Consider the following 72,089-nt stretch of genomic DNA (forward strand, 5'->3'; position numbering starts at 1 on the left):
AAAGACTAGTAGGGTAATATAATTACGAGGCTGGAGCAACGGAGACAGGAGGGGGAAAAGGGCGTGTAAATGGAGCTGATCGATCAGGCCTGGAACAGCACCAAAAGGGACGCGTTGTGAGAGGGAGGCGGAGGGGGCAAAAGATTGCCTGGACTGGAAGGCGAGTGGAGTGGCCAGGACGGCCGGGGGAGAGAAGAAAGAGCTCGCTCGTGTCATGCCTCATGCATGCGTGTGTGTGTGTGTGGATGCCTGACTGAACGCCTGCCTCGGTCAAGGCCCATCCATGTTATGCAGCAGCAGGCGAGGCGAGCGGGCTGAGCGAGCACCCGTCCACTTTACGAATCCACGCCTCCCCGCGCGACACAATCATTGTGTCTTGGAATACACTCCTCGCCGGCCGGCTGCAGCTAGCGGCCGCAGAGAGACTATAGTAGTACGAGTAGACGGATTTGTTACTCTAATCCCGGCCTGCGTGGGCGCAGGATTGAGCAAAACAGGATCCGCGCGAAAGGGCAGGCAGGCAGGCAGGCAGGCTAATGCCACTAATGGCGCCACTCATCCGCGCCACGATTATCAAGTGGTTGGTTTCAAATCTTGGCCCATGATTACAACAAGGCCCGCCCGCCCGCCCGCGCCCGCGCTCGCGCTCTAGGCAGCTCGCTCGCGAGGTCGCGAATGGGGATGGGGGAGATGAGCATGAGCATGAGATCCCGCGGCGGCCCGGCCGGCCCCTGCATGCATGCATGCCGGCGCCATGATGCGCCCCGCCCCTGCCGCGACGCGCGCGTCGTCGACGACACGATCATGCTGCTGTGCCGCGCTCCGCGCTCGCGCGGGCCGGCGAACGAGGCGCGCGCGGGGGGCGACAAGTGGAGCAGCCTCGTTCCGCACACCCCCCACCAGATATCGTATCGCGTCGCGTCCCTCCCCCGCGCCTTCGTGATTGCGTTCGTACGCCGGCACAGTGCTCGGCCGCCCTGGCGGATCGGAGGGCCGGGGAGCGGGAGCGGGAGGGAGCGGACGGAGAGGAAGCCATGCACGCATCGATCGATCGATCGAATCGGGGTTCAGAGCACGCACGATTCAGGTTGCCGCTGCATCTGCAATTCTGCATGGCACGGCACGCGCCCTTGGGCCATGTGCGCGTCATGCAACGTGACGGTGACGACGCGCCCGAGCGGAGCGCGCGCCTGCCAGTTTCAGATCGAGCACGGGGGAGACTAGCCGGCAGAAGCAAAAACGACCGGCGAGAACTCATCATGGCGTGGCTCCGCCGCATTCACTCTGCCCTTGTTTGGGCTCGCTCCCTGCTGCTCGCAGCGCTGGCACGTCGTCGATCGCCCCTCGCTGACGCTGTGCTACAGTGTCGAGAGTATTTATGTTTCGCGTACGCATCATCACGGAAAATTAAAAGATCGGACGATCCTTAGCAGTCAGTAGTAGTCTCCACACTGTAGTTCCTTTTTGCACCCTCTGTACTTTCCTTTGCCAAAATGGAAAGTGTGAGAAGCCCAGATCAAGTTGGCATCAGAACCGTGCAAGTCCGAAAAGAAGAAATGGGCTAACAGGCAAAAGTAACACCACCGTTTTTTGGTAAAGAAAACAAAAGGGGCCCTGAAGAAGAAGAAGAAGAAGAAGAAGAAGAAGAAGAAGAAGAAGAAGAAGAAGAAGAAGAAGAAGAAGAAGAAGAAGAAGAAAAGAGTAGCTTATAATATTCATAAAAGTATCTTTGTCCCTCGATCGGTCCATATAATCTCTTACCCCCCATGTCTCTTCTTTATTTCATCTCTTAGTTTGTCATCTCTTATTTTTAATTTAAAGCTGTATAAACCTTCACTAGTGTGACACCACTTATGTGATTGCCTAGTTAGCCGTACTTGAACCAGGAGCAAAAGTTCTTACCACAATTCCGCTTAATGTCTCATTCAAAAGAGTTTTAATTAACCAGAGATAAACGGCTGTAGAGGCAAAACTTTGTTGGAAGAGTAACTAATATATTAGTTTTATACATTTCTCCTATATTTTTTATTTTTATTGTAGTTCTTCAGGTAATATGAAATTATATTATTGTTTGGCTATAGAAAAAAGTTGTCTGATATCTCTTGTTAGTTGTTCTTTTAATTATACTACTCATCTCTTGTGAGTTGTTGCCTGAAACTTTCGAAAAATTTGGGCACCTGAAATATAGCAACTCCTCTTAGTTTTAACGAAGGTTTGGATCCTTTTGTTTGGAGAATCTGAATGGAATTTCTTAGCAAAGTTGATGTATATACACGTCTTGCTAATAACGGAGGGAAAACTACACAAGAAGTTATGCAAATGATAACGGTATTTTTTGTGGTTTGGGGGGATGGGCTGTTTGATTCAATCCTTAACAAGGATAAATTAACTAAAATGATGCAAATGTCAGTAGAGTTTATATTTTTTAAGTAAACTAGTACCATCTAATAATAAATGTTCTTGGAATGTCACCATATAGCAAGTTTTTATGGAGTTCTGTCCACTTTGTTTTAGGAATTGGCCTCCACAAAGTATCAAACACTTGTTTGATGGTTGGTCTAAGATCGGATCAGAACAAAATACTTTGTTGTTGTCAAATCCCAATCCTCAATGAGTTAACCACCAAATCCCAATCCTTAGTGGCTCTGTTGTTACTATCTCCATCTATAAAAGAATGCAATTATGATATCCGTTGCGTTAAAATAGTTTAAGTTTGAAAAAAATTAGAGTGTGAAAATAAATTTCATAATTAATTTAATAATTATACCATAAATATTAATGTTCTTCTTATAAATTTAGTAAACATTAATATGTTTAATTTTTCAAAAAATAAGAATTATATTTTTTTAGGGAGTACAATATATAGAGCTGACTCTTAATGCTAGCAAGCCTACTTGGTGCTGGCAGCAGGAGGTGCCTTGTACTGTGATGTCTATTTTCAAACTCCTTTCGTAATTAATAAAAGACCCTTATTTTCTAGTATTTTCAGACTCCTTTCGTATTTAAGATCCTTATTCTTGGGTGCAAATAGTTGAATTAGGAGATTCCACAAAGGTAATCGGTTTCCGACCTGAGGTGAACTTTTACCAAAATAAGCTCGATTTTCTAGAATTGCAAAAAAAAAAACTTTAACTCATTTTATATGATTTTGCAACATATATAAGAATAGCAAGATCTTAGAGAATCTTCGAGTATTTCTTAAATTTACTTCCTAAATCATTATATGCAGAACCATTTAAATAAATGTTACTCTTTTTTTTCGTCCTTTAACAACATGTTTATATCTTGTGTACGATCTATACAGCCAACCCCACTCTCTATCTTTGGCTAACAAAAAACTTGGAATAGGGAACACCAATATTTGAATATCTAATAAAATATATTGTTGGAGGGTTTTTTTTACCGAAATCTTTATTCCTATGGATAAGCAAGGATCTAAGGAGGTTACTGGATCTCTTACAAGTTCATTTATTTTCAAGGTATAACTAATGGTATATTGAGTATACATATAAAAAAATTGCACGAAAATGTGTTTCCAACGGCCATATATTTTGCGGCTCATGGAGTCATGGATGATCTTTTATTTATCGTACGTATCGGATAATAATGTTACACTTTCTTGTTGGACCTTGTGGCTTTGTTGTAATAAGCATGATCTAATATTTGTTTAAAAAGATGTATGAAGCTAAAATGTTTTTCTATTATTTATCAAAATACGTTTCATGGAATTTTAGATAAAAAAATGATTAACTTGTGCCTTGACTCCCGAAGTAAATATAAACGAACAAAACCATGTCATGCTCCGTAGAATAGATGTATGGACCTCCCTTTTCTTGGGCCGTGGAATGGTAGAGTGCTTCCAGGCGTACTTTTTTTTTTTGAGAGGAAGGTAGACTTTTATTAATTCTTAATGTTTTGAGGTACATGCAAACTTTCTGGACGCCCAAAGAGCCATAAATATCTCCCTGGTGCCAATTTACAAACACCTTTAGCAAGAGCATGGGCCCCACAATTTGATTCTCTACCTTCATGCTTAAAAACTACTTCCTGAAACAAAGTGCTTCTAGCTTTAATTTCCTTCAACACTGAGGAATAAGCACACAAACTTTGCTTCTGAAGATTCAAAATCACTTCCAAGCAATCTGAAGCTATTACACACTTACGCACCCCAATGTCCATGGCCAAAGAAATTGCTTCATTACAAGCCAAAGCTTCCAAAGATGACGGATCAGTTAAACCATCAATGACCATAGCACTTGCAGCCACATAATTCCCTACATTATCTCGACACACCACACTAACAGTCCCCTTATCTTCAGCTCGTGCCACTGCAGCATCAACATTGAACTTCACGAAAGCTTCAGGTGGAGGTATCCATTTGGGAGCTGTTTCTTGTTTCTTGTTGACTTGGTCATATCAATGTCCTCAATCAAACCAGCCAGTTTGAGATCATCAAGATATTTTGTAATAAAGCTGAATATTGATAATGGGCTTTGAAATATATCCTCATGTAATGCCATTCTTCGTGCCCTCCAGATTGCCCAACATATGATTAGAAGTTTCTGAAATTCTTTTGCCGATAAAGTTTCCTGCATAAAAAACAGCCACATCTTTGTATTATTAATCTCAGTTGCAGCAATATGGTCAATGAGATCCTCATCTACTAGAGTCCAAACACATCTTGACATTGTACAATAGAAAAGAGCATGGCGCCACGAGTCAATAATAGCACAACATAACTTGCATCCACTATGTTCACTCATTGACCTTTCTTTAAGAACTTCACCGGTACTTAAAGAATTATGGGCCAATCTCCAAGCAAAGATATGAATTTTTGATGGTACCTTGACCTTCTAGAATAATTTCCATCTTTTTTTAGCTCCTTCAGTGTCCGAGCTCTCTACTTTGCCATCAAGCCAATCTTGTATTTGATTCCTACGGTGGACAAGCATTCTGTAAGCAGATTTAACTGAGAATATACCACATCTTTCGTAGTGCCATGCCCAAAAATCATCTTGCCAACAAGAACTCAAAGGAATATTTTTTATTACCTGAGCATCCATATCATAAAAGTACTTTTGAATCACATCTTGCCTCCATTGCATAGTTATTCCATCTATTAATTCACTAACACATCTGGGTGGGTTTGATAGCTTTGATTCAATTGGCCGCAACCCACCATCTCTTGGGAGCCAATTATGTTTCCAAATATCTGTACTTTTACCATTCCCAATTCTTTTGATCAATCCTTGCTCAAGAACGTCCCGTCCATCAAGTATAGCTCTCCAAATTTGTGACGGTCTACTTCCCAAGACTGCATCAAGAAAATGTTTATCAGGAAAATATAATGCTTTCAATAGCCTAGCACTCAAGGATTTTGAATTTTGCATAATCCTCCAAGCCTGCCGAGCAAGAAGAGCCAAGTTAAAGAGCTCTATATCCCTGAATCCCAGCCCACCAAGGTATTTAGGCTGAGTCATTTCTTCCCATGATACCCAGCAATTTTTCCTTTTCCCTTCCTTGCTACCCCACCAAAATTTTCGAATCATTGCATTAATAGCTTGACATAGTCCCCTTGGTAGTCTGAAACAACTCATGGAATAAGTAGGTACTGCTTGGACTACAGCTTTAATCAACACTTCTTTGCCGCCAGCTGAGAGGCATTGTTCCATCCATCCCTGCACCTTATTCCATATCTGGTCTTTTAAATATTTAAAAGCACCATTTTTTGACCTACCCACATCAGTTGGCAATCCTAAATAGCGTTCAGTCAGTGCCTCATTATTCACACATATCTTCTTTTTTATCTCCTCCTTTAATGTATTGCTGCATTTTTTGCTAAAATAAATTGATGACTTGTCGTAGTTGATTCGTTGTCCAGATGCATCACTATAAGCAGCAAGAAGTGAATCAATTATTTCTGCCGCTCTTACATTCGCTTTGAAGAATAAAATGCTATCATCTGCAAAAAGTAAATGGCTGATTCTTGGAGCATTCTTAGCTAATGTAATTCCCCTCTCCTGATTGCTATTGCTATTTAGAATACATGATAAGCCTTCAGCACAAATAAGGAACAAGTATGGAGAAATTGGATCACCTTGTCTAATTCCTCTGGATGGTTTGAACTGTTCTAATATTTCTCCATTGAAAAGAACTGAGAAAGATACTGAGGTTACACATTTTATGATTACATCAATCCATTTCTTACTGAATCCCAACCTCTCCATGATGGCAAATAAATATGGCCACTCCACTCGATCATAAGCCTTAGACATATCAAGTTTGAGAGCACAATAGCCATTCCTCTTTGTGCCATTTGTTCGCATAAAATGTAGGCATTCATATGCAGCAATTATATTATCAGAAATTATCCTACCAGGGACAAATGCAGACTGCTCTTCGGAAATGATTTTAGGGAGGACTAACTTTAGCCGATTAGCCAATGCCTTAGAAATGATTTTATAAACCACATTACAAAGACTGATCGGTCTAAATTGCCCCATCGAGATTGGATTTGCCACCTTCGGGATTAGAACAATGAATGTACTGTTAATTTCTTCTGGTAATTCATCCCCGTTGAGCACCTGAAGCACTGTCCTTGTAATATCTTGCCCACATATATCCCAATTCCTCTGAAAAAAATAGGCTGGGTATCCATCTGGTCCTGGAGCCTTTAAAGGGGACATTTGAAATAAAGCTTCTTTAACCTCTTTCTCTGTAAATGGTCTGCATAAAAATGTATTCATCTCATCAGTTACCTTTCTTGGCACATGACATAGAACTTGCTCCATATTTGAGGTACCCTCAGAAGAGTACAGATTTCTATAAAAATCTCTTGTCATATGTTGCATTTCATCTATCACCTCTGTGATTGTACCATCAGCACGGGTTAATCTTGTAATTCTATTTTTATTATGTCTGCGAGTAGCTTTTTGGTGAAAGAACTTTGTATTGTTATCCCCTTCCGTGAGCCACTGGATACGTGAGCGCTGTTTCCACATTATCTCCTCCTGCAGACTTAGCATTATAATTTTTTCTTCTACTTCCTTCTCTTCATTTGAAGGCCCTGTTCTTTGTGGATTGGTCCGAATAATTTCTATTTTCTTCCTCAAAGTCCTTAGTTCCTTTCTTACTGCACAAAAAGAAGTAGCACTCCATTGTTGAATGGCACTTGTTAGCCGATTTAATTTCTGGTTCAACTCTTTAATGCTGCTGCAATGTAGATCATCTTTCCACACACAAGAAATCAGTGGCATCAAACTTTTATTTGATTCCCACATGACCTCATACCTGAACGGCCTTCCTTTAGTAGCATTTTTTTGTGTTTTGAATTTCTCGCTCTGTAGATAAAAGTAACGGAGAGTGATCTGATTTAACAGCAATTAAATGTTTCAGTGAAGCCATTAGAAACATACTACACCATTCAGCTGTAGCTATTGCACGATCCAACCTTGCCCGGACATACTCATTATTAGTCACTTTTTTCTCCCAAGTCCAGTCCAAACCAGTATAACTTCCAGGCGTACATGAGAGAAAGGAAACGGACTTGCACTAGCCTTTAGCCCAAGGCCCTGTAAGCATCATTTGGGCCAGTGTAGTAATGGGCCCGGTCGAGGTCTTAGACTAATTTACCCTTGCTTCTCTTGGACAGTAGTCAGTCAGTCAGTACTAGCAGAAAACTTCTGCCATTAGCACTAAGCACAGTACTAGCAGAAAGGACCCCGGACTGCTTAGCTATTCGCGGAGTCTGTCTGGATTGGAGTATAGAAACACCACGGCGTAGAGTCGTAGACGTTGTGCCGCGTTTGACCGTCGCAAGCAGCCAGCCGAGGAGGAACAATTGAAAAACGGCCACACAAGATTCTGCCATGGCAAGCCGCGCTGGCCTCACGTGGTCTCCCCGCACGACCCGCCGGCAGAAGAAACTTCTTTTCTCCCTTGGATCCACCGGCGCGGCGAGTCTCGTCTCTCGTCTCATCACTCATCAGTATATAGGATGAAACCGGCGAAGGACATTGGTCTGTCAGAAAATTGTAGTGTAGTGGCTATACTTCAGAAGCTAGGATATCCTACATACAGTACCGTCGTGGCTCGTGGGAAATAGACGTACGTGCCTGGCTTGGCTGGGCAAGCTGAGTAAGTGTAAAATCTGTTCTATAAAAAATCAAAATATAACGCAGCATCACGAATATAATGGTGCCGTTAGGGAGGGTTTCGGGGGGTTCAAAAGTGAGAATTGAGATGTCTGTCCACTGTCGTACTCGTGGGGAAAGAAATCTGTATAAATATTTGGTTTAGGTCAATCACCGTTCCTACATGTGTAGATACTTTTGAGTATATTGATATCTTACTGCACACAAGGACGTATATATCCTTTGTTTTTTTCCTCGAATACGCAAAAGGTTTGCGTATCTTTGTATTAAGTAGAAGCAAGTTTTTTACAAAAGCGCCGTGGCGCTGGCGGCGGAGGTTTGACAGGTGGTACAAGAACAATGCCCTCCTCACAACACGACATGCTAACTACTCCCGAACTAAACAACCTAAGTTCCGAGCACCGGCATCTATCCAGAGATCTCCGGAGATCTTGATGGTCAACAAAGCTGACTGTGGCCGGGGAGCCCCTAAAGCAGCGCACATTGCGTTCTTTCCATATCTCCCAAGCTACCAAGACGAATAAAGTGTCAGCTCCTTTCCGCTTTTCTCCCTGTCATCTGTGCCTCCAGCTCTCCCACCATGCCATCCAGTTATCGGCTCTGATCTGCGACGCATCGGTACCAAGAGTGGCCAAGATGGCCACCAGATTTGCCGCGAGAACGAGCAGGAGGCGATGATGTGGTCGATGGTCTCGGGCTCCTGGTCACATAGGTAGCACCGGTCTGCTGCCTCCAACCCGTGTCGGCGTCTTCTATCAGCCGTACAGTGGCGTCTCCTGATGGCGAGCCATAGGAAGATTTTGACGCATAGAGGTGCCCAAGTTCCCCAGATCAGCGGGTAGCCATAGACCGAGCTAGAAGCCGCAAGTAGTGCACGGTAGGCTGACTTGGAAGAATAGAGCCCGTCTGCTGTCCAGCGCCAAATGAGCTTGTCTTCACCTGTGCCTAAGGTTACTGTGGACAGGAGATCCCGCAATCTTAGGTACTCGACAACGGCGGGAACGGTGATCCCACCCGTGATTTGGCGCACCCAGAGAGGATGTATTTACTTTCATATTGTCCTATATTTTAGGTGCCTGATTTTTTGTAGTTGCTCAAGCAATAGGTAATTTTGTTATTCTTTGGCTATAGGAAAAAAATGTCTCATTTTGGTTGTCATTTTAATTGCCTTAGACCGTTGCCTAAAATCATCTTTAAAATTCAAGCACTTGAAATATAATAACTCCCTAGTCTATGAATAAAGATAATTGGTCAGTACATCGTCTTTTAAGAAAACTACGCATATATTAAAGCAATCATGTTCAACTAATTAACCTTGTTATTACTAAAAAACTAATTAACCTTGTTTTAGTTGGATCATGTATGGACCTGAGTACCTGACCCATGTCCACCCTTAGCTAACCATATTTAATTTTATCCTCCTATCCAATTCATTTTGTTGACTCGATTTTTTTTTGGTGTGAATCACTCAACAGACACAATGGTACTTGATTTGATAGCAGGTCTTTCCATGTCGTCGACTCACCATTGCGAGCACCTCGACCTAATGGATTGTGACATTGCCATAATGCCATTGACCTAGCGATCAATATTAACATGTGGTGAGACCTCCCGATCCATTTTGTTCACAGTTCACTCCCATTTTGGTGTGAATGACTTAGCAGTAGGTCTTTCCACATCGTTCACTCTCCGCGAGCACCTTGACCTAATGGATTGTGACAGCCATCGATGTAGTGATAGGTGGCGAAGATATGGAGCTAGAGGGGGCTCTCCTAAATAGCAAATCTAATATATAATAATTAAAGAGTAAATGCTTCCTCTTTAGCTAAGTTAATTCTGGCCTCGTCACTGAACATTAAGACATATATATTTGTTGATTATAAGTAGGCTCTTCTGTTTATATCCAGTTTGCGTAGCTCAAATGTCATGTGCGATGTCATACGTTTTAGCTATATATATACTACTGCAAGTCGTACTGATGGATATATATGTATAGTTTGTAGGCTGGAAGACATTTGACCAAACCTCCCTTCACATTCATACTTTTGCGAAGGAGAGACTTTCACGCATCCAGGGTAATGGCCAGCGGTAACACAGCCGTACCTGCTGGTGCAGCGATCTGATTTGTCCACATCGCGTTAGATCCCCAGTCGCCTCGCCACTTTTATACTACTCGCCGAGGACACCACTGGCGTCGTTGGATCAGCGATAATAAACCCAGCGCGAGCGAGTCCAACCGCAATCCCCTGTCATCACGCATTCACGCCCCAGCCTCCTCCCAGAGCTGCTCTCCCCCGGCGCGCGGGCGCGGTGCATGCCCGCTCTCCCCGTTGACGTGCACCTGCACTCCTCGCCGTCGCCGGCGCGCCGCAGCCTTATTATTCTCTCCCTCCGCCTTCCCACTGCTACTGGCGCCACGGATGCTCAGACGCTACGAGCCCCGGCGGCGGCATTGGTGTTGACTTGCAGTGTGCGCCCGCCATTGGCGGCAGGTCTCCAAAGTCATCTCACCCTCTGAGATATAGTATGGTCCGTGGCGGGAGGCCGGTGGCCAGCAGCCTGGTCGGGCCGTGGCTACTCATCGCTGTCCTCGTCCACTCCTCCTTCCTCGGCTCCACTGTCTTCACGGCCGTCGACGCCGCCCGCACGTCGGCGTTCGTGGTGACGACGACGGCCCCGCTGCGGCCGATGGCTCCAGCGCCATCACCCGCCGACAACATGCTCGGGGAAAGCAAGAGGAAAGTGCCCACCGGTTCCAACCCCTTGCACAACAGATGACGCGAGGCAGGGCCCGCGCGCGAGATCGATCAGCAGGACATGACACGTACATTGGAGCAGAGATGGCGGATGCGCTGAAGGTACGGTGCTCTTCGTGAGTGAGCACTGATGAGCAGACAAGCAAGCAGCCAAAGGTGAATGAGATTGCGAGGTTGACGGCGATGCATATGGCGCGACGACGACTGCCGTAAGCTTCTGATTCTGCTTCTTTTCTTCCTCCGCGTTTTTGGCGATTTCGTTGTTGCTCAGATTGGGCCGGCAGAGGGCTCCGAGTGAGGAGAAAGGAAGCTGAATGAGAAGGGTTAGTTGCGCATTCAGATAGGTGTTCGAACTTACTCGTAGCTAGGAGTAGCTTGGTAGAAGCTCTTCTTGTTTTTTCTTTCAGTTTGGCATGCATGCTGAATGCTTCATCATCGAGTAAAAAGCGATCATGTACTCATTTGTTACTCCAGAGAGGAATATGTTCATTGTGTATTCAATTCGTTGTCACTGCGCTGACTGCTGACTTGGGCCTTGTTTAGTTCTAAATATTTTGTAAAATGGACACTGCAGCATTTTCGTTTGTATTTGACAAATATTGTCCAATCATAGATTAACTAGGCTCAAAAGATTCGTCTCGTAAATTACAGATAAACTGTATAATTAGTTATTTTTTAATCTATAATTAATACTTGATGCAAATATTTTGCAAATTTTTTTTAACTAAACAAGGCCTTTGCTAAGGGATCATTTCATTTTTCACTAGCTCTTCTATCGGTCAGTAGGGCAAGAACACTACTGAAGTTCTGATGGCTTCCTCCAAAATTTTTGTTTTCTGGTCCGTTGGGATTCATGGAGGTTTATGGGTGTCAGTGACGACACTGCAGAAATGCAGAGACCTTCTTTTCCGTGAAGATGACGGAACACTTGTCCGGATGCATATGCATGCCTATGCCTGCGAAACTTGCTCGTTGCAGCGCACCGTCATCCAAAACAGTCCAAGACAAAGGTTGTCTACGCAGCTAGTACGCGAGAGCACTAGCTACGACGTTATGACCACGGAGTTTGACTCCAAATTTTATCGCAAAAAAAAAACACACGAAAGTACATACGTTCACGCACCAAATTACAGATTCCAATTAATGCTAATGCAGTCAAGTGAAGAAAAAAAAACTGTTTCAAATGCAAGTCAGTACTGATATATCTAGCTGCACGCAGGCGCCGGCCAGGCAAGCTCCTTGTTTTGAGCGAACATGTACAATACAATTCCGTCGCTGAAACGGAGCCGTGCATCGTCGTGGGATTCATAGGCGAGCTTGGCATCTTCCTCTTGGAAGTTTACTTCTACTTGCAGTATAACAAGTTTACTAGTAGTAGCGAGCGAGAGAGGGCGCGGAGCATCAGCATGCATACATGTGTGTGCCGTTGTACTACAGCTTAACGCACAAGGCGCCGGAAAAATTGCCCTCATGTTCTCCGCCCCCCCTGCCTCCATTTGACCATTTTATACCCGTTTTTTCTGCACTAACCACGACGCACGCACCCTGTATCTCACATTCTCATTGCAAGATTGTGGATTAGTTTAATCCGAGGTCAAAATAAGCAGGCCTGCATAGGGGATGTGTGCTCTCACCTTTTTACTGGTCACAGTTGATCTGCTGATGGCAGTAATTAACTCCTAACAAGAATTGTTAGGCCTTGTTTAGTTCACCCAAAAAGCAAAAATTTTTTAAGATTTCCCATCACATCGAATCTTACGCCATATGCATAGAGTATTAAATATAGACGAAAATAAAAACTAATTGCACAGTTTATCTGTAAATCACGAGATGAATCTTTTAAGACTAGTTACTCTATGATTGAATAATGTTTGTAAAAAAAACGAAAGTGCTACGGTTGCGAAAACTTTTCAGTTTTCGGAACTAAACAAGGCCTTAGTACGATAGGGGAGGATGGAGGAGAAGTACTCTGTGCAGGGTTTACCAGACTCGACTCTGTGTATGGACGTGATGTTTACATGCAGCGCGTGCTACCAAGCAGGAGTACGTACTGAGAATTAGGAATTAGGCCTGGTTCAGTTCGTAAAATTTTTTAGATTTTGCTACCGCAGCGCTTTCGTTTGTTTGTGGCAAATATTGTCTAATCATAGACTAACTAGGGTCAAAAGATTCGTCTCGAGATTTACAGGCAAACTGTGTAATTAGTTTTTGTTTTCGTCTATATTTAATGCTTTATGCATGTGCCGTAAGATTCGATGTGACGGGGAATCTTGAAAATTTTTGAGAACTAAACAAGGCCTTATTAGGGCACTCACAATGCAGACTCTATCATAGAGTATAAAGTTATTTATTACCTCGAACAATGTAGACCTAGAGTCTAAATAAGACTTGGAGTCTTATTTTTTCTACCTCTTTCTTCAATAAATATGCTGCCACATCAGCAAAATACCATAAATAATATGTAATTAATTGTTTTGGACTCTGTGATAGAGTCTTGTATTGTGAGTGCAAGGCGCTCGTGATCGGGATATGGCCGGTAACAAACGGCTCTAGATCTGTTTCGACAAGACGCGGCTGGGTAAAAGTTTGACAAAGATCACAAGTGCGAGTGCGCCCCATGTTTAGCGGTAGCGGAATACAAAAGGGACAATAATTGAAATCACACTATTTTTAGAGCATCTCCAAGAGACTCTCTATATTGTTGCTAAATACTAGGAATAGCAATTTTAATGAAAAACTACCCTCCAACAGCTTTTCTAAATGGTCATCCAAATATAGCCATTGTCTATTTTGGATTTTTCGTTAGCCAAATATAGAAGACGAGAATGACTCTCGAGAGTGCACATGAGATTTAGCAAAACTGTTGGAGAGTGAAAAAAATATAGAAAGCGATTTTTATGTAAATGACGCTCTAAATGATGATTTAGAAAGTGAGATTTAGAAAGGCTCTTAGAGATGCTCTTAGTAATAACAGTAAACTTTTCTTAATCACAGTAATCTTCACTTACGACTTTTTTTTAGAGTTCAAGGGCAGATTGCACCTTAACCTACAACTTCCTTGCACATGACATAACCATCTCTGTGCGCACGTGGGCGTTCGTCGCGTCATGTTTACTCAAGGTTTACTCTATATATAGTATATGTTATAGGTTACAAATTTAAGGAATTGCATACTCACAGTATACTCCAGGAGTATTGTGTACACTGCCATGTAGGAGTAGTTCGGTCTAATCTGTAGTTTGTACCTGCTGCATACAGGTAGTTAGTGTGAGACCGGGGAAATAAATGGCATCGAAGTGCGGCCCTCCTGTGTGTTTTGATTAATCCATGGAAAGGTTGTGGTGGCCACGCGGCCCAAGAGATTCCAGCTTCCACGGCGCGGGCCACCGGGCGGGCGCGAAGCCGCGAAGGGGCCGCCGACCGCTGCCTGGGTCGCCACGGTTTCCGGGCGTTGTTTATCGCTTCGAAGGCGTTGAATGTTTGCTGCTCCCATTAATGATCACGTGAGGTGGAAGCCAACTCGCGTACTACCTGCATTGGTCCGTTCGGCTTCTCGCTGCTCCTGCCCGATCCATCCACCGGTGATCGGTCAGCTCTCGGCTGCGACCGCAGCATGTGCCGATCCAACCATCTCTGCGCCTGACGCGTCGGTCGGAGCTTGCCATTCCCAAGGGAACGCGTTGACGCCAAAATTAGCCGAAAGTGGCCCTGGTCGACGAACTACAAGCCCAATACGAGACAAAACTGGGCCAACTTATAGCCCACGATGGGTCGATGGCCCGGGTACCACCTCTTCTTCCTCTGCGAGCGGCACCGGCACGGGCGCCACGGCGGCACCATCAGTCCACAGCCCGCAGCGGCGCAGCCTCCTGCCTTCCCCTCCCCCGCAGTGTTCCAGATGCCTCCAGGCTCCAGTCTCCACCAGCTGCTCTTCTCTTCCTCCTGCCGCCGCCGTGTGGCCTTGTCCCCGGCTGCCGTATCCCCAACTTTTCTAAGATAAGCAATTTTTCATGTTGGAAGGTAACGTAGTTTTTTTTTTCGTTTCTCGCAGTTGCAGCTTTCTTCAAAGCTAATGTACGTCATCTTAATGTAGGTTTTTTTTTTGCCGCCTATTGGACAATACTTCCTGTATAGTAGTGCCTGAAGTTCAAAACTGTACATTCGTAAGGCAAAATTGTGTTTGGGGCTACTCGGTGCTGTTTATAGGCATGTTACTCTCTTCATCCTAAACTATAAGTTATTTCAAGAACTTTTGAGAGTGAAAACGTCTCAAGTTTACCAAATTTATATGATAAAATAATAACATTTATAATGTCAACTAAGTATTATTAGATTTTTTATTAATTATATTTTCATAGTATATACTTATTTGATGTCATAATTCTTTATAATTTTAATCAAACTTGAGATTCTTTGACTCTTCAATATTCTTGAAATGACTTGTAATTTGGGATGAAGAGAGTACCTATTAATCAAACTTGTAATTTTTGGAACGGCTACTATAGTACTTTCGTTTGTATTTGACAATTACTGTCCGTCTCACAAATTACAAATAAATTGTACAATTAGTTATTTTTTATCTATGTTTAATGGTTCAAAGGTTCTATGTGACGTGAAATCTTAAAAAAAAATGGAACTAAACAAGGCCATAACAGGAAAAAAAAATACTAGCATGTTTACCAACAAGCACATTGGCAAAGTTCGTACACTGAATCTTGTCATGGTTGATGAAGCAGTTTACTAGCTAGTGGTACGTAGATGCTCAATCATAACAGCAAAGAGCAGGGCAGCTTGACAAAGTTCATATCGAACTGATAGGAAATGCATATATAAACCTTAATTAACAGCATATATATAGCAGGTCGCCCAGTTATCACGATAAGAAAGTTTATTTCAAAACGCATACTCATCCAAAAATAAGGCATGCACGAGGCAGACAGACAGAAGCAAATAACTGCGTAGCTAGGCTTCATCTGCCGCGCTAATCCTGTCCATGATGTTTGCAACAACCTCCTTGGATTGCTGAAGCAGGACAATGCTCTTCTTGAGGCGGTCGCGCTTGGTTCCAGTGCTCGGCGGCGGCGAGAGCATCCGCTCAACCCCAGCCATGTTGTTGCCCAGGAGCTCGTTGCCCAGCTCATCCTCGAGATCGTTCTCCACGAGCCGTTTGACACCGCGAAGGACATGAAGTGCCAACCCGTCGACGAGCCTGAGCACCTGTACGCGGTTAGCCGTGCCCTCAAGTCAAATGCCTGCGCTGCTAAGTCAGCGTGCATCCTAAGATGGCAGATGGCACACGTCCACTTCCCCAAAGCATTTCAGGGTAATCTTAGATGGATTGGACTTGTTCTCCACAGAATCCATGAATTTCTTCTGATCTTCCATTATGGCTTCCCAAGTCTTCATGTAGTCTGGGTTCGCCGTATAGTCTGCCACCAGCTCCATCTCTATCATCTCCTTGACGTGCTGCGCCGAGCGTGCCCGGGTCTTCTCCATCAGGCTCTGGATGGCGCGGCGGCATGACGACTGCACCTGTGGAAAGTTTTCAGAGTGCTGAAGCAAAATTTTCATCACCAGGTCCTCCACATACTCCCACACCTCGTTGACAAGATCTTGCGGTACTTGGCTAACCATCTCCACCTTCTTCTTCAGCATGACATGGAACGCCGATCTTGGCAGGAAGTTGGGGAGGTTGATGCCCACGGTCTCCTCCAGAACACGCATCTCCTCCGTCAGAAAGTTCTCATCGCTGCACCTTGGGCATTCCGTTGGCAGCTTCTTGGCGTAACGGTTTAGCATCTCTGCAATACGTGCTGTGCCATGGAAGTAGCAGTCATCCGGGTAGCCACCAAACTCGCCTCTGACCAGTATCTTCTCCAGTGAAGTGCAGACCTTCTTGACAATGTGGAAGAACACTCTGACAGCATCCCCGGTGTTAATGAGATCCGGTGGCATCTGGTCAAGCTCGGTGCTGCTGCGCATGAGGCGATCATTGATCTGCTTGACAATGTCCGGGAGGCACTTGGCAATGATGGTCGCCTGAATCTGCATTAGCCGCTGTGCAAGGACTGGAATGCCGACCATGGACTTGTCAATCTTGGAAAGCAACGTGTGATTCTTGAACAGCCGCGCCTCCTCAATGCGCTTCTGGTCGTACGTCTCCTCACCAACACGGTTACGGACACAGACGTAGCCAAGGCCAATGTGCACGTCGTCCATGGTGACTTTCTCAAGCAGCCCCTCTGGGGCCTTGTCGACCTTGGTGACCACGGCCAGCGTGCGCTCGCCGGTGCGGTCCACCTGCTGCGACATGCGGATGGACTCGCACGTCGGGAAGTCCACCGTGGCCGAGAGCACGTTCAGGATGATGCTCTCCTTCGGTGTGATGTACTCCTTGATAATCTTTGCGATCTGGTCATAGATGTCCTCTGGCTGCCCCTGCACGGGGACACGCGTGATACCTGGGAGGTCGACGAGGGTGAGGTCGGGCACGCCGCGCTTGCGCACGACGAGCGTGATGGGCGCGTCGGAGATGCCCTTGCCGCTCCCAGCGATCTCCGCGGTGGCGGCGTTGATGGCGTCGGCGACCTTGGCCTCGGTGGTGGTCACCACGCGGCCGTTGCTGTACTCGAGCTGGAGCTTGGGCGAGTCGGCGGAAGGGTCGCCCTGGAGCCGCATGACGAGGGGCACGCGCGTGCAGATGCCCTGGCCACGCGGCAGGCTGATGCCGGCCAGGGACTCGAGCACACTGGACTTGCCGCTGGACTGATCGCCGACGACGACGACGATGGTTGGCAGCTGGATGCCCTCCTGGGTCACCTTGAGGTGGCGCAGCCGGTCTACGGCGTCGAGGACGGGGCGGATCTGGTCGTTGTACGAGGCCGCGATGGCGCTTGCTGTGACGCCGCTGGCAATGACCGCGGCCGTGCCCTTGGCGTCCCCGTCATCGTTCTCCAGCTTATCCCCTGTCCGACGCTTCTTGGACATGCTGTTTCTGTTTCCCAGTGTCTTTCCGGTTCTCTTGTACTACGTGTTAAAAATGCATCGGAGTAACATGCTCTTCTATTTAACACGTACAGTACGCCGATGCCTTTTTCCTCACAAAAACAAAAGAAAAAGAAAACGATACGGCCAAAGTCGTGGGGAGGCGTAGGGGCACCCAAAAGGAAAGGCCGCACCGCACCCAGCTGGGAAGACCAGGAGGCTAGTGCGGGGAGCCGGGTAGTGGTAAGCTCGTAATGGCGCGTCATTGCATTGTGGCTGTGTGCGCGCACTGCGCAGGGCACTTCATTTTGGCAGCCAGACGGATAGCTGCCGAGAGTGAACCCCCCCTGGCCAGTTGGCTAGGCAACTAGGAATGGCAACGGGTACGTACCCGATGGGTACTGGCCACCCGTATCCGCACCCGTCAAAACCTATTCCATCGGGTTACCCGCGAAAGCAGACGGGTAAGAAATTCATTCCGTACCCGCATCCGACGGGTAATTTTTACCCGACGGGTATTCCGTACCCGAAAATATACCCGAGTTCAATAGAAATATAATAACTTCCAGCAAGTTAAATATCACAACTTCTAAAATTAAACGTAACAACTTCCAACAAATTAATAGCAGCACTAGTAGCACACCAGCTGCTCAACACTTCACACGTTCAGCCAATCAGTTCATAGGCTATATGGGCTAAATTGCTTAGGTTGCTTACTCATTTTGCGGGTATTTCTTACCCACGGGTACGCGGGTATGGGTACTACTATTCCACACCCTTACCCGCTATACCCGATGGGTAAAGGATTTCGCCCAATAACGTACCCGCGGGTACAAAATCCATTCCATACCCGCGTTCTTATCGGGTAAAACCCGTCGGTTACTCGGGTTTCGGGTACCATTGCCAACCAAACGTCGGCGAGTGGCTCCAAATCCATTTTGGCGATCCTTCACTCGTTTCCTGTTGAGGGACGAGGACACGCGCGCGCATACGAATGGACGAAGCTGCATATACTGCTTACGTCACTCCAAAAATCCAATAGATTTATTTTACAATTTTATAACTTCCAAACTATTTTAAAATGTTATAACTTTCAAACTGGGTATTTGTTTTTAATTCTATCTGCAGTTACGTGTTCTACGCAACAAGATGAACAAAACTAGACCCTACTTATATATGTTTCAAAGAAGTATTTTCTAGTTGTAATTCATGTGAAATGTAACTTATAACTTACAATTTATACATATAAGTTGTATTGAATAACTTTTTGTTGGTCGAATTCGTTCGGTGGCATGGCTACACCTACACAGACGCTCCTTTGTTTTTCTTTTTTTTTGTAATATTTATAAGTTATACTACATAGTTATTTTTCGTACATAGTTTCCATATTTCTACATAGTTATATTTTCATAGTGTACCTATTTTATGACATAAATCTTTATATTTCTCTCTATATTTTTTGTCAAACTTGAAAATGTTTTGACTCTCCAAAATTTTTCAAATAACTTATAATTTGAAACGGAGGGAGTACATCGAACTTTACATCTAAGTATCTAAGACATTCATCAAGTTATATATCTAAGTTATACATATTTTTTTTGTATATTTCTATGAAAGTATGTTGATAAGTTTATTCCACAAAATATTTTATGTAAAAGTTATGCGTATAATAATTTTTTTGTATATTTCTATGAAAATTTTATTTGTAAAATAATATATATATATATACACGTTAAAATTTGTTCCATAAGTTATATATAAAAATTATGAGTATAACTTTTCAACAACAAAGTGCCGGAATTTTTTTTCTGAAAATAGAAAACTTCCCAAAAATGAAAAGTCGCTGGCGCTGTAAGATTTTTTTTTTCTTCAGGGGTTTTCACCCAGAGATGAACAAACCAAAGGCCGCCTAAAGGCCTACTACAAACCAAAGGTCTCCTAACCTTTCGCTCTCTATCATCCAGCGTTAGGCCCACAGCCCACAGCCCACGGCCCACGTTCGTCCGTGCCTTGCGCTTGCGGACCGAGCACTCTTCTTCTTCCTTCTAAAGGCGGCAGAGGCACAGGCGCACAGCAGCAAGCCAGCAGCAGGCATTTCCGTCACTCGGCGCCTCGCCGATTCCGTGCCCCCGCAGGGCAGCAGCCATGGCCTCCGATCTCCCGCTCCCTCTCTTCGTGCTCCTCTTCCTCGTCCTCCTACCGACGCCGTGCTCCTCGTGGCGACCGGCCGACGACGACGACGCGTCGGTCTCGAGGTCGGTCTTCCCCATGGACGGTGACGTGGCTTGGGTGGTGCAGGTCAGCGACCTGCATATCAGCACCTACAACCCTGAGCGTGCCGCCGAACTGGCCCTCCTCGGCACCGCGCTGCGCGCAATCCGGCCTCACCTTCTCCTCGTCACCGGTGACATCACTGGTGAGCCCTCTGCTCTCATCTTTCTGGATCTGAATTTTTCGGTGTCGGATTATGCAACGTGTATTCAAAATAGTCATTATAGGGCGCTGTTCCGTGCTCATGGATATTACTAAGAAAATACTGGGAGCAGACAGCAGATGGTGTAAAATTGACCAGAAGTACTTCAAACAGACCAAATTGACATACTACCCAGAAACCTATAATACTAGTGCAAAATATAAACTTTGGAAAACTCGAGTTATTACTGCTATGGCTTTTAAGATAACTCACTCCAATTTTTTTCCTGCTAAGTGCTAACGACATGTAAATCATTCTTTTCTTGTTTGGCATGCAAACCATTAATGTTCCAACAGGATATCCAATAACAGAACAGAAGAAAACCTACAATATAAGGAATCAAGGCAAGGCATTTGTGCTTCGAAACAAAATTTTATTTTGATGACAAATGGAATATTGGAAATGATGTTACATTGTTGCCATATTGAAATGTTTCTCTGGAGATCACTTGTTCTGTGCCCTGTCACGAGAGAACTTTTTGGAGCACCCAGTACATGCAACATGGTAGATAGAATAGAAAGGCCTTGCAATAAAAATAAGGCAATAAGATAAGCGCACACATGATTATTATGATTGACCAGGATTGCTTTCCTTGTGGTTTTATGGACCTTTTACTATATACTATATATTCTAACTTAACATTTTCATTGTCACGTCAATAAGATGCTAAGAATCAGCAAAGAACTACTTCAAGGCAGGATGAATACGAATGGGTTACCTACAAGAAAACTATTGATGCAATTGTTGGACAAGGTGGCATTGATAAGAGCAGGATATTTGATATTAGAGGCAATCATGACACATATGGAGTGCCCTATAGAGGAGGAAAATTGGACTTCTTTTCAACGTACAGTGTTAACTCACAGTTTAAGCGATTAAGCACCGTCAGTAGTATATTGCTTCAGGTACGACTTATACCTGTGTCAGCTCTCACTGTTCATCATCATTGAATTTATTCAAGGTATTTCTAGGCACCATTCTGTACTCAAATCCAATGGGTACTCAGGTTTTAGCTAAATTATTATGATCTGTTTCTGTCTCAAGGTGTAAACTGTAACATATTTACTAGCAAAGCATAAATGCTGAACACTATTGACTACTAATCCACTAACGAGTAAATCAATGTCCCATTTTAATATCATTCTTTTGTAATACTAAATGTACAATGAAAATTATGAAACATACTTTGGGAGTTGTGCATATGTATTTTCATGCTTATTTCATCGATATTAATAACCACTACATTTCTGAAACTAAATTTTATCCTAAAAGGCACTGTAGGGAGATAGAAGCTACCAATTTCTGGGTATTGATGATACAATGAGTGTTGGCATTCGTTTTCCTGCAAATCTTTTTGGTCATTCAACTGATAAAAGGATAGAAGCAGTAAATTTAGAGCTTCAATACTGGACCAATCGTTCCAATGTTCCAGTTACAAAAGTTGTATTTGGACATTTCCCAATGTCATTCACTGCATCATCTGAAAAAGGGCAGCGATACGAAAGTGTATTTGCAAGGCAGTCTATTTCAGCATATCTGTGTGGTCATCTCCATGCAAAAGTTAGTAAGCAGCTTTGGAGGTATCATGAAATCAGAACAGCAGAAGATCACAAGTCAAGCTTTTGGGAATGGGAACTTGGAGACTGGAAGGACTCCAGATTGATAAGGATTTTAGCAATAGATGGTGGTGCAGTCTCATTCATAGACCACACATTGAAACAGGCACTTGAAACTTCCATCTTGGTCACATATCCAACAGATTCAAGAAGTATGAATATATTGGATTCAGAAAAGTGGTCGATGAGAAATGATATAAATGTTCTTATTTTCTCTCATCAAGTTATCCGTAATGTGAGTGCTAGAGTCTTTGACTCTCATAGTGAGTTTAAGATTGTTGAGGAGATACCTCTGCAACTTGTTGCCAGTACTGTTACTCACAGACCTTTGTACCATGCCAAATGGAATGCTGAAAATTACAGAAGTTCATCCGCTACTCGCTACTGGTTGCAGGTGTTTGTTCTTGATTCTCATGGTTTAAAGATTTCAAGTGAGCAGAGACCATTTTCAGTTGAGGGTAAGATGGCAATTCCCACGAGCCCATGGACCAACTATCTGCTCTTTGAAGTCCAGTGGGAAGACATGTATCAAGTCCTTCTGTGGAGTAATTTGGCCTTCACCATCGTATTGTTGTTCATCCCCAAACTGTTGTATCATTTTGTTAGGAGAAGTTCATCATATCAAAGGTGGGCTCTGTCAATTCTGTCATCCCCTATCCAGCAGAGAAAAGCTTACTTTTGGTTGGTTTGGTTTTTAATGGAGGGCACAAGGAGTAAACCTTTCTGGTTTTCTATGGTAATATATGTGCTCTGGCTAATTGAAATGCCATGGTTTTGGGGTCATGCAACGTCTGAAAATGGAGAAATTGCTCAAATGTACTTATCTGGATGGAGCGTGCCAGTTCATGATGGGGGCTTGATGGGCAACAAACTGAGCAACCCAGATGTGCTTGTCATCACACTACCATTCCTATATCTGGTGGTTGTCCCTGTAATAGTCCTTATATATGGTCTGTTTGCAGAAAATTCTATTGTGTTTTTGCGGCACAGAAGAAGAATAGTATCCTCTGCTGACTCAGCAAATATGCATGCTGAGTCATCAATCATGCTGCCAGTTGCTCCAAGGGCTTTACTAATGAAATTCACTGACAAGATGGTGTCCATGATGATCCAGTTTTGTGGTAGCTGGACAAGGAGGGCTCTTCTACTTTCATGCTTGATCACTGCAGCAATACATTTGAAGGTACATCTTTCTGTCCCTCAATCTTTCTGACAAGGCAGTTTTTCATGTATTAGTGTTGATAATAATGTTGATTTGTGTTTCTTGCAGCTCTGTTCAAAGCTAATGTCAGCTTATGGAATTGTACCAATAGTCTTGTCACCTCCATTGACATGGATACCACTGTTGTTATTAGTTGGTGCTGCCTATTGTACAGTTCTCCATGTAGATTAGCACTCACTGCTGTGCAATCCTGAAGTGAACTTATTTGCATTGGTGGATTAGCGCTCAGAATTGTGCATTTCTGAAGTGAACTTAGTTGCAAGAAATGCATGGGTCGTAGGCTGCCATGGTGGCCGATCGAAGAGGATGAGGCCACTTTGAAATACGGGACTTCTTTTCTGTTTTCTGTATTTTTTCCTGTGAAATGAATTGATGCTTGTAAAAAAATTCTGTAAAATTATATGCTTTCAGGCCTTGTTTAGTTCCCAAAAATTTAGCAAAAAATTTCAGATTTCCCGTCACATCGAATCTTTAGACGTATGCATGAAGTATTAAATATAGATGAAAATAAAAACTAATTGCACAATTTGGTTGAAATTGACGAGACGAATCTTTTGAGCCTAGTTAGTCCATAATTAGATAATATTTGTCAAATACAAACGAAAGTGTTACTATTCCTATTTTGCAAAATTTTTTGGAAGCAAACAAGGCCTCAATAAAAGCAGAGTAATCGTTTGTCAAAAAAAATCTGTATAACTTATGTTATTTTTTTTGCATTTCTAATGCTGCTTAAATCTGTTACTGAACTCAGTTTTTTTAAAATACAATTAGACCTTTAGAACGACAGGTTTTAGTGAAGGTGAGGACCCAGAGAGGCTCAGGAAGTCAGGAGAGAGGTTGTAAGATAAGGGATTGCCATTGCTGTTACTGCTTAGATTTTGCAATGACCGTTTTAGCTCGGCGCACGGCCAGCGCGCCTCACGTCCTTAACGGCCAACGGAAAAAACGTCACTCATTTCTGCTCTGGCTCTATTTAGTACTAGGAATATAGGAGTACAAACCAAAGAAAATGGCATTTTACGTCAGGTAAACTTGTGATGGAGTAATACTGATCGCGCATAGAAAAAATAACCAAACAAACACCATAACACAGTGCAAAATGCATAACGAACTGCTAGTGTTTCAAGGTCGCCAAAACGCCAATAAGTCACACTTAATCAAAGCACCACCATGAACACTGACGAAATAAAACTTAACTAGCGATAGTAAAATGCATAAAAAAGAACAGCACAGGGAAGGTCTTTAACAAGACACTTCATCACTAAGTTCATAACGAAACAACCCAAAAGACGTTAACCCGCACAAGGGCACCACGGCCTGCCTAGATTTCACCCGCCGCGCTAATCCTGTCCATGATGTTGGCCACGACCTCCTTGGACTGACGCAGCAGGACGATGCTCTTCTTCAGGCGCTCACGCTTCGTTCCAGTGCTCGGCGACGGCGCGAGCATCTTCTCCACCCCGGCGAACTTGTTGCTCAGCAGCTCGTTGCCGAGCTCCTCCTCGAGGTCCTTCTCCACCAGCAGCTTGACGCTGAGAAGGACATGCAGCGCCAGGCCATCAACGAGCCTCAGCACTATGCTCTTCCAGTACGCGGTCAGGCGCGCCCTCAGGTCGAACGCCTTCCCTGCGAAGTCAGCGTACACCCTGAGATGCGACACGTCCACCTCGCCAAAGCCTTCCAGTGTGATCCTCGTCGGCTTCGTCTTGTCCTCCACGGCCTCCATGAACTTCTCGTACCCTTCCATGATCTCCGACCAGGTCTTCATGTAGTCCGGGTTGGCGGTGTAGTCCGCCACCAGCTCCATGGCGATCAGCTCCTTGACGTGCTGCGCCGAGCGCAGCCGCGCCTTGTCCATCAGCGTCTGCACGGCGCGGCGGCACGGCGACTGCATCTGCGGGAAGTTGTCGGAGTGCTTCAGCAGAACCTTCATCACCAGCTCCTCCACGTAGTCCCAGACGCCATTGACAAGGTCCTGAGGGACCTGATCAATGGTCTCCACCTTCTTCTTCAACAAGACAAGAAACGCTGATCTTGGCAGGAAGTTGGGGAGATTGATGCCCTTCGTCTCCTCCAGGATACGCACCTCCTCCATCAGAAACGCCTCGTTAGTGTTCGTCGGGCACTGCACGGGCAGACTCTTGGCGTATCCACTCAGCATCTCGGCGATGCGCGCCGTGCCATGGAACTCGCGGTCATCAGGGTACTCGGCGAAGTCGCCCCTCACCAGCACCTTCTCTAGTGAGTTGCAGACCTGCTTGACGATGTGGAAGAACACCCTGACCGCATCGGCGACGTTGTTCAGATCCTGCGGCATCTGGTCGAGCTCCTCGCTGCTGCGGCTGAGGCGCTCGTTGATTTGCTTGACGATGTCGGGGAGGCACTTGGCGATGATGGTGGCCTGTATCTGCATAAGCCTCTGGGCGAGGACGGGGATGCCGACCATGGACTTGTCGATCTCGGACAGCAACGGATGGTACTTGAACAGCCGCTCCTCCTCGACGCGCGCCTGGTCATACGTCTCGTCGCCGATACGGTTGCGGACGCAGACGTAGCCGAGGCCGATGTGCACGTCGTCCATGGTGACCTTCTCAAGCAGGCCCTCGGGGGCCTTGTCCACCTTGGTGACCACGGCCAGCGTGCGCTCCCCGGTGCGGTCCACCTGCTGCGACATGCGGATGGACTCGCACGTCGGGAAGTCCACCGTGGCCGAGAGAACGTTGAGGATGATGCTCTCCTTCGGGGCGATGTACTCCTTGATGATCTTGGCCACCTGGTCGGATATGTCCTCGGGCTGCCCCTGCACGGGCACGCGCGTGATGCCGGGGAGGTCGACGAGGGTGAGGTCGGGCACGCCGCGCTTGCGCACGACTAGCGTGATGGGCGCATCGGAGATGCCCTTGCCGCTCCCGGCGATCTCCGCGGTGGCGGCGTTGATGACGTCCGCGACGTTGGCCTCGGTGGTGGTCACCACGCGGCCGTTACTGTACTCCAGCTGAAGTTTGGGCGAATCCGCGGAAGGGTCGTCCTGCAGGCGCATGACGAGGGGCACGCGCGTGCAGATGCCCTGGCCGCGCGGCAGGCTGATGCCGGCAAGGGACTCGAGCACGCTGGACTTGCCGCTGGACTGGTCCCCGACGACGACGATGGTGGGCAGCTGGATGCCCTCCTGCGTCACCTTGAGGTGGCGCAGCCTGTCCACCGCGTCGAGCAGCGGGCGGATCTGGTCGTCGTAGGAGGCCGCGATGGCGCTCGCCGTCACTGCGCTGCCCCCGGCGCCAGCGACGTCACCCTTGCCGTCGTCGGTCGCGCCCTTAGCCTGCTTAGGCCCCCCCATCTGGAGCTTCTTGGACATGTTGCGAAGTGCAAACAATGGTGGGTTTACAGTGTGGTGGACTGGTGGTGGTGGAGTGTGGCTGCTGGGTTCTTGAGCGATGTGTGAGAGGTTTTAGCCGGCATGGTTTATATATAGCGAGACGCGAGGAGTGCCGCCACTGGGAAGGCGAAGGGGCGCGCTCGGCGCTCCCACTCCCAGAGCTGTGCCCGTGCAATGTGCATAGGAAGTCGTAGCGGCGCCGCTGGGAGATGAGCCGGTAAAACCGTAGCGTGGCACTAGGAGTAGGCTAGTAGGCGGTTCGTTCCGGCTTCCGACGTAGGACATCATCATCATGCGCCGCGCAGAGCATTTCTCAGGCTAGTCTCAATGGGCATTTCATGGACGTTTCATGCGCATTTAATATAGAGACACATCAGCACACAAGGAGTATTTGCATGAAATAGGGATGAGAGAGAATAGAATCGTTTCATCCCGGTGAAACGCGGACGCGCTGTTTCCAAAGCACTGGGAACCGGGTGAAACGCAGTGAAACGAGCATTGTGACATTTCATTTCATCTCTGATCTCGTGCGGGCGGAAGCCGCGCCGTCCTCGTCGTCTTCGCGCGCGTAACCTGAATCTCCCGCTCCCCATCCCTATCCTTGACACCATATCCCGCCCTGTTGCCGTCCAGAGAGATCCCCATCCTTGCGACCCGACGCTGGCCGAAGAATAGTGAGCTGCCGGTCGAAGGGGACCCGCCGCCGGCCGCTCCCCGTCGTTACGACCCGCCGCCGGCCGGCCTCCCCATCCTTGCGGCTGTCCGCCATGGACCCGCCGGGATCCGCAGCCGCCCGCGTCAAGCAGAGGAGGGCAGGCGCCGTCGCCCTTCGTTGACTCGCCGCCAGTAGGGGACGGTCCTCGGCGACCCGCGCCTCGCAGTGGAGGGAAGGCGCCGCCGTCCGCCATGGATTCGCGGCCGGCAGAGGATCCCCGGCGCCCCGCATCAGGCAGTGGAAGGAAGGTGCGCTTCGATGTGTTCCAGTTTTTGGGTTCCTGTCAAAACTCTTTATTTTATCGTTGTTCATTTTCATTTGCATCGGTATATATATGTCCTATATCGTTTCTGCTGCAGTGATCAACATGCAATGTTTGTGTACAAATGGCTACATGGCCAACGGAGCATATGATCTGAGCGTTTGACAGCAATTAAATGCTTTAGTTTGTTTTGGAAATGATGAGATGAAACATTGCATTGTGGAGTATAGTTTCATCAATTATTTCAACATGTGAAAGCTGATGTGGCGTTTTGGAAACCGTGAAGTGAAGTAAGCACTGAGACTAGCCTCAGGGCACTCACAATGCAAGACTCTATAACAGAGTTCAAAACACTTAATTACATATTATTTATGGTATTTTGCTGATGTGGCAGCATATTTATTGAAGAAAGAGGTAGAAAAAATAAAACTCCAAGTCTTATTTAGACTCCAAATCCACACTCACAATGCAAGACTCTATCACGGAGTCTAAAACACTTAATTATATATTATTTATGGTATTTTGCTGATGTGGCAACATATTTATTGAAGAAAGAGGGAGAAAAAATAAGACTCCAAGTCTTATTTAGACTCCAAGTCCACATTGTTCGAGGTAATAAATAACTTTAGACTCTATGATAGAGTCTGCATTGTGAGTGCCCTGAGACGTCGCCTCCAGGTGCCGCGCGCCGCCCCCAGCACGCACTGCCGTAGATCATCCGGCCTGCCCCTCCGGACTCCGGTCCAACCGCCGCCGCCGCCGCCGCCGCCGCGGCGCCAACTGGCAGCTAGCGTCCGTCCGCTCGGTCGTCGGTGTCGGGTCGTCGCCACTCTCCGCCCACACGGACCAAATCCAGCGGCCCCAGCGCAGCATCTAGATACCAAGGGCATCCACTACGAAGATCAGGTGCAGCTGGAATGCTAGTTCAACACAATTGCTACACATTGCGTCTAGTGCTCTGCTCTAGCTTGCTATTGCTTCGTTCATGCGCGGTGCGGATGCACCGCATGTATATATATCGACGGCATGCGATGGTCACGACACAAGATAAAGTTTTTTTTTTCTGTTCTTAAGGACACATGCTTTTACTTTCTCACTCATTTTCAGATTCGGATGGAAGAATGGGAGCATATATATGTCCTTCATAGCGGAAAAACCGTGTTCAGGATACCAAAGGTAAAGGATATCTGGTGTAAAAGGTCATGTCGTCTATATATTGCCCATATATTCTTACCATGCACCACCATGCAACGATTGAAATAAACATGGACTAGTACTCAATAAACATATGCAACGACCGCATGTCGTACGTGGCCTCATGCGTGTGCGTGCATCGAACGAACGAAACCAGTAGTGGTCTAGTGGACTTCCACAAAAGATGGCGTTGTTCCACATACCATCAGACGCTTTAATCTTGCAGTACAATATGCTCTTTCTTTCTTGCATGCTTTAGCCTCGACTCCCATCACATCAAATATTTAGATACATACATGTATAAAGTACTAAATATAAACTATTTAAAAACTAAAAACACAGTTAGGTCTTGTTTGGATGTTGTCGGATTTACCTCAATCCACATATGTTGGAGTGGATTGGGGTAGAATTTAGTTCAAGTTTCACTTCAACCCACAACAATACATGTGGATTGATACGAATCCGATTACATCCAAACAAGGCCTTAGAAAGTTTTTTTTAAAGACAAATCTTTTAAGTCTGATTAGTCTGTGATTGAACACTAAATGTCAAATATGATGAAAATACTACAGCTGTTAAACTTAATTTAACAATCCAATCAAACACCCCCTTAGGCAACTTTGATTAAAGACCACCCCTGCTGCAAAAGGCCAGCACGAAAATGAAAAGGATCATGGCTAAAAAGCTACTAGCTAGTGCAGGGCATGCATTTTTTTTGAAAAAAAAAACTCAGGGCATGCATGCCTTTGCTGATTCCTTCCACGCGAAGGCAATAAATAATGCACGCGGTGCACAGTGCGTCGAGGGAAAAGCTAGCTAGCGCCGGCCGGCCGGCCGGCGAGTAGTAGTTGCATTGGATTGGATCGACCGACCAGCAAACGGCAGTGCTCCGTCTCAAGATGCAAGCGGGCCGCTCTGCAGACGGCCCGCACGTCGCCGCCTTAGCCGCTAAGTCAATTTGCGGGCTTGGTGGGTGCTCGGTACTGCTTGTGCCGCTGACTGCGTTATTCAGCAGGCTTTGCAGGAAAGAGCTAGCAGACATGCAAGAGCCTGCAGTGGCCTGATATGTCCATCCACAAAACACCGCACGCGAGAGCTGTCCTGTCACGGGCAGCCGTGCCGTCGCTGGCCTTGTTTAATTTCTAAAAAGATTTACAATTTTTTTTAGATTTTCTGTCACATTAAATATTTAGACGAATGCATTGAATATTAAATATAAATAGAAATAAAAACTAATTACACAGTTCACGAATTTTATGATTGGATAATATTTGTTACATACAAATGAAAGTACTAGCTATAGTGTCTATTTCGCCGACGAGATCGAGCGAGGAAATGCGCTACCTCCACGAGTCGTTCCGCCCCCACTTCCTCGCGAAGAGACCACCGATTACTGCGCTATGCGCCAACTTAGGCCTTGTTTAGTTTTCAATTTTTTTTAGTTTTGGCTACTGTAGTAGTTTCGTTTTTATTTGATAAATATTGTCCAATCATGGACTAATTAGGCTCAAAAGATTCATCTCACGATTTATAGATAAACTGTATAATTAGTTTTTATTTTTGTCTTTATTTAGTGCTCCATGCATGTACCACAAAATTCGTTGTGATAGGAAATCTTGAAAAGTTTTTTAGTTTTGGGGTAAACTAAACAAAGCCTTAGACAAGGATGGTCTGTGTGACCTACACGTCTTGGTTGTTGACGTCGAGATGCTCGGCAACGAGGAAGAGGAACTTGGACGATTACAGGTTGGCTTTGTTCGGTTGGCAAAATTTTTTGGTTTCGAGTACTGTAGCAATTTCGTTTGTATTTGATAAATATTGTCCAATCCTGAACTAAATAAGCCTAAAAGATCTGTTTCGCAAATTACAGAAAAATTGTGTAATTAGTTTTTTATTTTTATCTATATTTAATACTTTATGCATGTGCCGTAAAATTCGACATGATAAAAAATCTTAAAAAAAATTTAGGTACTTTCTAAGAACTAAACAAGACCTTAGTGTCGAAGCTGATGATGCATTTGACTGGGACCCAACGGCTTCCAAGCGACGTAGGTTATGATGTCTATAGGGTTTGACCGTTGGAGACGAATAGACGATGAGCTAGATGGAATCCAGCGAGTGCTCCGCCAGCACGTCCACGATCTTTCATCCAAACATAAGCGGAAATATCCAACTCGTCTCAAAACAAAGAAGACGTGGGTGCTTGTGAAACTTGCAGGTATAAGCAGGATTTTGCGGACACTATCAATAACCAAACAGGCTTAGCAGATCTAACCTGCCCCAAACCGCAGTAACTAAGCAGGCTACCTGCATTGTCCAATACATCTTTCTCGCAGGACGGGCAAAGCGGGGCCTGCGGGCAAGCCCGTGCCGCTTGCATCCTGAGCTCCGTCGTGGTTTCCAGCGGTGGCATCATCGTCGCGGCAGCAGAGCCTCTAGCAGCAGCCGCAGTCCGAGACGGCACTGGCCGGCCGGGTGGTTTTCTCTCATTTTTTGGGGGCCGGTGTGTGGTGTGTTGTGTCATTTGTGCACGCGCGCGTACGGGGCCACGTACGGGCTGATGCATGCATGAGCGCCGACACCAATAGGGGAGCGCGGGGACGCTCTTGCCGCGCTTTAATTTCCCCAGTGGCTCTCCGGCCTCCGCCGACGACGCTCCGTCCACCGAGAGCAAATGGGTCCGTCCGTGCACCGTGCTTGGCTGCTGCTTGGCACAATTGGAGCCGGGAAGAAAGGAAACCCAATCCGCACTCGTGCTGTCGTGCAGTGCAGGCATGGCAGAGTGGTTGGTGCAGCAGCGCTAGCACATGCGTGAAAGCAAGCAAGCAGATGGTTCATGCACCGACCATCGTGCATCGATCGGTGCATGTGTGTCGAAGGCAGCGCGGATCGGCATTTGATACTGCTGTTGGAAGGACACCAATATTATTCAAATACAGTAGTAGTATTTAGGTCAAGTGTATATTACACTACCTCTATCCTAATGGAATTCTAGAACAGTAACCACATTTATATAAAAAATATTTTAATGTCTATTGTATTAAATAAGTATATCGTATAAAACTATTTTAATGTCTATTATATTAAAAAGTATATTATTACAATTTTATAGAATATATATTTTTAGTAGTTTGAGTCTTCAATGTGCTAGGTGTATTTTAAATTATAAGTTGTTTTAGCTTTTCTAAATACACATGCATCTAGATATATAGTATAATCTTAGATACATAGCAATTTTTTGATGTAATTAGAAAAAATAACAGAATAATTTATAATTTCAAACAGATGGAGTGGATACTATTATTTCTCATGAATTCAAGCTGAACTTAAGCTACCTTGACTCTATCAAAACTATTATTTCTCTACCATGAATTCAAGCCGTAACATTTTCTTCATGTTCCGTTTGGATCTTTGTGTACTGTTGCTATTTATTACGGCCTACCCGGATGCTTGCTTGGAATTGGAACACCGGCCCAGGTGAAAGAGCCCTCTATGCTTAGCTGATTTGTTACAGCCTATAGATGTTTCGAGGCCGGCCCAGTAAAAAAAGATCCATAACTAATGGGCTTCTGGGGCCTAAGGCAAGGACTAAATTTGGACCCCGTAGCTCGAATTAATTTGGCCCAGCTAAAGGAAAAGCTATGGCTTGGTATGTGGCCAAAATTAGCTCGTGTAGCAATCTTTGCGAAATTCTGATACCTGGTAGTGAAACAAAAGCTGCGCAATGCAATGCCGCAATAGAAGAAGCGTCCCAACTAGAGAATTATGGTCCTCGTGGAGTACTGAATTAGAAAGAATAAGCTCGGGTTGGTGGCAGAAGAATTGGTCTTGCGCATACAGCACTGCAACCTGATCAAATCTTTGAAGGAAAGGATGTTTGGACATATAATTGGGGAGTGAACTTCTAAAACTTTGTGCTTGGATTGAAAGGATGTTTGGACATATATTGGGGTGTGAAAAATGGACATAAAATCTAGTGCAATCAGCAGTTTGTTTCTGATTTTCTTTCTCTTTCTCTGTTTTTAAAGTTAGCCCCTCTTCCCCGTCCTCCTTTAACTTTGTATACTATTGTTCTTGTTTGGTTTAATAAATTCTTTCTTGTAGGGGCTCTTGGCCCTCCAGTTCCCTAAAGAAAACACTGAAAGTGAGGGTTCTGATTTTGCAAATATCTAAAATTGATATGTGAGGAATCAAACATAGGACCAAACTCGAGAATAGGACAACCAACGAATCTGAGGAAAACGAACTACTAATGCAAGGTGGCAGCAGCGGAATAGCACTCATATCTCAGCATGCAATTTTTGTTGCACCATATGGTCATTTGTATGCCACTCGATGATATCCCATCCCATTGACGTTTATATATGCAAGGTCAAAGCGTATGACAAGATCACAAGAGTGCAACCACTCAGCATTAACATTGTGGGTTGGTTAACGTCATTCAATTCCATATGAATTTTTTCTCTTATATTATTCTATATAAACAAAAGTATTACCACTCACCAACAACAACACAATTGATCAAACTAAGCCGTCGCAATTCGCAGAAGAAGACACCGGCGGAATCTTACTACTCCTATGCCAGCATATATACAGCATTCACTTGAGCCGGCAATAAAGATCATTCTTCTCTCTCTGTTCTTTTTCCCTCTTTTGTCTCTTCTTTCCAGCACTTGACCCTCAAAGCTAGCTAAGGGCTTGTTTGGCACAGCTCAACTTCATTAGTGAAGCTGTTTTTTTTAGAAAATAGCTTCATGAGTGACTTTCTAGTGAAGCTGAGCTGTTTTGGAAAAAGTGTTTGGCAAAATAGCTTCACTAACTACTTCATGCATAGTTGAGAGAGAGAAATGAGGGAGAAGCTGCAATAAGCTACTTTTTTTCAGCTTCATCCAACTTATGTTTTTGTGAGAGGAGGAGAAAAACAGCTTCACCCATGAAGCTGTTTTGGAAATAAGTGTTTGGCAAAAAAAAAACAGCTCACAACAGCTCATGAAGCTGTTGTGAGCTGTACCAAACAGGCCCTAAGGCTCTATATATATATACAGGCATATGCTAGACACCGTACTGTCAATATGTGCTGGACACTGTAACGCACCTGAGCACTCAAATGAACAATTAAGCTAGTGGCAGGCATGGAAGCACTGCAGGTTCCATATGCTATTCTAGGTTGGAGTGTCAGCACACTTGTGGTAGGATGGCTGCTGCACTGGGTGTACAAGTGGAGGCACCCTCCGTGCAACGGCAAGCTTCCTCCTGGCTCAATGGGGTTCCCTATTGTAGGTGAGACCTTCCAGTTCTTCCGACCGAGCCCTTCCTTGGGTATCCCAGTCTTTTACAAAGAAAGATTGAACAGGTGAGAATCTCACATTCTTGGATTGGGTGGAGTACTTTTGAATCGAGTCTATTTGTAGTATTTTCAAATACATCCAAGGCATAAAAGTAATTTTTAGGTTAATGGCATGCAACCAAAAACATCATTTATTCATGGCTTCAGGGAGTACGTATTTGTGAATCCAAATCGTAAAATTTTAATATGGTAATACTATTTCTACAGAGGTATTCGAGAAAAAAAAAATACTATTTCTACTGTTCCTAGTCATATGGATAGCTTAAGTTTTAAAATTGAGGCCTCAACATATATATAAATAAAGCATCACTATCACTCCAAGCACAGCCTTAACTTACTCTGTTTGGAAATGCAGGTACGGTCCTGTGTTCAGGACGAGCCTGGTGGGGCAACCGGTGGTGGTGTCCCTGGACGCGGAGGTGAACCGGTTCATCTTCCAGCAGGAGGGCAAGCTGTTCCGGAGCTGGTACCCGGACACCTCCAACAGCATCTTCGGCAAGGAGAGCATCAATTCCTACGACGGCATCCTGCACCGCTACGTCCGCGGCCTTGCCGCACGCGACTTCGGCCTCAACAACCTCAAGGGGCCCTTCCTCACGGAGATGGCCGACGTCGTCGCCACCAGCCTCCAAGCATGGGCGGCACAGCCCAGCATCGAGGTCAAGGAGGCCATCTCAAATGTAAGTAGAATGGTTACTTGTTTTTTCCAAAAAAAAAACAAAGGTTGCAATTAGTAGGCTACTTTCGAAAGAAAGAAAGTTTAAATAGGTTTTGTGTTGACATTAACTTAGCAAGTAATTAGCTTTTTTTTGATAATTATATGTTATAACACAGACGCTCATAACGCACGCACATTTACCCCTATGAATATATGTACACAAATCTTAATTACCTCTGTAAGCTTCTTTGAAGGACTGGGCGAGCAAATGCTTCTGCAGTTTTGTTTCACAAGAAGAAGAAAAAAATCTTATATGGTACTGCACATATAAGCTAATGGTTCTTGCATCCAGATGATCTTTGACATGACGGCAAAGAAGCTGATCGGTGTTGACGTTGCAAGGGCTAGAGAATTGCGGAAGAATTACGAATCATTTTTCCAGGGACTAATCGCCTTTCCGTTGTATGTTCCTGGGACAACATTCTACCGATGCATGCAGGTACGGAGTATATGTGTATAATTCAAACTATATACGAACGATGCGATTGTGAGGTTTCTAGCTACATAAATTTACTATATCCTTTTAATGGTGGGGGCGTGTGGGGGGAGGGGGACGAAAGTTTGAGACTCAACTTTAAACCGTTCTTAACGAACCGAGCCTAACAAGCTGAGCCAAAGTTAAATTCTATTTAGAATAAGATAATTTTAATTTAATTTTAAAAGATAAATAAGTGTAATCAGAGCTATTTTCAAACGAGTCACAACGAGCTTTTTGTCCAGCCCTCATCGATGGAGGGCAGAGTCAATGAAGCACTTTGCCTGGTTGAGAAGTGCATAAGAATTGTTTAAATTGAAAAATAAATTATGCAATAACTTGGCCTTCAGAATCATGTTAGGAGACCCAATTTTCGCTCTTGCGTGATTTGAGATAATTTCATTCCGAACTAATAGGAGTAAAAATGCATAGTTGACATCGAATTTTGTTGGCTCACATATAGGAGTATTTAATAAGTCCTAGCATAACTAATACACTAGTACATACCACATACACTCTAACATATAGGAGTATTTAATAAGTCCTAGCATAAGTCCCAAATTCGATCCATATTAATCTTTCCACAGTTCTATTTCCAGATGAGTACACACAGAATCATTTTTCATCGCTTTCAGCTTCATGTATGTCACTTATGCTTATGTAGGGAAGGAAAAAGGTGCAGAGTGTTCTCAAAGAACTTCTGAAGGAAAGGCTAAGTGCCCCGGAGAAACGGCATGGAGACCTTCTTGACATAGTTGTTGATGATCTGCAAAGTGAAAAGCCAGTGGCGACTGATAAGTTTGCAATTGACGCAATCGCAGCACTCCTATTTGCCAGCTTTGCCACTATTGCTTCAACCCTCTCTGTTGCCATGAAGTTCCTTACTGACAACCCCAAAGTTGTCGAAGCACTCACGGTTAGCTTGTTTTTCTGTATATAATCTCATCATAATTGCAAATCATCCTATGTGCGTGAATTCCTACACTTTTGCGGGCTCTATTGGAGACAATCAAATTTTTATTTCGTTTCAAAAATAATTTTTTTTATCGTCTACTTAAATTTATATTTTTTATAATCTGGTTCTCGGTCGAAGGCTCGAAGCACTCTGGTTTAATTTTAAGCGAGTGCATAATGAAAACATCGTCGTACTTTTGCAGGAAGAGCACGAGACAATACTGAAGAAACGAGAGGGCGTGAATTCTTCAATCACATGGGATGAGTACAAGTCCATGACGTTTACTGCTCAGGTGATTTGATGCTAGGAAATACTCTAACAAATAGCTAAAATGCATAATGACGGCGTGCTCGTTGCTCTCTCTCTCTCTCTCTCTCTCTCTCTCTCTCTCTCGGCATTTCTATGGTACTCCGAGTGTAAATTTTTTTCCGGTGAATGTAAGAAACTCTATCGGTGGTCTCGTTTCCAGAAACATGCTGATCTATGATGGTTTCTTTCACTTGAAGTCTTCAACGTAATGTTTAAATGAACCCTTCATGGATCCTCTTAAGCTCTTCAAACTGATTGGATTGTTTGACTCGATGAAGGTTATGAATGAGATAACTCGAGTGGGTAACGTGGCTCCTGGGATTTTCAGAAAGTCTCTCAAGGATGTCCAAGTGAATGGTAAGTATGCTAAAGTATACGGCAAGCATGCAGAAGAATTCGGCTGTTATATGATTTAAATATAAATTAGTTTCCATCTCTAACTCTACGATTATTTGAGGTCCAAACTAGCCTTGCAATAAACCTTAATACAGATCATATATTAGAGAAAGCTTAATACAGATCAATTCACTATCCGTACTGCATTCATCCTCATACCGAAGACGACATCATCCCATATTCCAGCCCAGGCAAACAAGTTTTCATCTAATGACTGACTACACTAACGACTTCAATTAATTTTCTTGATGCAGGCTATACAATTCCTGCTGGCTGGTTGGTCATGATCAGCCCAATGGCAGTTCATCTGAACCCTAGATTATTTGAAGATCCACTCACCTTCAACCCATGGAGGTGGCAGGTCAGTCGTCAAGATCGAACACATTGACTTGCCATTTCCTCCCCTAATTTAAGCGACTTGTCAGTCTAATGCAAACAAATAAACGACCACATAATAAGAGAATTTAAAACTAAACTTGTAACTTCTTTTGGTTTATAAAAAAATTGAGGATCTTAATTTGGGTTTCACAAGATGCCAAGATACCTGATTTTGGACACAACTTCGCTAGAAAGTACCATTAAACACAAACGCTACCAATTAATAAATTACTAGTATTTGTTTACCTACAATTGAGCAATTCAAGTTTATTCATCCAAGAATGGACCATGAACCCGGAGGAAATGCAGGACAATAAGAGCACTCTGCTGAGAAATTTCATGCCATTTGGGGGCGGCATAAGGCTCTGCGTTGGGGCAGAGTTCAGCAAAGTCCTGATCGCGCTTTTCATCCACACCTTGGTGACCAATTATAGGTATGTATACATTATTTTTTGGGTGTCCAACCACCTGTGTTACATCATATTATTTGTATCTGCCTTACATAAGATAGATTTGGTTTCTTAATTTCTGTCTTTCTTAATGATCAGATGGAGGGAAGTCAAAGGAGGTGATGTGCTACGCATCTCAGAGATTGTGTTTCCACAAGGCTACCACATCCAGCTGCTTCCTAGGACCTGATTGATGGACCAGTCCATCCATATTATGAAGATGTGTTACTATGTTTTTCACTTTTCAAGACTAGATGCATTGTATGTCCATGTTGGTGCTAAAATTACGGGCTCAGGAAGATCTTAATCATAGTCGATTTGTAAGTGGACTCTTACCAAACTCTTAGGCTTTGACTGGACTATATACACGTGGGAGCTGTATGTTGTAATTATCAATATTCAGAGGAATAAAGAATAGTCTCTCTATCTCTTGTGTCTATGTATTTTATTTTCATCTATTGTGTTAACCATAAGAGAAAAAAATCATAGCCGCTGACGACATGTTTCACAACACGTTAGCATGACAAGCTCTATGTCAACATCGTCGTGGAAGCTACTGCCAATTTTCGACGTCGACGCTCAAGCTAACGTTGTGTAACATCCCAAAAATTCACATTCAAAAATCACTCGCATTAAAAAAAATTATTTTCAAAATATATTTCAAAAACTATAAATTATTTGAGCTCTATAGTATCTCCATCTAATCCTTTTTTATCCATTCTAATTATCCATCTTTAAATATAACCTGCACCGCATGGCATGAGCATCATATGTCCGCTACTTATCCCTCTTGCTCGCTCGCTCTGCCCGATACCCGGCAACGGCGCGTGCGCCGACCCCACCACCATCAGCGCCGCAGCGCACTCACGCCCGGCCCCCTCGCCGAGCGCACTCGCTCGCGCGCGCACCGCGGCATGCGGGCCCCACCTCTTGCCTTTTCCCGCGCCTCTTTTGCTGTAAAAAAGATAGCAAGTCGCGACATACAACTAGGCACCATTTATATTTTTTATGCACAAATAATAGCAAGTACCAGCAAGCTTACATGCGAGAAAACATAGCAGTGCACCTACACGAATATATATCTCATGCATGCATGCAGGACATGCCATCGACCATTTGCATGCACCTGCATGCAAGGACACGGTGATTAGGCACCGTCCATTTGCATGCAACGTGCATGCAAATGGGACATCGTCCTTCGCATGAAATTAGACACCGACCATGCGCTACAGTAGCATTTTTAATGGCACGCAGCTGAGCGCTTTGGCCTATAAAAAGCCAGCCTCGGGTGCTCACTCTCACCACCCGAGAAGCACATTCACTCACTCGCTCACTCACTCTCACTTCGCGTATACCGTATACGGCCATACGCACAAGCCGAGCTCGACTGTCGTCGCAAGACGAGGTGAGCAGCTCATGAGTATCTCCTTGCTCTTCTCTGTCCTTCTGTAGTATTTTTCTGTATTTTTCCATGTATTTGTCTGTACCGGTTCACTGCCAAGAACTCCACGAATAGAACCATGACATACAGAAGAGTTCTAATGACCCCTGCTAATTTCTCTCTAACCATGCATGTGTGGGCCAAGCATTAACTCTAAATAGTACATGCATGCATGCAACATGCACTACCAGCCAAACAAATGCCCACGTGAAGCATCCATTCCTTAATCATCGTTAGCCTTTTTCGCATGATTAAATTCCGGCCATTTCACAAATGCCACATGCTAACTCTGATTTTAATAATTCTTTTTCCTAAATTCATCTAAAATCATGATCTACCTCCCATATTAATTTCATGATTTTTGGAGCTCATTTGAATTTATATGATTATTTATCTGTGCCTATTGTCTGTGTCGTTCGTCGCGTATTTTAGTTGACAGAGTGAACGAGCCGGAAAACGAGAACGTTGGAGACGAGTACCGCGAGTTTGACGCCGAGGACCCGGACTATCAGCAGGAGTTTGCTGAGGACGCCGACGGAGGCAAGTCCAACTGATCCCCTTTGATGCATATTGATCCTATTTTTAAACACAACCCGTAGAAGCCGTTTTAAATATTGCATGTACGATATATGTACGAAGTATTTTCGCTGCTTAGTTAAAACCTGTTGAATAGCCATCCTTGAATTGATATTACCCGATAATTGTCTTGTTCAAACCTAGGAACAAATAATATGCTATGACAGAAATATTATTATTTAGTATGCTTAGGACTTGTTACTCATCCTGGATACTCATCGCTATATTTTTCAAATATAATGATTTTAAAAGTAAAAGGTGTGAGTGGTGAAAATAAATTGTGGGTATTATGAAAGGGTTAATGAACAAGTTATAGATGTGATTACTATAGAGATGGGGCGGATGGGATCTCTTTTGGGGATGCTCTGGTGTTGTGGCTTATACCTTGCGGGGTTAAGCGTGAAAATATCCGCCTTGTCTCGATTAAGGACTGAGTTGATGATTCATCTTGCCTAACTCATTTATCGTACAACCACTCGCCTTGCATGGGAAAGGTTTAGTCTAAATCTCTCTAGTTAGTATGGCAATCACCTGGAGGCAGGTGTGCAACGGGACACTAAGTGATGTATGTGAAATTGTGGAAATGTATGAAAAGAGCTTTGTGAATTATTGTGGTATCATGAGATGTGGCCTTAGTGTTCCCGTGGTGAGCGCCATTACTTAGCTATGGAGGGTAATGACTTTGATGGATCTGTGCTTGCACGACGGTGTAAGTTATGGTATCCTACTTGTGGAAAAAGTGTACAACCTCTGCAGAGTGTAAATCTATCTGGATAGCCGTGTCCGCGGTCTCGGACGGGTTATGGTTTGGTTTCAACAACTAGATGAGATGGTATGAGTGAAAACATGAGAGTGAGTGTGATTTGGAAATAAATTGTTGACTGCCATTGTGTTGTGGGAACAAGAGTTCAACAACACTTAAAATTGTGATCAAACCCTCATTTTTAGAAATACTATCATTTGTGGAAAAAGAGGTCTTTTACAACAGTATTTGTGAAATGAAACCTTGCATGTGTAAAAAGATAGCGTTATGCAAATAAAACTAAGCCCCATCCTTGATTTATCCATATGCATATATACTGTTATCCCCTTCCGTAGGGTAAGGTTGGATTTGCTGAGTACTTTGTACTCACCCTTGCTTTATTAAACAGAGAAAGATTCGGACTTCGATCCCGAAGTGGCGTTCGAGTAAGGTCGTGTCTGCACCCAACTAAGCCTGTGGCATTGGGACTCGTCAGATGTTCGATGGCGATATCGTTTGTTTCTAGGTCCTTTAGACCTGTGTTGTATTTTGGTGTCTTATTATTATAGCGTGCCTTCCTTGTCCACGCTTTCCAAGACTACTGCGCTAAAAGTTATCTGATGTAATAAATGTGTTACTAGCCTCCTGGGACTAGTATTGTATCACATTTGAGTTCCTGGTTTACCAGGGGCGCTTCAGGTGGTATCAGAGCCGTAGTTGGCTGTAGGACGCGACCTTAGGCTTTTCTAGACCAGTATTTTACTAAATAAACGTATTTTACAAAAGTTCTTACCCTCTTCCCTCTATTTGAAAAAAAATTCTCTCAGATGGCAGAAGGAGTTTGGACCAGCAGTTATTGTCTAAGTGTAGAAGGCTTTCCCAAGCTCTTGTATGCTACCATGCAGAAACTTGGAATCAAAGATCGCCCAGAATATGAAGGTAGAGAATATGAAGAGCATGAGACCGAGCGGTGTGAAGTTACTGTCTATATTGGGAAAAGTGAGGACTTCTCTAACATAACTGAAGCTTGGAGTATGACTGCGACCGGATTTCGGTTTGCAGATACATATCAAGCCGTCGCCCGTAAAGCCTTGAGGTACCTATGCCAGATCTACGAGAAACCCATCACCCGTACACCCATGAGGTTCTTTCCACCCGACGAAAAAGACCGACCAGTTTGGAGGACCCGCATGGAGCTCTTGCAAGGACGTTACTCACTTGAAGATGACCCAACTGTGGTATTCATGACCACGTACCTTCTTGCTCTAGATAAGCAATATGATGAGCAGGCCTCGGAGTTAAGGAAGTGCATCCATCGTGCGCAGGAAGCCGAGATCATAGTTAGAAAGCTCTATGTGCAGCTTGCAGAAGCTCAGACCCAAGCAGCTGCAGCCGAGAGTCGTGAAATCACCATTGCTGAAGTCTTAAAGGCAGCTGAAGACCGCCATGCTCAGGAGTTGAAGGATGCCTACCTTATCACTAGGATCAAAAGAAGGATGTTAGCAGAGGAAGACCAAGAGCCCATAGTCCTAAAAGGTATCCCAATCATGTCCCTAAAAACCAAAAGAAAGATGGACATAGAAGGGCCATCAGCTCCCCCACCCACAGAAGCCTCTCATGAAGCTTTAGAGTTGGAGCCCAGTAAGGAAGAAGGATTTCCCCTCCTCACCCAGCCACCACTAAAGGAAGACGGTGACCCACCTCTTAGTCCAAAAGAAGAACCACAAATGCCGGAAGCATGATCCTCCTCAACACCGAGGGAATGAAGCCGTTCTGTCCGAAGAAGTTGAAGAATAGTAGCACCTAGTTCCTCCTTATGTCTTGGGGAAGTGGAGTTTACTTCACTTTTGTTCAACCCCCAAAGTAGATGAATCGTATTGTAGTACGCTTATTTCCTCCATTACTACGTTGTAAACCGCCCTCTTAATCAAAATATATATTTGTGCTTGTTGGTTGTGCTAAATAATTGAGTGCTCTATGTTGTTCCCTTACGGGATAGCAAGTCTTAAAACTTGCACCTTTTTAAAATATAACGCCTTAACAAAAAAACAACATCACTCAATAGATCTAACCCTTATCTAATGCTTTCTCATCTTAACCAACAGATGCCTCCCAAACCAGCTACCCGCTCTCAACCAAGTAGTCGTGCAGCTAGTAGACAAAGCCAAAATCCAAATGGAAGTCAAGCCAATGCAAATGTTGACGGTATTCATAAAGATGAAGTGAGTCAGACTAGGAACCATAATGAAGAAGATGACTTGCCCCCTCCTCCAGTAATTGACTTAGCACAAGTCATGGCAACTCAGACTCGCCTTCTGGAGACCTTGGCTCAAGGCATGAACCGCCCTAGGAACAACCGTGGAGCCGGAGTCCAAGACAAGATGACTGAGTTCATGAGGCTTAAGCCACCCACCTTTACTGGATCTGACAACCCCATGGAAGCAGATGATTGGCTTAAGGTGATTGAAAGGAAGTTGGACACAATCCACTGTGATGGAAGGGATAGAGTTCTGCTAGCATCTCATCAGCTGACAGGAATTGCCCTTTCTTGGTGGGAAGCCTATGGTGGAGCTGTGGACAATGCAAACACTATCACATGGGAAGAATTTGTGGATGAATTCCGCCGGTACCACATTCCAGATGGAATCATGAAGCTGAAGGCTGATGAATTTCGCAACTTGAAGCAAGGAAATAAAACTCTGAGTGAGTACATCTTCCAATTCACTGAATTGTCTCGCTATGCCCCAGAATTGGTCAACACTGATGCCAAGAAACAGACAAAGTTTATAGAAGGATTGACCTGTGAGCTTAGAACCCTCATGACTCCACAGATCTATCCAGACTTCAACACTTTGATGAACAGGACCATTCTGACTGATGTGGCCAAGACTGAAGAAAGGAAGGAAAACAAGCGCAAGTTTCTGGAGCGCAAGGTTCAAGATGGTGCTAGATCCCAGAGGCTGAAAACCTTTAGCCAACCAAGCCAGCGGACTCAAGCCCCAATGCAGTTTCGCTCTCCTGCTAGTGTCTCCAATAACCAAATGTAGTCATCATATCAGCCCAAGACAACCTATCAGAATCAAACTTATGGCAAGACTCAACAGAACAACACTGGTCAAGTCACAAACAATGTCAGAACTTGCTTTAATTGCCATGAGACTGGACACTACATCGCCAACTGTCCCTACAAGAACAACCCACCAGCAGTATCCACTCAGTCCCACACTGTTAATGGACCAAGACCTGCAGTGTCTGGAGTCAACCGTGGTTTCCCTCGCAACAATAGCAACACCAACAATAATAGCCAGATGATGAAGCAACCTCAACAATCCTATGGTAGAGCCCGTGTCAACCATATTCATGCTCAAGATGCTCAGACTGCTTCAGGAGTGGTACTTGGTGAGTTCTTAGTCGATTCAGTACTTGCAACAGTATTATTTGATTCTGGAGCATCACATTCATTCATATCATCAAGTTTTGTTGAGAAGCATCAAATACCCACAGTACTACTAAAGTTACCCCTAATAACCCGAACACCTGGGTCTGACATCAAATGTCATCTAGGTTGTTCAAATGTAAGGATCATTCTAAGTGGGGTAGTTTTCTTAGGAGACTTAGTAGTGCTCAAGTCCAAAGGAATAGATGTTATCCTTGGAATGGATTGGTTAACCAGACACAATGGAATTATTAGTTGTGCAACCAAGGAAGTATCATTAGTTAACCATGAAGGGATTAAAGTGAAATGCCAAACCCGAGGGTCTAAAGTTAATCCAATGGTCTTCAACTTGGATGCAAGGACCATAGAGGAAGTACCAATAGTGCAAGAATACTCTGATGTATTCCCTGAGGAACTACCTGGAATGCCACCAGATAGGGATATAGAGTTCATCATTGATCTTATCCCTGGGACTGCCCCCATAGCCAAGAGACCTTACAGAATGGCTCCGGCAGAGTTAGCTGAACTGAAAAAGCAGCTAAGAGAATTGCAGCAGAAAGGTTATATTAGACCTAGTTCTTCACCATGGGGAGCCCCAGTCTTGTTTGTGAAGAAGAAAGATGGAAGTATGAGGATGTGTGTAGATTATAGGTCCCTAAATGAAGTCACCGTATCCCCTGCCAAGGATAGATGACCTTTTTGATCAGCTTAAAGGAGCCAAGTATTTCTCTAAGATTGATTTGAGATCAGGTTATCACCAGCTCAAGATCAAGAATAGTGATGTTTCCAAGACAGCATTTGTAACCAGATATGGACAATATGAGTTTACAGTGATGTCCTTTGGATTAACCAATGCCCCTGCCTATTTCATGAACCTCATGAATAAGGTATTCATGGAAGAGTTAGATAAGTTTGTTGTAGTCTTCATTGATGACATACTTATCTACTCTAAGAGTGCTGAAGAACATGGGCAACACTTGAGAGTAGTGTTGGAAAAGCTAAGAGGATACAAGTTGTATGCTAAATTCAGCAAGTGTGAATTTTGGCTTGAGAAGGTTGCATTTTTAGGCCACATCTTGACAGCTGAAGGAGTTGCAGTTGACCCTGAGAAAGTAGAAGCTGTCTCCCATTGGCAGCAACCCACCAATGTGAGTGAGGTTAGAAGTTTTCTTGGATTAGCTGGATATTATCGAAGGTTTATAGAAGGATTTTCCAAGATAGCCAGACCCATGACAGAGCTTCTTAGGAAGGACAAAAAATTCACTTGGACAGAATCATGTGAGAAGAGTTTCCAAGAGTTGAAGAAGAGACTGACCACAACACCAGTGTTAACTTTGCCAGACATTCACCAAGATTTCATCATATACTGTGATGCCTCAAGACAAGGTTTAGGATGTGTTCTCATGCAAGGAGGAAAAGTGGTTGCTTATGCATCCCGTCAGCTTAGACCTCATGAGCAAAATTACCCTACCCATGATTTGGAGTTAGCAGCTATAGTGCATGCTCTCAAGATTTGGAGACACTACCTCATTGGAAACAAGTGTGAAATCTACACTGATCACAAGAGTTTGAAGTACATCTTCACACAATCAGACTTGAACCTAAGGCAAAGAAGATGGTTGGAATTAATCAAGGACTACAACCTTGAGATTCATTACCACCCAGGAAAGGCCAACGTGGTAGCAGATGCCCTAAGCAGAAGGTCATATGGTCAGCAGTTGGTGCCTAAGAACACTCACCTACAAGAAGAGATAGCACAGTTGAACATGCATATAGTACGTCAACCTCAAAATGGCAGTCTGATGGTGCAGCCAACTCTTGTGGAAGAAATCAAACAGATGCAACATAAGGATAAGGATCTGATGAAGATTCGTGAGCAAACTGGAGAAAATAAAGCTCCATACTTTAGAGTGGATAACAAAGGAGTATTGTGGTATAAAAACAGGATTTGTGTGCCCAAGGAGGGAAAGTTTCAAGAATTAATCCTTGATGAAGCCCATAACTCAGCTTATTCTATCCACCCTGGTGCCACCAAGATGTACATGGACCTAAAAGAAAGATATTGGTGGAATGGCATGAAAGCTGATGTGGCACGATTTGTTGCACAATGTGATGTTTGCCAAAGGGTTAAAGCGGAGCATTAGAAACCAGCAGGCTTGCTCCAGCCATTGCCTATTCCTGTTTGGAAATGAGATGAGATAGGCATGGATTTTGTGAATGGATTACCCAAAACTCTGAAAGGAAATGATTCAATATGGGTAATAGTGGACCGCCTTACCAAGGTTGCTCACTTCATACCTGTGCGCACCAAATATAGTGGAGACAAGTTAGCCCAGTTATATGTGGATAACATAGTCAAATTGCATGGTGTGCCAAGTAGGATTGTATCTGACCGAGGTACCCAATTTACCTCTAAGTTCTGGAAAAGTTTGCATGAAGCTATGGGAACCAAGCTAGATTTTAGCTCAGCTTATCATCCTCAAACTGATGGTCAGACTGAAAGAATAAATCAGATTATGGAGCATGTGTGCTCACATATGGTAAAGATTGGGAGAAAAGCCTAACTTATGCAGAGTTCTCCTATAATAACAGTTACCAAGCTAGTTTGGGCATGTCACCTTTTGAGGCTCTATATGGAAGAAAATGTAGAACCCCATTGATGTGGTCAGAAGTTGGAGAACGAACCTTGCTTGGACCAGCCCTTATAAAAGAAGTAGAAGATCGTGTAGCTGAAATCAGAGAAAAATTGAAAGAGGCACAATCACGTCAAAAGAGCTATTCTGATAAAAGAAGGAGAGAGTTAAGTTTTGCAGTTGGAGATTTTGTGTATGTCAAAGTCTCTCCTATTCGAGGAACTCGAAGGTTCCAAGTTAGAGGCAAGCTAGCACCTCGGTATATTAGACCATATCAAGTATTACAGAGGATTGGTGCTGTAGCCTATCGTATTCAGCTACCTGAAGAAATGTCAGATATACACAATGTGTTTCATGTCTCCCAATTGAAGAAATGTCTCAGAGTACCAGATGAACAAATATCGCCAGATACAGTTGATTTACAAGATGACCTAAGATATCAAGAAGTGCCAATAAAAATCCTAGATACAGTCACCAAGCAAACTCGAACGACAACAGTCCAAATTTGTCGTGTTCAGTGGAGTAGACACACTGAAGCAGAAGCAACATGGGAAAGAGAAGATGCCCTGAGAAAAGAGTTTTCCCATCTATTTAGGACCCAGCCGAATCTCGAGGACGAGATTCCTTTTAAGTGGGGTAGGTTTGTAACATCACAAAAATTCACATTAAAAAATCACTCGCATTAAAAAAAATTATTTTCAAAATATATTTCAAAAACTATAAATCATTTGAGCTCTATAGTATCTCCATCTAATCCTTTTTTCATCCATTCTAATTATCCATCTTTAAATATAACCTGCACCGCATGGCATGAGCATCATATGTCCGCTACTTATCCCTCTTGCTCGCTCGCTCTGCCCGATACCCGGCAACGGCGCGTGCACCGACCCCACCACCATCAGCGCCGCAGCGCACTCACGCCCGGCCCCCTCGCCGAGCGCACTCGCTCGCGCGCGCACCGCGGCATGCGGGCCCCACCTCTTGCCTTTTCTCGCGCCTCTTTTGCTGTACAAAAAGATAGCAAGTCGCGACATACAACTAGGCACCATTTATATTTTTTGCGCACAAATAATAGCAAGTACCAGCAAGCTTACATGCGAGAGAACATAGCAGTGCACCTACACGAATATATATCTCATGCATGCATGCAGGACATGCCACCGACCATTTGCATGCACCTGCATGCAAGGACACGGTGATTAGGCACCGTCCATTTGCATGCAACGTGCATGCAAATGGGACATCGTCCTTCGCATGAAATTAGGCACCGACCATGCGCTACAGTAGCATTTTTAATGGCACGTAGCTGAGCGCTTTGGCCTATAAAAAGCCAGCCTCAGGTGCTCACTCTCACCACCCGAAAAGCACATTCACTCACTCGCTCACTCACTCTCACTTCGCGTATACCGTATACGGCCATACGCACAAGCCGAGCTCGACTGTCGTCGCAAGACGAGGTGAGCAGCTCATGAGTATCTCCTTGCTCTTCTCTGTCCTTCTGTAGTATTTTTCTGTATTTTTCCATGTATTTGTCTGTACCGGTTCACTGCCAAGAACTCCACGAATAGAACCATGACATACAGAAGAGTTCTAATGATCCCTGCTAATTTCTCTCTAACCATGCATGTGTGGGCCAAGCATTAACTCCAAATAGTACATGCATGCATGAAACATGCACTACCAGCCAAACAAATGCCCACGTGAAGCATCCATTCCTTAATTATCGTTAGCCTTTTTCGCATGATTAAATTCCGGCCATTTCACAAATGCCACATGCTAACTCTGATTTTAATAATTCTTTTTCCTAAATTCATCTAAAATCATGATCTACCTCCCATATTAATTTCATGATTTTTGGAGCTCATTTGAATTTATATGATTATTTATCTGTGCCTATTGTCTGTGTCGTTCGTCGCGTATTTTAGTTGACGGAGTGAACGAGCCGGAAAACGAGAATGTTGGAGACGAGTACCGCGAGTTTGACGCCGAGGACCCGGACTGTCAGCAGGAGTTTGCCGAGGACGCCGACGGAGGCAAGTCCAACCGATCCCCTTTGATGCATATTGATCCTATTTTTAAACACAACCCGTAGAAGCCGTTTTAAATATTGCATGTACGATATATGTACGAAGTATTTTCGCTGCTTAGTTAAAACCTGTTGAATAGCCATCCTTGAATTGATATTACCCGATAATTGTCTTGTTCAAACCTAGGAACAAATAATATGCTATGACAGAAATATTATTATTTAGTATGCTTAGGACTTGTTACTCATCCTGGATACTCATCGCTATATTTTTCAAATATAATAATTTTAAAAGTAAAATGTGTGAGTGGTGAAAATAAATTGTGGGTATTATGAAAGGGTTAATGAACAAGTTATAGATGTGATTACTATAGAGATGGGGCGGATGGGATCTCTTTTGGGGATGCCCTGGTGTTGTGGCTTATACCTTGCGGGGTTAAGCGTGAAGATATCCGCCTTGTCTCGATTAAGGACTGAGTTGATGATTCATCTTGCCTAACTCATTTATCGTACAACCACTCGCCTTGCATGGGAAAGGTTTAGTCTAAATCCCTCTAGTTAGTATGGCAATCACCTGGAGGCAGGTGTGCAACGGGACACTAAGTGATGTATGTGAAATTGTGGAAATGTATGAAAAGAGCTTTGTGAATTATTGTGGTATCATGAGATGTGGCCTTAGTGTTCCCGTGGTGAGCGCCATTACTTAGCTATGGAGGGTAATGACTTTGATGGATCTGTGCTTGCACGACGGTGTAAGTTATGGTATCCTACTTGTGGGAAAAGTGTACAACCTCTGCAGAGTGTAAATCTATCTGGATAGCCGTGTCCGCGGTCTCGGACGGGTTATGGTTTGGTTTCAACAACTAGATGGGATGGTATGAGTGAAAACATGAGAGTGAGTGTGATTTTGGAAATAAATGGTTGACTACCATTGTGTTGTGGGAACAAGATTTCAACAACACTTAAAATTGTGATCAAACCCTCATTTTTAGAAATACTATCATATGTGGAAAAAGAGGTCTTTTACAACAGTATTTGTGAAATGAAACCTTGCATGTGTAAAAAGATAGCGTTATGCAAATAAAACTAAGCCACATCCTTGATTTATCCATATGCATATATACTGTTATCCCCTTTCGTAGGGTTAGGTTGGATTTGCTGAGTACTTTGTACTCACCCTTGCTTTATTAAACAGAGGAAGATCCGGACTTCGATCCCGAAGTGGCGTTCGAGTAAGGTCGTGTCTGCACCCAACTAAGCCTGTGGCATTGGGACTCGTCAGATGTTCGATGGCGATATCGTTTGTTTCTAGGTCCTTTAGACCTGTGTTGTATTTTGGTGTCTTATTATTATAGCGTGCCTTCCTTGTCCACGCTTTCCAAGACTACTGCGCTAAAAGTTATCTGATGTAATAAATGTGTTACTAGCCTCCTGGGACTAGTATTGTATCACATTTGAGTTCCTGGTTTACCAGGGGCGCTTCAGGTGGTATCAGAGCCGTAGTTGGCTGTAGGACGCGACCTTAGGCTTTTCTAGACCAGTATTTTACTAAATAAACGTATTTTACAAAAGTTCTTACCCTCTTCCCTCTATTTGAAAAAAAATTCTCTCAGATGGCAGAAGGAGTTTGGACCAGCAGTTATTGTCTAAGTGTAGAAGGCTTTCCCAAGCTCTTGTATGCTACCATGCAGAAACTTGGAATCAAAGATCGCCCAGAATATGAAGGTAGAGAATATGAAGAGCATGAGACCGAGCGGTGTGAAGTTACTGTCTATATTGGGAGGCACAACAACATCGCACAACGTGTGACAGGCAGCTCCAGGTAGCAACAGAAGATGCTAGGGGGGCAATTGAGGAGTTGTTGCCTCCGCGCTACAAGACAAAGGATGACACACAACACCTCTAGGGGGGAATCGAAGCCTAGCAACACCATCATCGCCTCCCGATATAAAAGGTGAGACATGGGCTCCCGTAGAAGAGATTAAAACACCCACGATAGATCGTGCCATAGTCTAGCGAACCAAGATGCTTGGCCCTTGGTCGACTCCTCGCCCAAGCAGCTGAAACCCTAGAACAGTAGCATAGGGCTCTCCTACACCTCTGTTTCTCTCTTGTAAGAACTTGATCGAGCATTTCTAACCTAAAGGACACCACTGCTGGATATAGGGCTTAGACGCCTAAACCAAGATAAACCCCCATGTGTTTTGAGTGCTTAAGCCACTAGAGACTCACACATTGACCCACATCGAACAACCCGACTACTGCTACGGAATCGAAGCCACGACAATGGGCTTTAGAGACATGTGACACATTGTTCATCACCATCTTTCATAGGAAGATGGTAGAGTTTTTTAGGTTTTGACCATCTCACCTCATGGTACAAGAGAATATAAGCAAACTATGTTAAATTATTTCTTCGTACTTAGAACATAGTTTGATAGTTGATTTTGAGATGTATATTGAATCTATCCTATGTTGCTTAGGACCCCTTTGGTGCCGCTTTTGATTGCTCTATCTACGACTCCTAAGGCATTGTAGCGCACTATAGGTAGTGTAGCGTATAAAAAATGGCATTGGCTTTGTCCGTGTTATGATCCTTAGACATTTGGGGATAACCATTGCCATGAAGATGTCTAGTAAAAGTCGACGTGAAGGGAGACTAGAATAATTTGGCGGATTTGGAATAATTCTTCTTTATTGCTTGATTGAAAGGAGATACAATACCACCCTTATGTAGTTGAGAGGAGTTGACATTTTTTTAGGGTTTAATAGGGGAAAAACCCCACCTATTTCTTGTTGTATTAAAAGTAAGGAAACAAATACAGGAGAACAGGTGCTAGAGGGGTGCAAGAGGAGTTGACCATTACCAAACTAATCCCTACAATTAAGGGAATCTGATATCTTTCCTAGTCTTTATCCCTTCCTTGGCAATGGCACTATATTAGCATATGGTAAGATGTTGTAGTATTGTTCGCACCAGCCCCAAGTGGGTTGTACCAGGCTTAACATCTTAAGGGCCTGTTTACTTACTATGAGGGATAGTGGGCAAGCTCTCCGGCGATCCATTACAGAGCTGTTGCAGTTGCATTTGGGGCCTTTTCTTAGCTCCGATACATTGCTGATGTAGTCTCTAGTTGGACCCTTACATCTTTTTTTTGTTCTCAGCCTACATCCTTTTCTCTTTTGTATGTAGCGACTCTATGTCCCGTCTTTGCTTTTCTTTCTTTCTTTTTCTCTCTTTTGTAATGACTATCTGATACTAGGAACTTAGAAATTAGGATTCAATCTGAAGCAAAACCCAAGGGCTAGAGCCTTAGGGGATAATCTTTACCACAGGGGGATTTCATCATAAGACAGCCTTTCTTTTCATCATAAATCTGGCTATAGACAAAGAGCAAACTGCATGTACCAACCGTTCAAGCTACAACCTCACAAAAAAAATTACAACAAATACATGAGGACTCCCTACCTCAGCTCAAAAACAAATCCGAAGTTAACCAAAAGATTAAATCCGACAAGGAAAGATAACAAAAAAAAACATCCACATCTCCACTTGGGCTAACCTTTTTCTTTTGCCCCGTGCATGCCACAGAAGCTGTCACCATGATTCAGCTTTGTGCAGCGTTGGAAGGCCTAATGATTCCTACGACCGACCATCACAACAGAAAAAAAAAAGTTGGCAGTGCTGGACCAGCACAAAAGGGAGGGCCTGCTTCCGGCCCACAGACAAAATGAGCAGAGCCTCCCAATAATCAGGCAGTACCTTCCAGGGACCATCACCAATGCAGTGCCTTGGATTACTCCAATCCAGTCTACTCAATCGATACCAAGCTAGGGTAATCTGCAAATCATGATTGTTGCTGGACGTTATTGCTGGAAACTGCCAAAGTCGTGTGGCTATATGAACTTTTAAGGGGAGATGCTATGTTGAGGATATACACACAGTTTCATTAATCACTCTGATTCAATTGACATCTAGATTTGACAGAAGGTGCTTACCATTACCTCCTATAGACGAACTTGCTAGGCTGAATTTGCAGCTATGGCATCACCGGCATTCTTGACGTGAAGCTCCACATTGCGGAGATCGCGAAGATGCTGCAAAATCTCCTGGAGAAGGTCCATGCCCTTGTCTCCCTTCTTCAGGGATTTGATGCAGTGCCTCAGGAATTCCTTGTCTGCCTCCAGCGCCTGCAATCTTTCATAGACATGATCAACTTCCTCAATGATTGCCAGCCTCTCCTGCTCTTTGACAAGCACCGACACCGGCTTTGTTGCCGAATCATCGTCTTGATCTGCCTCTCCTACTCCTGCAGATGGCATTTGGTCACAGGTCTCGTCGCCGACTGCATCGAACAGAGGCAGAAGGCTCTTCCCTCTACTGATAGAGGCTCTTCCTCCGATTCTTGCCTTGTCACCGCTGAGAATATAATCAGGCGACTGAAGGCCACCGGCCGACAAATCGAAATCAATCGAGGAATGGCCAATAGCTTGTTTGCCGGTGTTGGTATCATCGTCTTCCAGTGTGAAGAGCCTCTCCTCCAGCGTCTTGAGTTCCTCCAAGATGGAAAGTCTCTCCATCTCAAAGTACGTCAAGGAATCATCCAGAGCCGCTAGGTGCTTGGTGCCTTCCTGATCCCTCATGGAGCCAAGTGCAGCATCCGATGAGCTCTGAACGTTGCCGACGTCGGGAGACTCGCCGAGCTCGCAGTAGTCGTCGGAATGCCCGTCGCTTTCCTCGCCGCTGGAGGACACGGAAGTGCCATTGCCACTGGGGCTTACGCTTACCCCGTTGGCCTTGAAGCTCGCCGTCCTCCTCCTCTCCCTGTCCTCGTAGTGCTGCACCTTCTGCCTGTACAGCTCGAGCTCCCTCTCCAGCTCCTGCTTCTCCCTCTCCCGCTTGGTGACCAGCTCGTTCAGCAGCTGCAGCGCCTCCTGGTCGTACTCGGACTGCTCCTCCATCATCCGCTGGTACTGCAGCGCCTCCATCTGCATCGCCGCCTTCTCTTCCTGCAGCCGGTTGATCATCGCCATCGTCTGGTTCGTCGCGATGGCCGCGGCGTTCCGCTCTTCCTCCAGCTCGGCGTACAGCGCGCCCAGCGCCTTCCGCTCCGCCTGCAGCGCCGATTTCAGCTGGTCCACGGTGGAAGGCTCGCCGCCTTCCATCTCGCTCGCCACGCTCCCATCCAGAGACAGCGACAACGACCGTTTCCTCTCGAGCAGAAACATTCTGTCGGAGCGTTGTGTAGCGGCGCTGTTCGTCGGTGTCTCAGGTGCTTTGTCTTCTTCGATCTCGCTCTGCTCGTTTGGTTGGAGGTCCAATCCCGTGCTCGTCGTCACCTCCTCCTGCTCAACTTCACCAGCTTCTTCTGCAACAGAAATTAAAATTAAATTTAGTACAACAAAAAAGTGTTAATAATCAACGACATATCAATGGGGATTTTTTTTGGGTGAATTAGTAGGGTTGAATCACTTAACTACCTTGCTCAGTTGGGTCTAGAATCTCCAATGGCAATGGCAGATCATCTGCAGCTGACAATGGAGAAACCGGCTCCTCCAATGCTGCCAAATCTTGAAATGGAACGACATGGTCATCTTGTTCCCGTTCGCATATATCGCTTCCGATTGATACTTCGCAGTTCGTGTCCACCTCAGCTGTTCTGTTGTCATCTTCAAAATTGGCTTCTGATATTGAAGCCAAAAACATGTGATGGTTATTACCAATTGACAAGAAATGGAACACGATGCTAAAGAAGCACAGCGCATGAAGAAAGTACCTTGAGGCACAAAGATGTGTTCTTCCTCGGCCGTGGAATCGCCAATTTCAGCAGTATCTTCAGGAACATCTCCATCATCTTGGGAAATGGAGTTATGATCAGGATGAGATGGGTTTGTTAAAATCTCAGGACAAGGTACGGGGCTGATGGGCATGACAGAGTCCTCGATCACATCAGCCGGCGTTGCAACCGAGGAATCCAACATCCTCTTCTCCTCCAGAACCACTCCGATATCCACATCCCTCGAATCCTGCTCATCTTCTACTACACGATTCACTCCGTCCTCCTCTTCAACATCCCGATGAAGACCCGAATCATCGGCGATCGTCATCTCATCAAGCGCCACCACCGACACCAACCGGTCGTCCCCGATCGCGGTGATGTCTTCGACCTGATCCATGAATTCCAAGGATTCATCCTGAACGGAAGCCATCACCTCGTCTTCTTGCTGTTGGCCTTCCACCTCGCTCTGCTGTTCTTGTTCTTGGCTCTCGACCTCATCCGGCTCCTCCTCGTCCTCTTCGTGATCATCTTGAGCCAGAAGAACATAGCCCTGATCGTCGTCTTCTACTTCCTCGGTTATCTTCTCCAAGACATGTTGATCCCTTGTAATTGTATCTTCTTGCTCGCGCAAAGAAGTCCGTACGACAGCTTTGCAGCAGGTACACGCACCTGCAGCATCGCTCGTCTTCTCCTTCCACTCGGACCGGCAGCCGTCGCACATCTCTCCGGCCTCCGCGAGCCGATGGTGGCGGAGGCAGTACCCCAGCGCGGAGATCTCTGCGGCGTGGTCGCCGCAGAGTGCGTCCCGCAGCCACCGCGCGGCGCCAGCCTCGGCATCGCCGCCTTCCGCCTGGAGGAAGAGGCGGTCGACGCGGGAGCAGAGGAGGCACGGCGGGCTGAGGCCGAAGTAGTCCGCGAACCTGGCGATGGCGTAGGCGAGCACGCCGTTGATGAGGAGCAGCGCGATGAGGACCCACTCCAGGGCCGCGTACGCCAGCGCAGACGTGACCCTGCGCGTCCTCCGGTGGAGCGCTGCCGCCAGCTTCCCCGCCGACGCCGCCATGGCTGCTCCCGCGCTCGCGCTAGCTCTCTCTTCCTCGCTCGATCGACCGCCCTTACGGCCGCGGCGCCGGCATGGACAGGCGCGACGACGTTGCTCGATCGGAGCCTCGCCGCCGAACGGGACCGGAGGAAAGTATGTTGTGGAATGCTTGCTGCGAGTGGCGACCTGCAAAGGCAGAGTGGGGGAATGAGATGGCAAGGGGCCAAGGAGGAGGGTTGCCGGTGCCGGGTTGGCAGGATGATGGATGAGTTGTTTTGAAGCTTCTTGGCTCTCGCCTTCTTCACCTTTGGAGGGAGAAAGGTCGGGCCATTGGACCCCATGACCATGAAGGAAAGGAAAAGCCTTGATTTTTGCAGGTCGGAATGCAGGCCTAGCATACGATTTTCCTGTTGGATGCGGCCGGTGGGCGGTGGGTCAGTGGAAATGGTGCACCGGCCGAGGTGACGAGACCGCCGTGCGCTGCGTTGCGTCTGTGAGTGGTGAGCACGAACGACCCGGCAGTCCGGCGGTTAGGACTCAAAAATCAACAGGCATGTCAACTGTCATCAAAGAGATTAAAACATGTTTATACACACGTAGATAAGAACGCATAGCCGATTTGACAGGACAGCATCGACAGGAAAAGAGTTGCTCTCCTCTGAATCACAGAACAGGCCTGGCTTTTACATTTCAGCATCGGCAATAGAATCCGATGCCCGTTCGTAGTGGTACACTCGTTCATAGCCAGACAGACGTGCTTGCTGTATTTTGCAATGTGATAGGAAAAAAACAACAGAGGCAGCTGGAGCCTGGAGGCTCACCACATTGGCTTATTATTTAAGTTGTGTCCGTTTCATATACTGTACTAGGGAAAGGAATCAAAATATCCTTATAACAGGCTGAAAAACCGAAGAAGCATTATGGCAGGCAGAGGACGGAGGACGGCTGTTTCAGGCACCAGCTAGGCTTGACTCCACTCCATGAATGCAGTTGGCGGTTTGGGATCGGATCCGAAATTCCACATCCTTTGCCATACGGTTCCGCACACACTCAATGGCTCTCACGTGCTGCACTACGACCACCAGGCACCAGCACGTGTAGTGCTAATTTTGCGTGTTTGGTTGGAGACGTTAAAGTTTAACAGATTTTATAGTATTTTTGTTTTATTTGATAATTAATGTCCAATTATGAACTAATTAGGCTTAAAATATTCGTCTAGTCATGTGTTCAAACATTTGATGCGATCGGAGCTAAAGTTTAACATGCGTTTTCAGCAGCAAGACAACAGCCACCATTCCTACAAGAGAGCAAGCTAACGTGAGTACTGATCCGGCGATCCCTATGTGGAGCAGCAAACAGGAGCACCGGTAGCAGGTTGGTTCTCCACTACTACGCCACCGTAGGACGGACGGTTGCTAGGACCAGTTGATGGGGAATTTCAAGCCACGGAGCACGGAGATGTTGGGCGAACAACGGGGGGCAAAGGCAAGAGCTGGATCGAATGATTCTGATCCGTTGCAGTAGTACGGGGGTGCCGTCCGTTGGTGGTGAAACGGTCGCCGGGAGCGGCCGTGCGCGGGCGGGGGAGAGGTGGTGGACCAGCCCAGACACCGGGTTGGAATGTGGTGGGAGTTGATTGCGCGGCCGCCGCGGCGCGGCGCCCCCACCCGCCACCGACCCGACTCCGCTTTCGGCAGCCTCATCGCCTTTGGCGAGTCTGATCAAGGATCCCAGGCTCCACAGCGCGTCTGCGTGGTTTTCTAATCCTTCGGTTTCGGTCCTTCCGTTCGTAACGGCCGCGCCTTCCACTTCGGGCCGTTCGCGCGCCACCAAGGCCGCCGCGGCACCGCCCCCACCGGCCATCGTTTCCCGGTTTCTTTAGCAAGCTTTGAGAGCTACTGGTGCGGACTATGGAGCCAACACGCGGTGTCACATTGGATTATCTCCGAAAGCGGCAGTCGACGAAAAAAAAGGGTGGCATTACAGGATGGAGTCAAGGATCTGCTTGAAGCAAACATGGGATAGTAGAGTAGGGACGCAGCCATAATGCGAACAGATGTCAAGAGACGTGTGTTTATGTCGGGGGGTTTTGTCACAAAACAGATAACATTGCAGCTGCCAGCTGGGAGCGTCGGAGCTTATTAAGTCCAGCTATGCACTGAAATGCAAAGAGGATCGAGTCTGCTGCCGTTCTTTATTTTTTCTTATCTCTCCATATGTATACCTCACATTGTGCAGCGCTAAATATATAAGTCCATCTCCTAGAAAAAGTATATAAGTTTATGAGGGTTGTACAAGAAAGGTCGTAGTTTATTGCTACTCATCCATTCTAAGTTATAAGATATTTTAACTATTATAGATTACTTCTACTATGTTATTAAACATATGGGATGTATGATCTAATGTATAGTGAAAGTTTTATATCTAGAAAAGTGAAAAACGTATTATAGTTTAGAGCGGAGAGAGTATTATATAATCCTTTTTCATCAAGGATGTTGGATGCCTATTATATATGATGTCTCATATTTAATAATCTCCTTCGCGTGCACTAGTTGAGCACTTGCATCACACCACAAGACATTTCTCCACCATAGCTATCATTGCTTGCTCAACTTAGTGTGTGTGGAATTACTTGTTCATCTTACATGAAACATATTAGTCCAACTAAAATTAACACTCAATTACCAAAACCAAATCAGAACCTTCACTAGTTTATACAATTTCTATCCTTATTTTAAATTAAAATTCTAGTGCTCGTTGCACCTTTTATATAAAAACACACATTTTATATTTTGTTCAAAATGGATTATAGGTTATACACTGCACGTTATTTACAACAAATAATATAATGTATAAGTAGTTCTTTCAACACTTAAGGATGTTTAGTGTTTATACACATATTACCCAATAATCTAAAAAGTCCTACAACCCTGCCTTAATTATCTCCTCTTGGTCTCTCATATTCTATCTTATCTCCTTTCAGCCTCTCACTCGACCCATACACTCTCGAGCGATGCTCCCCTTGGCCCTTTGCTTCCCACCACAAAATCTCATCGAGTGCGCCACCATAGGTGGCCCATGGCAATTGTTGCCTCCACCTATATCTCTGGCAACTTCTCGCACCTATCCCCGTCGACCTACCCGGTGGCAGTGCATTCATAGGCGATGGCCGCCTTGATGCTGAGTGTTCCATTCTTTGTTGCTCCGTCTCTTTCGTGTCTCACAGCGCTGAAGCTTATTGAGTAGGGGCTAGAAGAAGATCTATATGGATCTCTTCATTTAGCTCCTTTTTCTCTTCTAGTTTTAGATGCAAACTTTTGACACTGGAGTCTTTTATTTTCTATGCTACAACTCCTTGTTGTCCTTCATTGCTCCTCCTATATGTTGGTAGCTATTCTATCAGACCTGAAGAACTTAACCCAAATTCTTAAAAAAAAGAGAGAAGAATTTAACCCAAAATTTTAGGTACCTAGCCAATCCGTCTTTATACATTAAGGTACTAATCTCAACTTATAAATTCCAAAGACTAAACTATTAAAGACCAAAAAACCAACATGAAATCTTGTTTTTAAGGTCTCTTTGAACGCGTAGGTTTCATTTCACTATGGTATTATAAAACTTTTGAAGTAAGTAATGAGGGCCACGTCTAGTAAAATCATAAAGTCGTCTTATTATTCTCCGACACCAACATTAAATGTTAGTGTTCACGTATACTTCCTCAATTCCAAATCATAAATTATTATAGTTTTTATAAATATACAACTTTTGCTAATCATTTAGATATAGAATATTTCTATATACATAGTAGAAGCTATGCATGTAGAATATTAAAACAACTTGTAATTTAGAATAGAGGGAGTATTATTTTTATTACTGGAACATATGCTGAAATAGTGACATCACCCTTGAAAAACACACACTAAAGCTACCCTGATAAAAGGAGATAAACATTGTTGTCCTCCTTATCCTGTGATGCAGTGCAGAACATTTCTTTTCTAACTTACATTTTGCATCAAACAATGCCAATGTTAGTTTTTAGTTGAAACATACACTACTACAGAATGAGGCATTGGTCGATGCTCAAAATGGGCAAAAACCTCGGCCTTTTTGCCGCCCGGGGTTAAAGACCCCTTTAACACCGGTTCGTAACACGAACCGGTGCTAAAGGGTCCTGCCCAACGGCTACTGACAGGTGCTGTCGGGGCAGAAACCCTTTAGCACCGGTTCGTATTACAAACCGGTGCTAAAGGGGTCCCTTTAGCACCGGCCAGAGCCACGGGCCGAGGCAAACCCTTTAGCACCGGTTTTTGTTACAAACCGGTGCTAAAGGGTAACCCTTTAGCACCGGTTTTTGCCCTGAACCGGTGCTAAAGTTCCGGTTTATAGGCCGGCTCCCTCCTCCCCTCTGCCCATTCGAAACCGAGAGCACCATTGTTGTTCTTGTAGCTTCTTCTTCGTTGTTCTTCATTTGTTCTTCATCTCCAACACCCATCGTTGATCTTCTTCGACTCCGTCATCGTCTCTTCGTGCTTGGAGGTGACTAACTTTTGTCTTTCTTGTCTTTTCATGTTGTTTTTGGCTTGTGATGTTCGCATTATTTTTAGCTCAAATCCACGTTGTTATTTTGAATCATTCACATGAATTAGTATCCATATATATATATATATATATATATATATATATATATATATATATATATCGTATTTCATGGTTGACCTAGTATTAATGTAGTTTGCAAGAATGAATTATAGTATATTTTTATGATCTTAGAAAGTAGGATAGTTCAAATTAATTGGTTTGTTAATATCACTTGATTTATTTTTATTACTACATATAATGTCCATTGTATCATACATGTTTACTAGTAAATGTGGAATTTATAATTGTTTAAAAATTGAGTATGGATAGTAGATGGCAACCGTGACCGGGTCTTCGGTCTCTCAACGGGTTCAAAAGCGATACCGTCCGGAACTCCCTCTCATTACTTGTGGCAAGTGTGGGCAGAAGATTTTGATGGAGTACAAAGTGTCGAAAGAGGGAGTAAACAAGGGTCGTATATTCTACAAGTGTCCAGATCGTAATGTGAGTTATTTCCAGACATTTGCTTATATATGTGCATATTTTTTTAAATGATATTAATTAAACTTTTGATTCTCTCTTTTAATTTCAGTGGGACGGTACCGGCGGATGTACAGGTTGGTACTGGGAGGAAGAATACATTGAACACATTAAGAAATCTTTTGCACAGGTGGTTGAGGCTGAAGGTGGTGAGGCAGTGAGCCGACGAAAGGAGTTCAATGATGTTGATCAAGCGAATGATCTATCTATTATAGTTGGGATCGGACGCGAACTAATTATGTTGCTTAAGTGCATTTTAGTTTTGGTTTTTTTAGTGCTAGTTGCGATTGTATTTGTTGTAGCCAAGCTTTTCTAAATTAATCAACTATGTATCTTAGACATGTTGTGCAATAAGATGAGAAACTATATGTGTGCATTTTTTTTCATAATATATATGTTATATTTAATGCAGATGGTAACACGTAATTGGATATATAATGCCGATCGGCGCTCCGAAGAGTTCATTAATGGCGTGCACTATTTCTTAAGTGTGGCCGAGTCAAATAAGAGAGACGGTTTCATGTGCTGTCCATGTGCCGTGTGCAAGAATTTGACGAAATATTCTAACTCAAGAACTCTTCATTCACACTTATTAAAGTCAGATTTCGTACCAAACTACATTTGTTGGACCAAACATGGAGAAAGCGGGATTATAATGGATGAAGGTGAAGAAGAAGAAGAAGAAGAAGAATTGGACCATGCCAATATTATTGCTCAGTACGGTGGCTTCAATGATGTTGCAATGGGGGGAGATAATGAAGAAGAGGTGGCGGCAGAAGATGAGGGCGATGATGCTTTTGGTGATGCCATCCGTGATGCACAAAGAGAATGTGAAAGTGATAAAGAGAAAGCCAAGTTCGAGCGCATGCTAGAGGACCACAGGAAATCGCTATATCCCACCGCTGAAGAGGGGCAAAAAAAAGCTGGGTACCACACTAGAATTGCTGCAATGGAAGGCAAAGAATGGTACATCTGACAAGGCATTTGGGCAGTTATTGAAGATCATAAAAAAGATGCTTCCGAAAGACAACGAATTGCTCACCACTACGTACGAAGCAAAACAGGTTGTCTGTTCTTTGGGATTAGAAATCCAGAAGATACACGCATGTCCTAATGACTGCATCCTCTACCGTGGGGAGGAATACGAGAATTTGGATGCATGTCCAGTATGTAAGGCATCACGGTATAAGATTAGACGAGATGATCCTGGCGATGTTGAGGGTGAAGAACGTCATAGGAAGAAAATTCCAGCCAAGGTTATGTGGTATGCTCCTATAATACCACGATTAAAACGTCTGTTCAGAAATAAGGACAATGCAAAGTTGTTGCGGTGGCATAAAGAAGACCATAAGATAGACAATATGCTGAGACACCCTGCCGATGGATCCCGTGGAGAGCGATAGACAGAGAATTCCTAGATTTTGCAGATGATGCTAGAAACTTGCGGTTCGCCTTAAGTACAGATGGTATGAATCCTTTCGGTGAGCAGAGCAGTAGTCACAGCACTTGGCCAGTTACTCTATGTATCTACAACCTTCCTCCATGGCTATGCATGAAGCGGAAGTTTATTATGATGCCGGTGCTTATCCAAGGACCGAAGCAACCTGGCAATGACATAGATGTCTACCTAAGGCTATTAGTTGAGGAACTTCAACTTTTATGGAGCAAATCAGGAGTTCGCGTGTGGGATGAGTACAAACAAGAGCACTTTGACCTGCGAGCATTGCTGTTTGTAACAATCAATGATTGGCCAGCTCTGAGTAATCTTTCAGGCCAGTCAAACAAGGGATATAATGCATGCACACATTGTTATGAAGACCTTGACTGTGTATTTTTGAAAAAATGTCGAAAGGTCGTGTACCTTGGCCACCGTCGGTTTCTTCCTGTGAACCACCCAGTACGAAAGAAAGGCAAGCATTTTAAAGGCAAGGCAGACCACCGGACCAAACCTCTCAATCGAACCGGGGATGATGTACTCGAAATGGTCAAGGATATAAAAGTGGTATTTGGAAAGGGACGAGGCAGCGAACCTATTCCCAAGGATGCTAAGGGACACGTACCCATGTGGAAGAAGAAATCCATATTTTGGGAGCTACCTTACAGGAATGTCCTAGAGGTCCGCAACGCGATCGACGTGATGCACCTGACAAAGAATCTTTGTGTGAACTTGCTCAGATTCATGGGTGTCTACAGGAAGTCTAAGGATTCACTTGAAGCACGACAAGACTTGCAGCGCATGAAAGAACGAGACAACCTGCATCCAGAAAAGACAGATGATGGACGTCATTACTTAAGCCCTGCTAGCTACACTCTGAGCAAAGAAGAGAAGGAAAGCATGTTTGAATGTCTTAGCAGCATCAAGGTCCCATCTGGATTCTCCTCCAATATCAAGGGAATAATTAATGTGCCAGAGAAGAAATTCCTGAACTTGAAGTCTCATGACTGTCACGTTCTAATGACGCAATTGTTGCCGGTCGTTTTAAGAGGAATTCTACCTCCACACGTACGTCTAGCCACCGTAAAGCTATGTGCATTCCTCAATGCAATTTCTTAGAAGGCAATCAATCCAGAGCAACTAGCTACTCTGCAGAATGATGTCGTTCAATGTCTCGTCAGCTTTGAGTTGGTGTTCCCTCCATCCTTCTTCGATATCATGACACACCTCCTAGTTCATCTGGTCAAAAAGATTCGTATTCTCGGTCCTGTGTTCCTACACAACATGTTCCCCTTCGAGAGATTCATGGGTGTCCTAAAGAAATATGTCCATTGTCGTTCCTGGCCAGAAGGAAGCATTGCCAAGGGCTACGGAACACAGGAGGTCATAGAGTTCTGTGTTGACTTTATTCCAGACCTTGACCCAATTGGCATTCCTGAATCTCGACACGAGGGCAGACTCAGCGGAAAGGGAACACTTGGGAAGAAAACATATATTGGTACGAGAAACGATTACTTCAATAAAGCACACTACACAGTTCTCCAGAACTCCTCATTGGTGGAACCATATGTTGAGGTACACAAAGATTTCCTACGGTCCCAGTGGCCCGGGAAGAATGAAGCTTGGATAATGCGTCAGCACATGGAAACTTTTGGCGATTGGTTGCGCAAAAAATGTCAAGGTGATGAAAACATTGATGAGCAGCTTTATTTGTTGGCTAGGCAACCATCATGGCATGTCCTCACATACAAAGGGTACGAGATAAATGGTAACACATTTTACACAGTTGGCCAAGATAAAAGGAGCACCAACCAAAATAGTGGTGTACGCGTGGTTGCCACGGATCCAAATGGGAACAGACAAACATATTATGGACGCATAGAAGACATATGGGAACTAGTCTATGCAGCTAATTTTAAAGTTCCTTTGTTCCGGTGCCAATGGATGAAGATGACCGGAGGTGGGGTAACAGTCGACAAGGAGTATGGGATGACAACCGTGGACCTTAACAATAGTGGGTTCAAAGATGAACCATTTGTCCTTGCTGCAGACGTGATCAGGTGTTCTATGTCAAAGATATGTCTACGAAACCAAAGAGAGGAAAAAATGATGACCACTCAATCATCAATGAGCCAAAGCGCCACATTGTCCTTTCTGAGAAAAGAAACATTGTCGGAATTGAGGACAAGTCAGACATGTCAGGCGATTACGAAAGGGATGATCGAATTCCGCCCTTCATAGTCAACAAAGACCCAAGCATTCTGTTAAACAATGAGGATACTCCATGGTTACGGCAGGATCATAACCAAGGGTCATACGTCAAGAAGAAGTTCACTGTTGTGTCGGCTTGACTTTGTATGAAACTATATTTGAGAATTATGAATTTTGATGTGTGTAACAAACTTTGTATTCATGACTTTGTATTCATTTGAAACTATATTTGAGAAAGTTGTTAGAGATCATCAAGATCTATATTTTATATATTGTCCATTTTTCCATTTGGATAATTTTGAGCCAATCCTAATTACATTTCTATAAAATCCAAGACGGGTTTTGGTCAAACTTGGTCAAATGACAAACTAAATTACTTCAAATGAAAATATTTTGAATACCAAGTTGTTAGATATCTTCAAGATCTAAACTTTTTATATACACAACTTTTCCATTTGAGAAAGTCTAAGTTAACAATACCCACCAATTCTTGAATCTCACACAAACTATATGAAACTATATGTGTCAATTGTGGATTTTCAACTACACCTTCCCAAAACTTTCTCAAATGCAAAAATGGTCTATATATGAAATGTAGATTCTGATGAGTGGAACAATATTGGTATTCATGACTTTTCCATTCGAGACCATCTAGGGTTCCGAAACCGCTGCGTGGCTATGAGTTCTATGAAAATTCAAAATTCAGTGGTCCAAACTTTTCCAAATGAAAAGTTGACCATTAGACAAAATGTAGAACTTGATAAGTTTAGCAAACTTTGTATTCATGACTTTTCCATTTGGGACAATCTAGGGTTCGGTCAAAGGGTGTTTTTGTAAAAACCAATGCTTTGACTTTGGTCAAACTTGGTCAAATGGCCCATTTGATGACTTCAAATGAAAAAAGTTTGAATACAAAGTTGTTAGAGATCATCAAGATCTATATTTTATATATTGTCCATTTTTCCATTTGGATAATTTTGAGCCAATCCTAATTACATTTCTATAAAATCCAAGACGGGTTTTGGTCAAACTTGGTCAAATGACAAACTAAATTACTTCAAATGAAAATATTTTGAATACCAAGTTGTTAGATATCTTCAAGATCTAAACTTTTTATATACACAACTTTTTCATTTGAGAAAGTCTAAGTTAACAATACCCACCAATTCTTGAATCTCACACAAACTATATGAAACTATATGTGTCAATTGTGGATTTTCAACTACACCTTCTCAAAACTTTCTCAAATGCAAAAATGGTCTATATATGAAATGTAGATTCTGATGAGTGGAACAATATTGGTATTCATGACTTTTCCATTCGAGACCATCTAGGGTTCCGAAACCGCTGCGTGGCTATGAGTTCTATGAAAATTCAAAATTCAGTGGTTCAAACTTTTCCAAATGAAAAGTTGACCATTAGACAAAATGTAGAACTTGATAAGTGTAGCAAACTTTGTATTCATAACTTTTCCATTTGGGATAATCTAGGGTTCGGTCAAAGGGTGTTTTTGTAAAAACCAATGCTTTGACTTTGGTCAAACTTGATCAAATGGCCCATTTGATGACTTCAAATGAAACAATTTTGAATATAAAGTTGTTAGAGATCATTAAAATTTACATTTTATATATTGTCCATTTTTCCATTTGGATATGTTTGAGCCAATCCTAAGCACATTTCTTTAAAATCCAAGACGAGTTTTGGTCAAACTTGGTCAAATGACAAACTAAATTACTTAAAATAAAAAACTTTTGAATACCAAGTTGTTAGATATCATCAAGATCTAAACTTTTTATATAAACAACTTTTCCATTTGAGAAATTTTAAGTTAACAATACCCACCAAATCTTGAATCTCACACAAACTATATGAAACTATATGTGTCAATTGTGGATTTTCAACTACACCTTCCCAAAACTCTCTCAAATGCAAAAATGGTATATATATGAAATGTAGATTTTGATGAGTGGAACAATATTGGTATTCATGACTTTTCCATTCGAGACCATCTAGGGTTCCGAAACCGCTGCGTGGCTATGAATTCTCTGAAAATTCAAAATTCAGTGGTTCAAACTTTTTCAAATGAAAAATTGACCATTAGACAAAATTTACAACTTGATGAGTGTAACAAACTTTGTATTCATGACTTTTTTATTTGGGACCATCTAGGGTTTGGTCAAAGGGTGTGTTCATCAATATATATATTTTTATATGATAAATAGATTTTTTATTTGATTTAAACTATACCCTACTACCATTTCGAGTAATAAATAACAAAAATAAAAAGTTTAACGTCAATATGATGTGAAAATAGATTTCCAGTTGATTGGATAATTTTTTTGTAAATTTATTTGAATAATATATTTTTGCATTAACAAAATACTAAACATTTCTTGCAAAATCATTGCAAATTATAAATATAGAGCAAGATATTTAAGGTTAAAAATTTTCATGTGTACATTAAAAAATTACAATATATGTCACTGTTTAAAAAATATTATGCAAAATATTTAATTTACTATACAATTTATAATATAAACTGTATATATAAACACTGACCTAAAGTAAAAAACAGGGCCTTTAGCGCCGGTCCATAGTGGGAACCGGTGCTAAAGGGTCCTAAAAATTTTCAGGACCCCGCCCGAGCCCGCCTAGGACCCTTTAGCACCGGTCCGTGGCTGGAACCGGTACGAAAGGGACCCTTTAACACCGGCTGGTGTTACGCGCCGGTGTTAAAGGGTAACACCAGCCGGTGTTAAAGGCCCTTTAGCACCGGTTCCAGCCACGGACCGGTGCTAAAGGGTCCGCCTCTATTTAAGTCATGGGCGCACTGGATCTGAGCAGTTCATCTTCGTCTTCGTCGAGTTCATCGTATCCAGCGCTGCCGCCCGTTCATCTGCCCACGCGAGACCTCGCCGATCTCCAGCTCCGCCGTCTCTAGCGCCGCCGCCGCGACCACCATCTCCACCAGCGCCGCCATCTACGCCTCTCCACGCTCGGCCCCGCGCGTCACACGCCATGTATAATCCAAAACCGAGATCGATATATATATATATATATATATATATATATATATATATATATATATATATATAATAAATACTCCACTGCAGTTTATATATATAAAATAAATAAATGTTATGAATTATATGCCAATCACTTTACAATTTTAGTGATTTCTATATATTTTTACACAAAAATAATAATTAATGAATGTTAGCTAGTATATATATTAAGTATATATATATACACTAAAAAATAATGCATGATGTTAGTATATTATTCTAGTAATAGTTTTTAGTACATTAGTATAAGTGTAGTGTTGACCTGTTATAAATTATATTATGCTAGTATATATTTGTAATATATTAATATTATTCTTGTATTATTTTGTAGTATTATTTTTTTAGTATATTATTTATAGTATTATTTTTTAGTATATATTTGTAGTATATTATTCTTGTATTATATTTTATTTTCTAGTGTTTTGTATATATTATTGTTTGTACTATTATTCTAGTATTATTCTTTTAGTATATTATTCTAGTGTATTACTAGGCTTAAGATTCTAGTATTATTTTTGGAGAACTCCAGCACTTTCATTTGTAGTAGTACTAGTAGTATATAGTCTTTAATATCTATTTTATTTTCTAGTGTTTTGTATATATTATTGTTTGTACTATTATTCTAGTATTATTCTTTTAGTATATTATTCTAGTGTATTACTAGGCTTAAGATTCTAGTATTATTTTTGGAGAACTCCAGCACTTTCATTTGTAGTAGTACTAGTAGTATATAAGTCTCTAATATCTATTTTATTTTCTAGTGTTTTGTATATATTATTGTTTGTACTATTATTGTAGTATTATTCTTTTAGTATATTATTCTAGTGTATTACTAGGCTTAAGATTCTAGTATTATTTTTGGAGAACTCCAGCACTTTCATTTGTAGTAGTACTAGTAGTATATAAGTCTCTAATATCTATTTTATTTTCTAGTGTTTTGTATATATTATTGTTTGTACTATTATTCTAGTATTATTCTTTTAGTATATTATTCTAGTGTATTATATGGAAGTCTCTAATATATATGTATGGTTGCAGACGTAGAAATGGCTGACCGTCCTCATGATGATCCTGATTATATGGAATATGTCATTCAAAATATGATCGACGACGGTAGTCAGTACTTTGTTGATTACCACGAGATCATGCAAGGCAATCGTACTGAGCAACAAGAGGGCAATGCCTCTGAGCAACAAGAGGGCAATGCCCCTGAGCAACAACTTGTCGTGCAACAAGAAGAAAATACTAGTGAGATATGTAAATGTAAACATATATAATTAATGCATCTCTTACATTAGGTTTTAGACTTATTACTTGGTTATTAATTTAGTATTTTTGTTTCTATATCTACGTGTAGCCTTCTGGATCGACCTCTACAGGGAGAAGCGTACCTCCACGAGGGCCAAAGAAGCCGTTGGAGGGCCGCTATGTAATCTCTGAGTTTGAGATAGCTACAGGCAGACCACTTGGTGAGCATGCAAATAAATATGTTAGTCACTGTGGATATCTTGTGAGAGATCAAATACCGATCAGTGCTCGTGAATGGAGAGAGAAGTGAGGTGCTCCTGAGATCAGTTTTGTCTCTGATCGTGACAAGGAGTTAGTTTAGAAAGCCGTCACAGACGTTTTCACCTTCGACACCAACGATGAAGAGTTGAAGGTGCGAATTTATGACTGGACTATGAAGAAGATGGCAGTACTCTTCCAGAATTAGAAGAAGTCTTTGTACAATAAATATGTCAAGAAAAATGAGACTCCAAATTTCAACCTCAAGCAATGTAAAGCTGAGGGCCTTCTGGGATGACTTTGTGCAGTACAAAACATCAGAAGAGGACGAGGAACGAGCCAATAGAAACAAAGAGAATGCCAGTAAAAAGACATACCACCATCATATGGGATCAGGTGGTTATAAGAGTGTTGTTCCCAAGTGGGACCGAATGGAACAAGAGATGCTTGCTAGGGGGGTCACACCCGAGACAATAGCAAAGAATTGGAGCGAGCGCTCCAAGCATTGGTTCTACGGTCATGAGGGAAGCGTGGACCCAGACACCGAGGCGCTAGTTTGGGGCCAAGAAATCTCTAGAGCAGCAGAGAGACTAGTCCGTGCACGAGAGGCGGTTCAGTCTGGTGAGTTCAGGCCTAACAGGGAGAAGGATGAACTCACCTATGCGCTTGAAAATCCTGAGCACGGTGGGCGTACGAGAGGCTATGGGGCAGTTCCATGGCTACAATCATTCCAAGCCGATCAAGATACATACAGAAGCCGCCAGAGAAAGAAGGATGAGGAGGCAGAGCGGATCCGCCGTCTGGAAGCTTTTGTTCTGCAGTCACAAGAGCGCGAGAAAGCTCGTGAAGAATGGATGCAGGCAGAGATTCAAAGGCAAGTGCAAGCAGCACTTAGTCAAATGACGAAAGGGCAAGGTACATCACAGCCTGAGGTCAATATTAGCCCCCCAGGCCAGTTGAAAAGCAGCTGCGCATCCACGGAAGTACCAACCATTCAGGATGACACGAAGCTACACTTCTCGTGGATGATGTCACAGAGGCTTTTACTACCTGTGAGCTGCATGTACCAGATGGGAATGCCACCAAAAAGGTGGCTATCGCTGTTGTCAACCCTATCGACCGAACGAGAACTCCAAGAATCCATAATCGACCAGTACCTGGTGGATATGCTAGCGTCTCGGTTGATAGGGTTGAGAAAGGTTGTGGCAATGTGCCACTAGACATATAAGGGGGAGACGGAGAGAAGACCTTAGGTGAAGTTGAGAAGACATTTATTTGTTGGCACAAGCGCTTCATAATTATTCCTCAGCATAGGTTTGTGTGTGATTTTACTTCTTATATTATTTATTATGTATTGAAATTTAAAAAAAGTTTGCTCACAAAACTTGTAATTGTTTTCTTTGCAGGGACTCCTCCAACCTAAGTCCAGTTCTCTCCCCAACGCATCATAGTGCTGCAGGCGGTGACAATGCTGGATCTCCTCCAACACCTGCGGTGGCCACACCGACCCCGCCACCGCCTCCACCACGGTCTCCACCTCCTCCACCGAGGTCTCCAACTCCTCCACCGAGGTCTCCAACTCCTCCACCGCGTTCTCCAACGCCAAAAAGATCGGCTCCACCACCTCCACCGCCTGCACCGCCCTCTCCAAAGAGTGCACGGTCGGTCCCCTGGCCTCCAAAGCGAGGTAGTAAGAAGCGGTCCGCCCAAGAAGGACCGAAGTCATCGGTCCCACCTCCAAAGAAGGCTGCCTCAGCAAAGAGAGCTAAGACGCCAGAAAAATTACCTTACGAAAAGAGTGAAGAGGAGGTAATTGCTACATCCAAAGCTGAGGTCCAACAATTTTTTGATAAAATAAAGGAGGATAGGAAAAAACGACTTAACCTAGAAAAGCCGTACTTTTATGTGAAGCCATCGGAACTGAGGCAGAAGGTGGCGGACCATCAAAAGAAGCAACGCGAAGCTCAGAAAAAGCCAGCACTTTCGGACTATGAGCGGTCTCTGGTCAAGTCTTCACAGCCTAATAAGAAGAGAGTAGGAAAGGGGGTCCCACAGCTCGGAGAAGTATCAAAGCTGGTGCCCCCTTTGATTGTGCCAAATCAATACGGCTCAAATGAAGACTTGATGCCAAAGAAATCCTTAGCGTTGTCTGAGCTAGACTCGCTTGAGCGTTACTTTGGACAGAGCGGTTTAAATATGGAAGAAATTTCCATCATTCTTGGATGCCAAACATTTGAAAAAGCCGAGGTAGTTGATCAATGGAGGGCAAGATATGAACCGGGCAGGAGTCTATTCGACCCTAAGCGTTTACACGAGCTCGACACACAAATGTTTGCAATAAACAAATAGTGCATTGAGACGTCTAAAAGGGGAGAGAATTGGATTTCTGTTCGTATTAGACAACATCACTACTTCCGTGGAGATGACCTCATATACGTGCAGTTCAAAGAATTGCACCAATTATGCCACCTCGACGCTCTTGACAAATCTCTTGTCAGCTGCTTTTGTCTGTAAGTATTTTTTTCTTTTTATTATACTTCTAACTTCTTTAATTACATGTATATAATCCTTACACACTTAGGATTTGTATGTATATATGCAGGCACCAAATGAGAGAGCTCAGAATGAGAAATGACAATAGTATTGGGTTCGTTGACCCTTATATTGTTTTCAAGGCTCTGCAGGCAGTGTGGACAGCAGATCATGAGACAGAAGTCTGCACCAATCTTATGAGGTTCTTTGTGAACCAAAAAGAAAAAACAAAAAATACTCTTCCCCTTGAACTTCGAGTGAGTTATATAGTTATTAAGTGCATGCATATTTTATTTTACATTATAGGACTGACTATATATATGTGTGTAAACAGCTTTCACTGGATACTCATGGTCATTGAAATTCCCAAGAACCGGTTGATAATCTTTGACTCAATGAGAAAACCACAAGAAAATTATCAACAAATGGTAAACATTATTCAAAGGTACGTAATGTCGATCTCAGCTACAAAAATATCATAATATGACTCTGTAATTATTAGTTCACGATCCACAATGGCTGTGTATAGGGTTTGGTAAAGATTCATTGACCGTGAACATATCAGTGGATGTAAAGCGCCGCTTAACATAATACATCCACAAGTAAGTTCTACTAGCTAACAAACTTTCGCTAACTTTTAGCCTTCTTATTGTCGTGGTCGTGAATATTTATATATATATATATCGTACAGTGGTGTTTAAGACAAGAAGGGGGGAACAATCTATGTGCATATTACGTGTGCAAATTCATGATGGCACAAGTCAATCA

General features: G+C 43.8%; 5 protein-coding genes, 1 long non-coding RNA gene and 1 pseudogene across 6 annotated transcripts in view; 2 read left to right on the forward strand and 5 right to left on the reverse strand.

The window, feature by feature from the left end:
* LOC8078820 (transcription factor bHLH30) overlaps positions 1-182 on the reverse strand; it is a 3,366-nt gene extending 3,184 nt beyond the window's left edge. The window contains exon 1 of the mRNA XM_002468103.2: positions 1-182. This exon is cut by the window's left edge and continues 1,135 nt beyond it. The gene's annotated coding sequence lies outside the window, so the exon portion shown is untranslated.
* LOC110434644 lies at positions 4,505-5,132 on the reverse strand. Its single transcript, XR_002452256.1, has 3 exons — positions 5,052-5,132; positions 4,845-4,935; positions 4,505-4,589 (listed from the first exon to the last, which is right to left on the reverse strand). It is a non-coding gene; the product is annotated as an uncharacterized LOC110434644 (long non-coding RNA).
* Positions 15,740-17,896, reverse strand: LOC8078821 (annotated as a pseudogene).
* Positions 19,961-23,636, forward strand: LOC8078822 (putative metallophosphoesterase At3g03305). Its single transcript, XM_021451939.1, has 4 exons — positions 19,961-20,309; positions 21,030-21,271; positions 21,648-23,165; positions 23,253-23,636. The coding sequence occupies exons 1-4, from the start codon at positions 20,039-20,041 to the stop codon at positions 23,373-23,375; spliced, it is 2,154 nt and encodes a 717-aa protein (XP_021307614.1). The 5' UTR covers positions 19,961-20,038; the 3' UTR covers positions 23,376-23,636.
* LOC8054308 (dynamin-related protein 4C) lies at positions 24,333-26,763 on the reverse strand. The gene has a single exon (XM_002468105.2). The coding sequence runs from the start codon at positions 26,557-26,559 to the stop codon at positions 24,526-24,528; it is 2,034 nt and encodes a 677-aa protein (XP_002468150.1). The 5' UTR covers positions 26,560-26,763; the 3' UTR covers positions 24,333-24,525.
* On the forward strand, positions 33,884-37,968 carry LOC8078823 (cytochrome P450 87A3). Its single transcript, XM_021453114.1, has 9 exons — positions 33,884-34,104; positions 34,454-34,778; positions 35,109-35,255; positions 35,956-36,207; positions 36,449-36,538; positions 36,834-36,912; positions 37,206-37,312; positions 37,639-37,763; positions 37,878-37,968. Exons 1-9 carry the CDS (start codon positions 33,884-33,886, stop codon positions 37,966-37,968), a joined length of 1,437 nt encoding a protein of 478 aa, XP_021308789.1.
* Positions 51,974-55,889, reverse strand: LOC8054309 (myosin-binding protein 2; the record flags this gene model as incomplete). The annotated part of the gene is made up of 4 exons (XM_002468106.2): positions 51,974-52,473; positions 52,632-54,001; positions 54,114-54,317; positions 54,410-55,889. Coding segments are annotated over 3 exons (3,030 nt in total), but the record flags the coding sequence as incomplete, so codon positions are not given.

This window comes from Sorghum bicolor, chromosome 1, assembly GCF_000003195.3.
Source record: "Sorghum bicolor cultivar BTx623 chromosome 1, Sorghum_bicolor_NCBIv3, whole genome shotgun sequence".
Classification (NCBI taxonomy): domain Eukaryota; kingdom Viridiplantae; phylum Streptophyta; class Magnoliopsida; order Poales; family Poaceae; genus Sorghum; species Sorghum bicolor.

Bases quoted from the DNA above. Each gene is read 5' to 3' on its own strand.
- LOC8054308 (XM_002468105.2), bottom strand. From the start codon at position 26,559: ATGTCCAAGAAGCTCCAGATGGGGGGGCCTAAGCAGGCTAAGGGCGCG.
- LOC8078822 (XM_021451939.1), top strand. From the start codon at position 20,039: ATGGCCTCCGATCTCCCGCTCCCTCTCTTCGTGCTCCTCTTCCTCGTC. The intron at 20,310-21,029 runs GTGAGCCCTCTG...CACGTCAATAAG, and splicing joins CGTCACCGGTGACATCACTG to ATGCTAAGAATCAGCAAAGA. The intron at 21,272-21,647 runs GTACGACTTATA...AAGGCACTGTAG, and splicing joins TCAGTAGTATATTGCTTCAG to GGAGATAGAAGCTACCAATT.
- LOC8078823 (XM_021453114.1), top strand. From the start codon at position 33,884: ATGGAAGCACTGCAGGTTCCATATGCTATTCTAGGTTGGAGTGTCAGC. The intron at 35,256-35,955 runs GTACGGAGTATA...ATGCTTATGTAG, and splicing joins CATTCTACCGATGCATGCAG to GGAAGGAAAAAGGTGCAGAG. The intron at 37,764-37,877 runs GTATGTATACAT...CTTAATGATCAG, and splicing joins ACCTTGGTGACCAATTATAG to ATGGAGGGAAGTCAAAGGAG.